The following is a 72,089-nucleotide window of genomic DNA, read 5'->3' on the forward strand; positions in this document are numbered from 1 at the left end:
CATCTCGAACTGTAGAGGGAGAAATGGATTTGCATCAGTCCCAAATGGCTGTCAAATTTAACACCTTATCAATTGAATGTTTAACATGTATAACTAGGTTTATATGAGATACACACATTGCCAAATCCAAACAATCTGCACATAATATGTTTTCCTTCCTTTAATTGGAACTGAACTGAAATTGGAACTTTAATGGACAGCCTAAAAAAACGTTACTTACTTGTAAGCTTGTAAGATCCAAATGTGTACGTGCAGTTTTGAATGTCAAATGGAAAGGTGTAGATGTCTAGGTTGCAGGAGCTGATCACATGGACTGGCAGCCGATCTTCTGCTTTGCCGTTGTTGTAAAGATACAGATAATATGTGCTTGGGGCTTGGTTGTCACTTATGCTGCAATTAAATTGGAGAGTATGTCACAGACAGCCACAGCAGTTTTGCCTGTTATTGCAGCAGGTAAAAAAACCAAACAATTCTTTGCTTACATGAGTAAACTAAAATCTGATTAGTTGACTTGCCATTGTGGTAACCCACTGAAAATATGTTGATTTGCAGCACAAACTATGTATATTCAAATCAACATACACTGACCAAGCAGTATCTACAACTATATGTTTTATAATTCACAGTAATTTACCTGCTTTGTCTTTCCAGTAATGTTCACAGATTGCACTTCACATCCTTTCTGTTTGAGCTATTCCTAAGCTATTACAAATTATTATTAGGGGCTATTCTTTTTCTACTATAGTATATATAGTCGATAGCAGCCGACAGAACTGCTTGTAGGAAAGATGAAAAGTTGGTTCAAAGATAGAGGAAGTCACAACATGAATCTCTAACTCAAATAATCTAGTGCCACATGAGCAGTTTTGCATTTTTGTTTAGAACTTCTGAACAGTTTGGCCTTGTTCGATTTGGAATGGCATACCAAATCAAATGATAACCAATTTTTCCATGTTGACTTCGCATACAATGCATCCAACCCTGTCCCTTGCAGCTATTTTTTTAAGTTAAGTTGTAGAATAGTTCAAGTTTCTATGATAACCTCATGCAATGGTTTGAATTTGAATGCTTTATTTTGGAACTCACAATTCATTGATGACAAGATCAGGCCTCCAGAGTTTTTTTCTTGGCAGTGTGATTCGGTCTGTTCCACATTCAACAGGATCCCAGCTCAAACCCTCAATAGTCCAGTCCTTCGAAATACCAATGTCATACTGATTATTATTATTTTTTACTTAGTATAAACACAAAATATTGACATATATTAAAATACAACAAGAATAAAGTGTAAGGTAACAGATACTTAGAGCTCTTACAAACCGCAGCCAGATAAACGCATTCAACGTTTGAGCCTTTTCATCCTAAAGGGAAAACATTCACAATTTCTGTTTAGCCATTTGAACTATTCATGTAATGTGATTGCATACCATGATTGGTATATTTGGATATTTACTCACCACATCTAAAATTGCATACAAAATAAAACTCAAGTTGATTTTTGTAGGTGTCCTTGGATGAATAACTGGCCGCACTTCGGTTTTGTCCAAGACACTCTCTCTGAGCGCTTGTAGGAGAGACTCTGCAGTCGGCTGGGAGCAGTTTATTGTGTCTGCAGATCTCATGAGAGCAGCTGTGTTTCAGACACAAAGAGAAAGGAGTGCAAAGCTAGACATGAACAAACAAATTCTCAAAAAGTGGTGAATACACTTACAGAAACAGAAACTAACGTGGAATTAACTCTGTAACCACTACAATATCAAGTTTTCTTAAAGGAATACAACCATTACATCTGTTCTTTTCAGTCTCCGAACAGCATTAAATATTCCTTAAACATTTGTCGTTTGTATTAGGAAATTTTCAACATCATTAAACATCATCCAAATTTTCTCACTGCTTACACCAAACACATTGAAGGACATTGTTTCTAATCTCTATTAAACATACACAGTACAGACCAAAAGTTTGGACACACCTTCTCATTCAAAGAGTTTTCTTTATTTTCATGACTATGAAAATTGTAGAGTCACACTGAAGGCATCAAAACTATGAATTAACACATGTGGAATTATTTATGGAATTATATACATAACAAAAAAGTGTGAAACTGAAATTATGTCATATTGTAGGTTCTTCAAAGTAGCCACCTTTTGCTTTGATTACTGCTTTGCACACTCTTGGCATTATCTTGAGGAGCTTCAAGAGGTAGTCACCTGAAATGGTCTTCCAACAGTCTTGAAGGAGTTCTCCGAGAGATGCTTAGCACTTGTTGGCCCTTTTTCCTTCTGTCTGTGGTCCAGCTCACCCCTAAACCATCTGGATTGGGTTCAGGTCCGGTGACTGTGGAGGCCAGGTCATCTGGCGCAGCACCCCATCACTCTCCTTCTTGGTCAAATAGCCCTTGATGCCTTCAGTGTGACTCTACAATTTTCATAGTCATGAAAATAAAGAAAACTCTTTGAATGAGAAGGTGTGTCCAAACTTTTGGTCTGTACTGTATGTCTAACATATTTTCCTTATTCTTTCTCTTTCCCCCCACATATACAATCTGTCCACTGGTTTGCTTATTCTGCCAGATCTAGCCATCAACAGTCATGTTTGTGTCTTTGGGGACCGAGACAAAATTGTCCCACTGTTCAATGTAGACTCAGGCTGCTGTTCATATGATTGCTCCTCTTGGAACAGAGTTTGATTTCCTCCAGCTGAGGTAGGGATGAGTTTCAAGTGATGATGGTTACATCGCAGCATTCCCCTTGATGTGTCTCAATAGTGAAAGATTGAGGAATTGTACTCTTGCCTTTGACCACAGCAGCTGTTCCCCAGGACTTCTTCAGCACAGCATCACTAGACCTCAACAATGGCAAAAAGTAGAAAGCTTGCTGTTGCTTTTCCATGGAATCATTTCTCTTTACATCTTTCAAATTTGACCACTGAGGCTGAAGGTTTGTCTCGTGTATTGGCAGTGCCAAGTGGTTCAGCCAGGCTTACACCTGTAGAGATGCAAGGTAGTTGCCCTGTAGCTCATCAGAGCCAGAAAAAGATCTTTGTTGCAAATTTTCCTTTAGTTTGAGCTAATGTGAGATCGGACATTAAGTGTAGTCTGTGCGACAGTTCTTTATAAAGTATGGACACGACTATCCGATCCCAGATGTGTTCATCTCTATGTTCCCCAAAGTCACAGTGTTGTGATAAATCATAGAGAACTCTAATAAAGCTGTCAGACTTTTCACCAGGGTGCTGTGCTCTTTGATAAAAGCAGGCTCGTCATGAATCGTCATGAATCACATTTCATTTAGGGAAGAAAATACTCTTTGTAATTGAATTTTGCCATCCTTGCGAGGCTGTGTGGTCATCAAGCACTTCTGACACCATATAATAGTTAAAAAATTAACACATTTGTCTTAACAGAGCAACATAATCACTTTATTCTCTTTAAAAGTGGTGAATACACTCAAAGAACCTAACATGTGGAATTAATTCGATAACCAATCACGTTTCTTAAAGGAATACACTCATTACACTTATTAAACCAAAAAGATGGATGACAATCCTAGAGACCAGCACAAGGTTCTTTTTATCATTTGCTCATTTTTTTTAGTCTTAGTAAACCGATTATCTTACATTGCACAGTGAACCAGATGAAGAAGATTTGAGTTGAAGATTGGCAGTTCATTGTCTTGCCTGCAATGACAAATGTAAACATTTGTTTCTGAGATTAATAATCCAACCACATCTCAAATAAATCAACAAACATGTTTCTTGAGCACTGTTGTCTTGATCCATCAACAGTTTGATCAGAATAGACCTACATGAATATTTCCTTCAGAGTTATACAAAATGCCTTTAAGATTTCGACCTAGAATTCGATCAGTTTATTAATGATAGGCAACATACTGTATGTTTGAAGAACAAAAGGGTCCAAATGAAGTTTTAAGATTGAAATAGAAACAGCATAATGAACAAAGAAATTAACAATGAATTAAACATACAATTTTTAAGTAGAAAGTAAAAAAAAAAAAAACCCAGCTTGAAATTATTATTATTATTTTTAGACCAGTTACACTTTATTTCCAAATCTTGCAATTAGCAAATCTCTTTTGCCTCAATAATGTCCTAATTTGCTTTCAGGTATTGGGTAGGATTAAGGATGTAGAATATGATCATGCAGAATATGTACTTTATAAGTACTAATGAACAGTCAATATGTAAATAAAAGAAATGCTAATAAGAAACTAGTTAAAAGTGATAACTGGTCCCTTTACTAAAGTGTTACTGAATAACCTTTACTGGAATAATACAAAGCAAATTATGAATTTAATTATTATATATTATAATAATTATTAAAATATTTTCAATATATATATTTAGTGAAGACCGCTGTAATTATGTGAACTTTGAATGTTATAACTATCTTATACATAGGATTCCACAATATTTTGTACAGGTCTTTTAAATATCTTTGAACACTTCTCTGTTATTATATATGACTGTAGTCTTTGTAAGGTGTTTTTATTTGTGACAGCCTAAATTAAAAATTCCTGCATCAAAATGGTTAAACACAACAGTCTGCACTTCAATGCTACTATTTATTCTCTGCTTCAGTATAAATGTAGAAAAGATATAGTGCAAAACCATTAGCTATCATAATAATTTTTTAGCCGAAACCAAATCTTCTTGTTAATTACTGAATCTTACCTTAAATGTTGGCAGAAGTTCTATATCCATTAAGTTAAGGTCAGTGTTGTGTCTAACTGGGTGGGTCCCACAGATTTTCATTTCAGAATCATTTCTCAGTTTGACAGGTAATGGAGTGAATGTATCCTAAATACAAATAACTGATTTGTTTAGGCAAATGAATTATTCATCCAGCTAGTGCTGGCGTGCAACACTGAACAATTTTGAAAAACTCAATATTTTACTTCCTCACATTTTGGAAATATCAGACATTGGTGACACGAGCCCAATATGCAAAAGTGTGTATCAAAATAAAAGTTGGCGGTAACTGTGACCTCTGTGGTTAAGCATACTTTTGCATACTTGTACCTGGGGCTTAGAAACGTGGCATTGTCTAAAACTGTGGTGTAAATATGACATTACAGTTTTTTTCAGTTGCTAACAAGCGTTTACCAATACTACATTTCTAAAGTTTTAACACAGAAACACACCTACATCACATAAATAGCCAAATAGTTAATTTTTCTGACCAAAACCACATTTTCTTTGTCTGCTTCTCTTTGGTTTTCTGCATTGTTTTGAATAAATAAATAAATAAACAAATCCAAAGAGTGCCGTTTTTAATTGTGCATGCCCATGTAATAGAAAGACTTGGAAATATTCATTAAGATTGGAATCAGCTATTTCTTTAAAATAATTCTTATCAGCTCTTTTAACATGCTGTTGTTGCAGAAGTAAAGAGGCTTTACACTCTATTTAAAGTTTGGAACATCAGGTCTTCATTTCTGTTCATGTTGTGCTAATTGTGTTTAGAGTTTTAAAAATTTGACTACAGATTGGACAAAGACCTAATGCTAGCCCACGCCCATGAGAAGGCCATTCCCCTTGTAGAGTGGGCTCTAATACCAATAGCGCATTCCAGTCCTTCTGATGCATAAGCAAGAGCTATTGCATCAACAATCCAGCAAGACAGTCTTTGCTTGATAATCGGCAAACCCTTCTGGCGACCTCCAAAGCAAACAAACAGTTGTTCAGACTGCCTAAACAGTTTAGAACGTTCCATATAGACTCTCAGAGACCTAACAGGGCAGAGAGTGTTCGGTCCCTGCTCGCCATTTGTAGTGGTGATCGCTAATAGGGATATTACTTGCACCCTAAAGGGAGTAGAGAGCGCTTTAGGAACATAGCCATGTCTTGGTTTCAAAATGACCTTGCAGTCATTGAGAACCAAACTCAAGACACGACCGCTGACTGACAGTGCTTGTAAATCACCCACATGCTTAACCAATGCCAAAGCAAGCGGAAGGTCTGTTTTAAGGGCCACTAGGGCCACAAGTCAGATGCCTGAGAGTAGACAGAGCCGTGTCTATGCACTTCGTACAGGGACAGCCCAAATGGAAGGACTGCATACTGATAGGCCACTCCCTCGAATGCAAATTTCAAGAACGGTCTGTGATGGTGAGCTATGTAGATGTGAAAGTAAGCATCTTTCAATCCACGGTCAAAAAGAAATCCTCAGGGCAAATATGCTCGAGAATCATTTTGATCATCATCATCTTCAAGCTGTTCAAATGTCAGATCTAGAATGGGTCTGGGCTAGTGTTGTCACGATACCAGAATTATTGTTTCGATACCGATACCTAGTCAAGAATTGCGATTTCGATACTTTTTCGATACTTTTCCTGAAAAGGGAAAATACACTCTCAAATATCATTGATGTGCTTTATTTTCAAACCGGGACAACATTCGAATCATATAACGCACTTATAAATGAACATATGAACAGCAGATATATTAAACATTTGAACAAAATATGAAATATCAAAATATAAAGAATAAAAGAGAGCATTGACATTCAAGGTAAAGAAATAATAAATTTAGCAGCATTATCTCAGTTATCATAAGAAACATGAGAAATAAATTTATCTTGATTCTGAACTTTGAATAAAAATATAAACAGCGATTATGTTAAACAATGTTTCTGAACTCAGAAGATTAAATGTCAAAAGATAAATAATATCGATTTAAACAATGGCATTTAAGTAAAAAAAAAGAAAAGAAAATTTAGCAGCAATATCTCAGATATTGAAACTTACTATGTCAGTTGTGCAACCTTTTCTTTCAGAGGAGAAAACTCTGCCAGTGAGCTTTAATGAGCGTCATCTTTATTGAGCGTCATCTTTTTCTACCAGCCAAGGTCCGGCGGCTACAGTATCATTTGTGCTCTTGATGATCTACGTCATCAAGTTCAGTTTGAGTCTGCGCAGTACTCCCGACCCCCAGGAAGTGCGTGCTTCTAATTGACTACATTTGTCTCTGTTGAATCCAATGGGGTCGCTGTGTCCATTTCTTTTACTGTCTATGGTTTCATCCTGTCAAAGAGTTACTGGAGATGTGACGGAGCATGTGATTTGTTGAATGTAGTGAACCCATATGCCCTTCACTGAACAAGATCGAGAGATCTTCTCATTCGGAGGAAAAACACAGACATCCATAGGGAGGCACTGCGTGCGTTGCAAACACCAACATGAAATACGTCTCTTACAAATCTGGAATGCAGTCATTCTTTGAAGTATCGATACTAATACATTTGGGGATCGTGACGTTTTTAATTTCCGAGAATCGCGATACTTTTGAATTATCGGTGCACCGTACAACACTAGTCTGGGCCTGCTGTCTCTCTTTGGGAAGAGGAAATAGTGGCTGAAAAAGCCTGACTCGCTGTACATTGGGTAAACTATTCCCACAGCCACACAGTTCTGTGTTAAAAATTTAGAAAAAGTAATATTGGTAAACGTTTGTTAGCAATTAAAAAAAACTGTAATGTCATTTTTACAACACAGTTTTAGACAATTTCACGTTTCTAAGCCCCCGGTACAAGTATGTAACAATAGCTTTGTTGTCCGGGATAGAAGTCTGAATAACATCTCTGAAGTGGTGCAGACTGTAAGTGAACTGTAGCGAGAAGCCTCGTCCAATTGTTTCCAAAACCCATTTCGAGATTCCCAGAATGGCTCTTCAGGCCTCATAATGGGAGGCGAGAGGTTCTATTTCCTCGAACGAGAGCTCGCCTTGAAAAAGTGATTGAGAAAGAATGAGTAATTTTTCTTTTTAATGTATGTTGGTCCGCTATCACAGGGGTAAAATATTTGTGTACGCACTGCACCTGCAGGACATGAACAGCTGAAAATGAAACTCAGTCTCTCAGAGATGTTCGAAGAGGTTTTTGGCGAGCTGTTTTTGGGGGCGTTCTGTCTGAGGTGAGAACGAGGCCCCTCGTTTTCTTTTCTAGCGACTCAGGACACTGTCCTCTGCATGGACACGGCTGAGGCAGGAGGCGCGACATTTGTAACAATGCGTGCTGAAATTGCTCTTAGAGATATGAAATATTTCTTAAATATCTCTGAAATATGCTATTTCACTCCAGATGCCGGATGCCTACAATGATGCTTACATTTGCTGCTTCGGCTTCTTCCACGACAATGAGCAGCGCTGGAGCTTCTTCCATGACTTTTTCTTGCAGAAGAGTCAGCGAAGAGATGATCTTCGTCGCTGAAGGAGAATAATCTGATGAATGGCACTACAGGCCGGTTTATATAGCGGTCGGCCCTGCCCCTTTTTGGCATGCTTAAGTGTCATTTATTAAAGTTTGACTCACATAAAAATGTCATGTTTATGTCTTTAAACGTTTTTTCATGTTTACTGCAGAAAAAACAATACAGCAATTTTGAGAAAATGTAATGGATGGAAATTGTTCTGGAAACTGAATATCTAAAATCAAAATGCAGAAAAACTATTTTTGAAGTTCAAAAAATATATTTTCAACTAATCCAGGGTAATGCAATTTACATAGACAACTTACATCCAAGTCTGGATGTAAAATAAAAGCTTCCTGTGTCTTAGATTGAGAGCCTGTGATCTGAAAAACTGATCAACACTACACAACCATCTTCGGTGACAATACTTCTTATCTTGTTGTTTCAGTATTATTAAAAACTGAAATGATTTACAAACAGTTTTTTAAATTAAGCTGTTTATTTACCTATTAAATGTAATTGTATGCAACCCTGGTACATGAGACACACCACATTTAAATCAAGAACTTTAATGAGAATTTTAGACTATACCAAATGTAGATACTACTATTACTACTTGTTAGTATTAATGTTCAACTCTTATTCTTACAAATGCGTTAATTTAATGAACCAAAACCACAGATGATACTCCATATTAAGTGCAAGTCACATTCTATTTTGGGAGTGATCATATTTAGTAGTATCATAATGTTTTTATGAAGTTCTAATCATAAATGTAAATATGTGAAGGATGGTCTATTTAGAGAAGGTAGCTGGTGTAACGATTCAATGTTTTGTGTAAACCCACTTGGCATCCTCGAATCTCATATAAAATGTCATGATCAAGGTTGGTTCGTAGTTGGTATTTTCTGCCTTTCTCCCCAAAAGGCATTTCATTAAAAATGAATGACACAGTTCAGAAATGATACATTTGTTGATTTATTTATTCATCTTTTTCACTCTTTTCAAACAACAGCATGTTATAATTCAACCATTCCCCAGCTAAGTGCAGGAATCTGTAATCAGTACTTTCTCAAAAAACCTAAAAGATAAAGTAAAATTATGAACTGAAGATGAAATCATGAACTTTATCTATATATAACCATCCATTAATGTACATTTATCTAACACTGCATAACCATATATAATTTAACACATCTTATAACACCCTTGGGCACCCTTGACAACACAACAAACAAAAGGAAAGTACAGAACAAAACATTTGCATAAAATCTTCAGTTTTAAACAATTTGATTTAATAAATTGCAACTTGTATTTACAGGTTTAGTAATCATAAACACTGATTAGCTACAACATTGAAACAACTGCCTAATATTGTGAGGATCTCCCTGATGTGTTGACCTATTGACTCCATAAGACCTCTGAACGTGTCCTGTAGTGCCCGGCACCTTCATAACCGCATAAAAGTTTTGTTGGCCCAGCACAACCCATAGATGCTCAATTAAATTGATATCTGGGGAATTTGGATGGCAAGGCAACACCCTGAACCCTCATGGCTAGCATTAGGTCTTTAAGCTCTTCTGTGTGATCGATAATTATTGGCCTAGCCTTATTGGGCTAACCTGATGCTGGTTATCTAACTATCACTAATTCTCAATGTCATTCAATGATCTTTCACAATGATCTTTTTGTTTGCTCATTTTTCCTACTCCCAATACATGAAATTAAGAACTGACCAATCCCTTGCTGTCTAATGTATCCCACCCTTTGACAGGTACCTTTGTTCACGTCACCTTTTATTGGTTTCAATGTTGTGGCTGATCAGTGTACACAGCACTCACATACTTTTAGTAGATTTCTTTATATTAAAGATGCAGTTTGGTTGTACCGGTATATCCAATATACAAAAATAGTGATGAAACTAACTGAGAGGAATATAGTATACAGACAGAAAAGCCAGCGGTCAATGACTTGACCCAAATGCATCCACTCCTCTGCGCTCTCATCAGTTTTAAAATGTTTATCGATCTGCTGACGGATGGATAGTAACTCATGGCTTATCTTCTTCAGTTCCAGGAGAGGAACTGTCTTATATGCTGCTTCGCTTGGAGGGGTTTCAACTGCAGGATCACATTGTTTGGTCTCTAGTCTGAGCTCTACAGGTACAAGAGAAGATGTTGAAATAATGTATACTCAATAACCTAATTAAGATATTCATGCATTTATACATAAATAGAGTACTCTTAAATTACATTTGGAAATGATTTCTTAGGAAGAACTTAAAACTCTCTGTTCTTGATAAAGTTTGTCACAATGGATCATCCATACATCTATCCGGATAAGGTTTATTATCAGGTTAACTTAATAAACAAAACTAGACAGACTTATTCAATTTTGCATGGTAAGACTCACCTTCAGGGTTACAGTTTTGGTCACTGGGTTTCTTGCTTAAAAAAACAAGCTTAGCAAGATAGTTGAGGAAAAGCACCTTGGCCCATGGAGGTAAAGGTCCATAGTGAGTGGAGCCACACTGAATGTTAATGATGAAGATTGTCTCAAGAAGACTGGCCACCATCAGTGCCAAGCAAAGAGAGAAAAACACGTCTGAAAAGAGATCCAGAAGAGAGGTTAAGTGTCTTACAAATCAGTTTGCTGTAACACTATCATAACTAGCAGTAAGATGACAAGTGACAAGAAATTGTGTTACTTCTTTGGAGCATTTTCCTTTCATTGAAGACACAAAACCTACAATATTGGCAGCTTGTCAGATGACTGGTTAGGACAGAGTCTAAGGCAACAAAAAAAAACTCTTATACAAACTTATGAGAGGTAAGGTGTTTCCAGTAACAGGCAGCAGGTCATTCATTAGCAGCAGGAAGACAGTGTAACCCAAAATGAGGGTCATTTTGAAGGCAGAACGATCCACGTTCTGGGGTGGAAGAAGAAAACTGAACAGATCTAAAGCAATGAGGAAGCAGCTGGGAATCAGCAGGTTCACCACATACATGGTCGCTCGACGCTTGAGAACGACCTGATTGGTAAAAATATATTAGTATATAACAGAGTAATTCAAGTGATTTACAAGTGATTTCATATAAAAGGTGTAGTAAATTAAAAAAGAGTTCATACATGGTAAATAAGTGTATCAAAAGTATTATTCAGATCTCCTGAAAGTATCTCGGGTTTCTCAGCAAGCATGTCGACTAGCTCCCACTCTCCTTTCGTTTTCATCACAGATAGGGAATTCTGAAGTGTTACCTCCACAGGTTCAACAAAGAGCAATCGAATATCCCGCGCTGTAGAAAACAGGAAACCATAAAGAGGTGACAAGGTCACAAAGATTATAGTTATAACTGTAAATTTCCCCCTCAGTCAAGCCAACTTACCAGTGAGCTTGTATGAGTTAAAAGTAAATGTGCAGTTCTGAATATCAAATGGAAAGGTGTAGATGTCCATGTTGCAGGAACTGATCACATGAATGGGAAGATCATCCATTACCTCACCAGTATGTTTGACATAGAGGTAATATGTGTCTGGAGATCTATTTTCATCCATGCTTCAAAGTAAAAGAAAACAACTTTAGGAACAGGTAGTGTTTAAATTTGAAAAAGTATATATTCTATTATCCATCATGCTTGTTTAGCTTTTGAGTGAGTCTCAAATGTACTGAAGTGCTAATTAGGTGGCATTTATGAGATACAGATTTGTATGCAGTGTTCAGCATTGACATAAATATAATAGCTTGATACTTTTAAACTCACAATTCATTAATCACAAGATCAGGCATCCACAGCTTTTTTCTTGGCAGTGAGATTCTGTCTGTTCCACATTCAACAGGATCCCAGCTCAAACCTTCAATATTCCAAAACTACAAACACACAAAGTCAATTTTATTAATTATAAAAATTGCATCAAAAAGTGAGGAAAACACAGAGAGGCCTAATGACAGCTGAAGAAACACTTACCAGATACACCCAAATAAATGAATCGAATATTTGTGCTTTTTCATCCTGAAAGAGAAAACTTAAAAGTGTAAATGTATCTCATAGTTGCCTAAAGACCTGCTCACTGTGCATTTTTTAATTTATTGAATTCTGAAGTATCCTTCATAAACTAAATCAAAATGACAGTGAAGTAGAAAATAGGCAAATCCAGTGTTCTTAAACGTTAAAGTTTTTGCATTTATATAAACAGTAATTCCTAAACTTTTAGGGGTTCCTCAGGGCTCTGTACTTGGCCTCTTAACTTCTTGAAATACACAGACTTATTGAGCTCATATGCAGATTATATGCAGCTCTATTTATCATTACAGCTACAACCCAGCAATGTCTGCTCAAATTATTTTCAGACTCTTATTGTCTCTGCTCTTCTTTTTCTTTAACTTTGCCCTAATTCTACATCACCAGTATACATGACTCACTCTTTTGTCCTATATCCCATACATTTGATTGCCACTGATATTAAATAAACTTACCACACCTAAAATTCCATACAGAGTGAAGCTCACACTAATGTTGGTGGGAGTTTTTGGGTACAAAACTGGTCTCACATCTGATTTATCCAAGATGCTGTCTTTTAAGGCACTATAAAGAGCATCTGTAGTGGGTTCAGAGCAGTTAATAGTCCATGCAGGTTTCATTACCAGAGCTACAAGAACAAATTAATGCACAAAATTAAAACACAAATTACCTTGTTTAGTGCATTATGTGAAATATCAACTGATGAACAAAAAGAGGCTACACATTTAAAACATGCATTTTACAAACAATTTACTTTTATATAATTTATACAGTATCCCAATCCAACCGAGCAGATATAGAACAGTTAAACATTACATAACTGTTAATTATATTGTAATTAAAGCTTTCATGAAGTGATTAAATTATTTTATGTGATTACACTTTTATTTTTAATGAAAATTGTATTTGATCTTACATTGCATGAGGAGACAGCAGATAATGAGCTGGAAATATAATTGAAGAGCTGTAAATCCAACCATCTGTAATGATGAAATACACATTCAAAAAGTCATTTATTTGTTGAATGTTTTTTCCACATATAAGAAAAAACATAAATGGCAACATGTGACAATGACTCTCCACAGACCAAGAACCAGTGAAATGGCAGTTATTTATTTTCGTAGTTTTATGCAACATTCTCCGTATTACATATACAGTACTATGCAATTTGGTAATGCAACAAATAGCTAAACTGCATCTGAAAATTACTACAAATTTAAAAACATTAAAACAATTTAATACACATGTACTGAAATAACATTACAATGCACAAAAGACGAGCAAGAGTATATTATTAATTACTGGTGTATTCATATTTAATCTGATGAACCTGCTAATTCAACAATTTACATGCAATGGACAGATTTGAAAATAAACATTCAGAATAATATCAGACATGTACTATATTAACAGTATGTCTTACCTGTGATCTTGAGAGGAAAGCTACAGCCATCACCCTCTTTAGAATGGACAAATAAGTTGGCAGTGAGTATGAATTGTCTTTTTAAAATTATTATTAAACCTACAGTTTCATGAAGTATGTGAGGATTCAAATAGCGTGTCAAACTATATACCAAAACTGATTTGCCTAGATATTTGTCTGTTCCATACTCCGAGAAGCCAACAACATGCAAAAAAAAAAAAAAAAAAAAAATTGTGGTGTAAGTCCCACATTACAAATATCATGGTTTGTTTCTCTGTTGCTCTTTTCCATTCAAAGGGAAAAATGAATAGTTGGTAAGGTTTTGGTAAGTAGTTGGTAAGTTTTTTTTTTACAAATATTAATGAAACGATAAAGAAAATAGGATAGAAATTATTTTAAGAAGCACTAGTACATATTCGAGGCCTTTTGTGGTAATCATATTTTACATGCTTCATAATTTGATATCACCAAGTTTTGATTTGCTTTTATTTTTAAGGTTATTTATTTATTTATTTAATGAAGACTGTCATGCTGAATCCATTACATTTTGTGTATCATAAACAGTATCAAAGAAAAATTTTTTTGGTGACTTGTACAAGCTGATCTGTTATTACTCATGCATTAATATTTCAAGGACCAAAAGTGAGTTGTCCAAAACTTCAGTAGTGTATGTCGGATGATTTTTGTCTTTTAGGGCTAGTCCCACAATGTTCTGAAATGTTCCAGAAAGCATTAAAATATCACAGAATATTCCAGAGTTCCAGAAACTACTAGAATGTTACCATAAAGCAAAATATATTTTAAAAACATGCAAAATCAGTACAAAAACAAATTGAATTGAATTGAATTAAACTAGTGTTTCATAACTAATCATAATACTTGAATGATTGTTCATAATTTAGTTTTAAAATTGCCCTGACCTAAATATTTACCAAAATACGGATGCAGCTTAATAATAATAATTAGCACCACAGAAGAATCATAAAAATGTAAGCGAAACACATTTTTGTTACATTGTGTAGTACACTGTGACACGGTTAGGATTTCACAAACGTAATTAACGCTGATTTTTTTTTATTTTAGTTGCTGATGCATCTGAAATGTTCATTTTCACATGTAGTATTGATAACATTACTAAAAAATATTATGTATTACTGTGATGAAGACACAAATCAAATATGAAATTCCAGTTATAATGCTGCTTATTTTTAAGAGAAATTGTGTTTCAGCAAATTGAAGGTAAATGTGGTAACTAAACTAAATGTCTGGAAAGAAATACAAATGAAATGAGTTTGAACCTCATTTGTTTCTGCTTTCATAAATGACTCAAATCTTGTGGAATGACTCAATGAGTTTTTAACTTTCAAGTCATAAGAAACAAAACTGAACAATGTGCATACATAATCTTTGATTTCCAAAGGCAAGACTAACAGAGATAGTGGACTATAGCAGAATAAAGACTAATGAATGATTTTTACTGTACATGTAAACATAATTAGTATGATAAGCTTTTGATTTTTTAATCTACAGTATTGTCTCATCCAGTATTGGTTGCCTGAAATAGCATGAAATCTGTCACAAGATCATATCACTGCAGCTGTTAAAAACGAGTCAGTGCAACTTGATAGCACAAATCACAGAAATTAATATGAAAGTTAATTTTCACCTCAACCTACTGGACAACACATATAGATGATATAAACATAAAATTAAAACTGATGCTATTTACTTTTATATGTATTGCTCTTAGCCTTATAATGTATGAACGATTAAATAATGAACTAAAAAATATTAAATACAAAATTTAAAATTTCTATTTAATATATTTTTCTCCTTTGAAACAACTTCTCTTTTTCCTTTCCTGATATCAAAAATCCCTCCTTGTCCACATGATATGCAGCTACCACTTTCCTAACCTGCCCTACATCTGTTCCTTTCTGACTGAAATAAATCATTTCCATGTTTTTTTCTTCAGGAGGGAAAAAAATTAAACTACATAGTGACAAATAGACAGTGATAGTAAAATTATTTTTTATTTCAAAAACAATTTTATTCTATATATCACTTATTTAATTAAAAAAAGTGTTTGAACATTACATAATTGCATTTGTGACATTTGTATTTTCAACAGCTCAGTATTGTTTGTGAACTGCTAGGCCACAGCTCTGACAGGACTACAAATTTATGATAATCAATTAGATGTGGGAAAAAATACAAGTAGATACAAATTCAAATTAAAAGGTAATATATTTAACAGGAAATATGAGCTATTAGCAATAGAGCTGTATTACCTTCCATTAATAAGTAGTACTATGTTAGAGGTTCAACGATTATATACTGTATTCAACAGCACTCATTAGTTTTATTTGGTTATGATTTATTTATTAAAGATGAATCGTTCTTGTACCAGTACAACCAGAAGATTAAAATAGTGATAAAACTAACTGAAAGAAACACAATATACAGGCAGAAAAGCAAGCGGTCAATGACTTGACCCAAATGCATCCACTCCTCTGCGCTCTCATCAGTTTTAAAATGTTTATCAATCTGCTGATTGATCGATAGTAACTCGTGGCTTATCTTCTTCAGTTCCACAAGAGCAGGTGTTTTATGGACTGCTTCCCCCTTAGAGGTTTCAACTGCAGGATCACAGCGTTTGGTATCGGTTCTGTGCTCTACAGGTACAAGAGAAGATGTTGAAATACATGTATTTTGGTATTACATAGCACTCTGAATACTTAATTCATGGAAACACTGACTGACTGCTCATCACCTTTAGGGTCAGAGTTTTGGTCACTGGGTTTCTTGCTTAAATGAACAAGTTTGGCGATATAGTTGAGGAAAAGAGCCTTGGCCCATGGAGGTAAAGGTCCATAGTGAGTAGAGCCACACTGAATGTTGGTGATGAAGATTGTCTCCAGAAGACTTGCCACCATCAGAAGCAAACAGAGGGAGAAAAAAGCATCTGAAAAAAGACAAAACAAAACATGGATACTGCTTAATTCATTTATTGTATTGAATATATTTTAAGGTAATGTATTTTTTCTTAATCTATAACATTTATATAAGTAATATGTATAAATAGTGCCTTATAGTTGACTTAAACTTCAACACCAATAAGTATTTTAATACCTAAAAAAATAACACATTTAACAATGTTGATGTATGGAGTGGAGAAGACACAAATACTTTGAAGTTACAATGATGCTTCTATACAAACTTATGAGAGGTAAGGTGTTTCCAGTAACAGGCAGCAGGTCATTCATTAGCAGCAGGAAGACAGTGTAACCCAAAATGAGGGTCATTTTGAAGGCAGAACGATCCACGTCTTGGGGTGGAAGAAGAAAACTGAACAGATCTACAGTAATGAGGAAGCAGCTGGGAATCAGGAGGTTCACCACATACATGGTCGCTCGACGCTTGAGGACGATCTAATAAAGGACAAAAGTAATTTTACCAACTTTAATTAGATTTAATTGCAATGCATTTAATAATAATAATAATAAAAAGTAATCAAGAGGGTCCATCCCTAAACCTAAACTCAGTGGAGATTCTATAAAAAACACGAATAAGAGTCATACGAATTTGTTGGCAATTAACCAACATTTAAAATCATGAATGAGAGGATGATGGACTTGACAAACATTATTTTCTTGAAATATAAGTTTTCGAATTGTGTTAAAATGATAATACATAATAAGTAAGTGTGTCCCGTGAGATATTCATTTCCTGGGGAGATATTGTAGGTTTTTCAGCAAGCATGTCGACCAGCTCCCACTCTCCTTTAGTTGTCATCGCTTCAAGAGAATCTTTGAATGCTTGCTCCACCGGTTTATCAAAGGACAACTGAACATCCAGCACTACAGAGAAGACCAAAAAAAAAAAACGAGTTATTAGGGTCATACCACATGGTAGTTGTTATAAGAGAAATTTTACTCTTCAGTCAAGATAACTTACCAGTGTGCTGGTATGAATTAAAGGTGAATGTGCAGTTTTGAATGTCAAATGGAAAGGTATAGATGTCCAGGTTACAAGAACTGATGACATGAAATGGAAGATCATCCATTATCTTGCCAGTATAGTCAACGTAGAGGTAATATGTGTCTGGGACTTTATTTTCATCAATGCTTCAAAGTAAAAGAAAGGTACGGGTGTTATGTTCTGTCCGGTATCCATGCATAGCTTTGAAGTTAAAAAGTCTCCAAAATAGAGGAATCAAGATTTAGAAATACAGATATTTTTAAACTAACAATTCATTGATGATAATATCAGGCCTCCACAGTTGTTTTCGTGGTATTGAAATTTGGTCTGTTCCACATTTAACAGGATCCCAGCTCAAACCTTCAATATTCCAAACCTACAGAACACAAAATGTCTTTATCAGTAAATTTATGAGTAAACATGGATCCAACAGATCTACTAGTGGGTATCCGCCAAAGCCACTACTATACCATCAAGGCCTACACATATTTCTTCTGTGTGCAGATGAGCCAGTCAAGCCATGTCTGCCAAGAAGCAAATGTGACTTCAACCTTGAACAATATGTTAACCTGGACTTAAGACTTCATCTTTCTCCTTACACTATGGGCTATGGCTCACTTCCCCCCATGAATCCCAGTGTTTCCCTCTTAGCACTCCCTAGACCACTGGTCTTTGTGTTCCCTGGCCTGGTAGTCCCAAGTCAATTGGCCTATGCACTCATTGGCCTGGCAGTCCCAAGTCAATTGGTTTCTGTGGTCTTAAGTCCACTGGTCTCTATGCTACCTAACCCATCATTACTAAGTCTGATGGTCTCTGTACTCATTGGCCTGGAAGTCCCAAGTCAATTGGTTTCTGTGGTCCCAAGTCTGTTGGTCTCTGTGCTCCATGACCTGGTGGTCCCAAGTCCATTTGTAACTGTCAAAGACATGTTTTCAAATAGATGTGCATTTATATGTCTCTGTTATACATTTATATAAATGTGAGTGCATTCATTGTTTAAATGTATTGGATTTCAATGTATGAATGTGATTTACAAGGTAATGAGTAGCGAATGTGCTCCCTTAAAAAGTTTGGGGTACTTTAAGAAAGATACTATTGAAACGTTATAGGTCATAGAGTATGTCCAGGTTGAGTTCAGTGCGGAACCGTTGCATTACAAGTCAAACTAACATGGATGTAGAGAAACGCTGATGGTATAGAGCCTGCAAAAGAGTTCCTTTATCTGCATGGTCTAAGAAGGCGCACAAGATAATTAATCTTTAAATGTGTCACATTTTGTGTATAATATTGTTTTATATCACTTAATGTGAATTTGTTAAAATGTGATTTGTGGCTCAAGTCCATTAGTCTCTCTGCTCCTTGGCCTGGTGGTCACAAGTCCATTGGTTTCTGGTGCCCCCAACTCCATTGGTTTCTCGGGTCCCTAGCTCAATGATCCCAAATCTGATGAACTCTGTTCTTCCTGGCTTGGTAATAATAAACTAAACTAAACTGTTTCTGAACACACTGAACTCCCTGTTACAGCCATGGATGCAGGCCCTGAACTCTATGTCCCCTGTGCTCCCTGTCTCAGCCACCGTCATGGCCTCCAGATCCCCAGTAGTCTCCAGCTTCACCCTGACTCTCCACTCTGCTGGCCTTGCCATGGTCTCCATCTCTTCTGTGGTGTTCCTCTGCTTCACCTTGGTGGTCTCCTGCTCCTCCGGCTCCACTGTAGTCTCTTGCTCTGCTGGCTCCCCAGTGGTCACCTGTTCCACTTTGGTGTTTTTCATCTCTACTGCCCCACTGTGGTGCTTCATAGATCTGTCTTCCTTGCCATGTTAGATACCTCCTCTGCCAGATCTGCCCTGTCTTCCTGCTCCACCAGTATTCCCAATCCTCTCCCTGATCCACCTCTGCTTCTCCACCCTCGTGAACTTTTTTATTGTTGTCCTTAATTGGGGACCATGTAAAGTTCTGTTTGTTCTCTGCGCTCTTGTTTTATAGTCTTTTAGTTTGTAGTTTGCCCTGTTATGTTCCTGTTTCCTGTGCCTTGTTCTGTAGTCATTTTGTAGTCTTTGTTGTGTTTGGTGACACTTGATATTCTCCACAGGTGTGCCTTTTTATATTATCTTATTAGCCCATATAAGCCCCACTGTTCTTGTGTTATTCGCTAGGTCTTGTCCTTTTCAATGGAAGTTATGTGTTCAGTCATTCAGTTTTCTTGGTGTTATTGGATGTCTGTACGACTGTACTTTTGTTATTTTTGTTATTAAATCTCTATCTGCAATTAGATACTGATTTTATGTTATCTCTTTGTTTCCTGCAAATTACATCTATTTGCTTTTGTGTACTGTTCTCATTTTAAAATTAAAATGAATTAGTTTCATTCATTCATCAGTTAATAAATTAAGAGACACTAATGCAGTTGACTTACCAGATTCACCCAAAGGAATGTGTTAAGTTTCTGTGCTTTTTCATCCTAAAAGAGAAAAACTGACTTGGTTTTGTCACTATTATCAATAAGCAATTACTATTCATAAACAAGTTAGCAGTATGGCAGGCAGTGCTGGAGAGTAGCTAGCTGCAAGTAACGACGCTACTAAAACGTAACACATTTTTTCAGTAGCATTACAGTTGCGAAGCTACTTTTAAAACAGTGTAGCTTTTCCTGTAGCTAACTACTTTTTCTAGCAAGTAGCTGTGTAGCTCGACCAAACGCTACATGTAATGCATTAAAGCAGCACACTCAGCATCTTCTTCTAATTTACAAATAACAAAGATTCAAATGTGGTCTACTTCGAAGACTTAAAGCACATACAGGAGGTGAATAATAATCTTTTTTTAAAACTGATTATTTTTTTCTTCTTTACTGCACTCTAGTATTTTTTCAGAAGGGTAGCTTGAATGTAGCTTAACTACTTTAATATTAGAACTTACCACATCTAGAATCCCATACAGAATGAAGTTCACACTGATGTTGGTGGGAGTTTTCAGGTTAATAACTGGCCTTATTTCAGTTTTGCCAAATATATTTTCCTTCAGGGCTGTTATGAGACCATCTGTAGTGGGTTCAGAGCAGTTGATGGTCCCTGCGGGTTTCACCATTAGAGCTGGAAGAATAAAATTGCTAATTAATTTTTTTTTTCCTGTTGTATTACCAAATTCTGGGTTAAAGGACACCTTAGCTAACACTTAACACTAACAATTAAAAAATATAAATTTTATGTAAATTATTAATGTTGCAAACATAATAATGTAAACCGTCAATGGTTACAACACAATCAATACAAATTTAATTATAATTTACATTATTTGTAAAGTTGCAAATGTTAATAATGCAAATCACGAATATTTACTATATTAATATAAATAAAAACATTAAGAGCCATGAATCAAATTATATACAAACTGCTTTTGATTGTTGGTTTTTACATAGTCTATGAATTAAATTTGAAATAAATGTTTTCTTACACTGCATGATGAGACAGCAGATAATGAACCGGAAATGTAGAAGAATAGCTGTGTATCCAGCAGCCTGTTATAATGGAGTTAAAAGACACTAATAAAGCACTATAAACTTTAACTATTGCATTACTACTTCATGACTATGTCTTACCTGTGGTCTTGAGAACAAAACTAAAGCCATCAGCTGAAAAACGAGAAGGCAGATAACAGTAAAAGTGCTAAAAAATATACATTCGGCTTTTACCTCACAGTATCACGATATCTGTGAGGACTGATATGGACCCTCAGGCAAACTATATACAAAAACTGATTTGCTTAGACAAACTAAAAACAACTAAAACCGCAACATTTCCATTTATTTCATAATACCAGAATACAGAAGCGACAACATGCAAAGCACAATATATGCGATGTAAAACCCACAATAAAATTATGGTGGTTTCTGTGGGTAGCGCACTGTTTTACATTAAGCAGGGCTGCAGGGAATTCAGTGAAAGATTACAACTTACAATAATCAATTAACAAAGAGTAGAAGTCAAACGATAAGCTTAGATACACTTAATCTTGCAGCAGTAACAAGTTGTTAATTTTAGCGAATATTACAAATATTTTCAATAATATAGTGATTTAGAAGATTTGAGTAATTAAATCAGTCTCAGCTGGCTTGATTGCAGATTCCACGCCGACAGGCTTCACAGTGAGCACTTTCATGTGGCCCATCAGATCTTCCATTGAACACTGAGAATCCGTTTCCTTCACCCAGGTTTTCCTTATAGCATTTCTTGCGGATATTTTTAACTAGTCTCTCAACCATCACATCAATGTTTTCTACTGGAAAGTTCGGATCCTCCCACTCAGCTTCTTTGCACGTCCTACACTCCTGTTTGTAGCATCGTAATTTAATGGTTCCCTGTCTGCTTGCTCCATTCAGGTGGAAATGAAACATCACCTGCACTCTACTAGACCCCCAGGTCCTTCTGCACAGAGAACACCTGAAGCTACAATAGAAATGGAAAATAGATCAGTTTATGCATCTACTGATACCTCCAGGTCCAGTCATTACTCTGTATGATGATTTAAGGATTTAATTATTGTTATCATTTATATTGGTTGGTGGTATTTGGCACCTTTATGCAGTATTTCAAAAGTACCATTTCATTTATGTAATTGTAAGTTTCATAATAAAATAGTTGTGAGGTTTATGTGTATATTATTTTGTTGATACTGTACTTCCTTAAATTTAATTTTCATTTCATCAAAATGTCTAATAATAAAAAAAAAAACAATAAGAAGACTATTTTGCTTAATGGCTTAGCTAAATTATCTGTTTAAAAAGTATAGTTACACTTTACAATAATGTACCATTTACATTGTTACCGTGTAACACTAGATAACTACATTAGTTAACATGGTCTACATTTACTGTACTAATCATTTTATCTGGTAATACTAATTAACAAACCTGAGCTAACATGAATTAATAATGAATTATTTGTATTGTATTTGTATTAACTAACATTAACATGAATGCATTCATCATAAATCTTAATACAGTATAAAAACTGTTTAAAATCTTGTAGTTTGGTAAAGGTGTGCTCTTACTCTGCAAAGGAGCCAGAAATATACTGGTGCCAATTAGGAGCGTGACTGTTTTCCAGAATAGTCTGATCAGTTTCAATCTTCCAGGTGTCGCCATGAAGATCACTTGCTTTCTTCTGTAAAGATCTGTTCCACAGCGATATCATGTCTGTTTTCTCACAGAGATCTCCAAGGAATGATGCTGTGCCTTGTTTTTACCCACTGAAAATGTATACTGTAGCTATCTCTCAAACCACAGAAACAAAAATGAAACTACAAGTATGTAACTGTTGTCTACAATACAAATGTAAACACTGCTTTTTAAAGTAACAGAGATGCTGAAAAAGAAATATGGCAGAATAAAGACTTATGCCCAAAAATCATCATATCAATTTATACATGAATGGTTTTTATTGTTTTATTGTATATATAGAGATCTAATTTAATAACTTCCTTGTCTATGTTTGGTTACATAAACTGCTTAGACTAGTCTTACAAGTTAGTCATCTGATTATTTTTTTTATTTTAAAGACAGGTCATAAGACATACACACTGTGTAATTTCCACCCAATTGGTTCAACGAAGGTATCCAGGAAAGGGCACTCCCTCTGCAGTAAACAAAATATCTCTAAACCCTCAGAATCTATATTACTATATTACTATAGCAGGGCTTTTAACTCGCCACCTGTAGGGCCAGTGTCCTGGAGAGTTCAGTTCCAACTCTAACTAAACCCACATGACCAAGTTAATCAGTGTATTCAGGACCATTTAAAAATGATGAACAGGTTTTCTGGATAAGGGTTGGAAGTAAACTATGTAGATCACTGGCCCTCCAGGATAAATTGAATGAGTTATTGAGTTAATGAGTTATTGATAAATAAATCAATGCAGCTGTTGTTGCTTTAAGTCAAGTCAAGTCACCTTTATTTATATAGCGTTTTAAACAAAATACATTGCGTCAAAGCAACTGAACAACATTCATTTGGAAAACAGTGTCTCAATAATGCAAAATGATAGTTAAAGGCAGTTCATCATTGAATTCAGTTATGTCATCTCTGTTCAGTTAAATAGTGTCTGTGCATTTATTTGCAATCAAGTCAATGATATCGCTGTAGATGAAGTGACCCCAACTAAGCAAGCCAGAGGCGACAGCGGCAAGGAACCGAAACTCCATCGGTGACAGAATGGAGAAAAAAACCTTGGGAGAAACCAGGCTTAGTTGGGGGGCCAGTTCTCCTCTGACCAGACGAAACCAGTAGTTCAATTCCAGGCTGCAGCAAAGTCAGATTGTGCAGAAGAATCATCTGTTTCCTGTGGTCTTGTCCTGGTGCTCCTCTGAGACAAGGTCTTTACAGGGGATCTGTATCTGGGGCTCTAGTTGTCCTGGTCTCCGCTGTCTTTCAGGGCAGTAGAGGTCCTTTCTAGGTGCTGATCCACCATCTGGTCTGGATACGTACTGGATCCGGGCGACTGCAGTGACCCTCTGATCTGGACACAGACTGGATCTGGTGGCCACGGTGACCTCGGAATAAGAGAGAAACAGACTAATATTAGCGTAGATGCCATTCTTCTAATGATGTAGCAAGTACATCAGGTGTTATGGGAAGTGTTCCCGGTTCTGGTTTACCTAATTAATGCAGCCTAAAAATCCTTTAACGGATTTGGATATTAAAAGCATATTAGTATGTTATGTGTATGCCAGGTTAAAGAGATGGGTCTTTAATCTAGATTTAAACTGCAAGAGTGTGTCTGTCTCCCGAACAATGTTAGGAAGGTTATTCCAGAGTTTAGGCGCCAAATAGGAAAAGGATCTGCCGCCCGCAGTTGATTTTGATATTCTAGGTATTATCAAATTGCCTTTGAGTTTTGAGAACATAGCGGACGTAGAGAAGTATAATGTAAAAAGAGCTCATTCAAATACTGAGGTGCTAAACCATTCAGGGCTTTATAAGTAATAAGCAATATTTTAAAATCTATACGATGTTTGATAGGGAGCCAGTGCAGCGATGACAGGACCGGGCTAATATGGTCATACTTCCTGGTTCTAGTAAGAACTCTTGCTGCTGCATTTTGGACTAGCTGTAGTTTGTTTACTAAGTGTGCAGAACAACCACCCAATAAAGCATTACAGTAATCTAACCTTGAGGTCATAAATGCATGGATTAACATTCCTGTGTTTGACATTGAGAGCATAGGCTGTAATTTAGATATATTTTTGAGATGCAAAAAAAAATGCAGTTTTACAAATGCTAGAAACGTGGCTTTCTAAGGAAAGATTTAGATCAAATAGCACACCTAGGTTCCTAACTGATGACGAAGAATTGACAGAGCAACCATCAAGTCTTAGACAGTGTTCTAGGTTATTACATGCAGAGTTTTTAGGTCCTATAATTAACACCTCTGTTTTTTCTGAATTTAGCAGTAAGAAATTACTCGTCATCCAATTTTTTATATAGACTATGCATTCCATTCGTTTTTCAAATTGGTGTGTTTCATCGGGCCTTGAAGAAATATAGAGCTGAGTATCATCAGCATAACAGTGAAAGCTAACACCATGTTTCCTGATGATATCTCCCAATGGTAACATATAAAGCGTGAAGAGTAGTGGCCCTAGTACTGAGCCTCGAGGTACTCCATACTGCACTTGTGATCGATATGATACCGCTTCATTCACTGCTACGAACTGATGGCGGTCATGTAAGTACGATTTAAACCATGCTAATGCACTTCTATTAATTAGTGTTCAAGTCTATGCAAAAGAATGCTGCGGTCAATTGTGTCAAACGCAGCAGTAAGATCCAATAAAACTAATAGAGAGATACACCCACGATCAGATGATAAGAGCAGATCATTTGTAACTCTAAGGAGAGCAGTCTCAGTACTATGATATGGTCTATGATGCTTTATATCCACCTATTGTACAATATGGTAAATTCAAAAGGAATGAACAGTGTTCTTTGTGTACAATGAGTAATCAATATGTGCATATTTAATTATTACATCCGTGTTTATTTATCTTTTTTTAATTTAATTATCTTTTTTATTCTTCTTTTATTGCCTTTTATCTTAATTTCGAGCACTTTGTATGATAAATTGTTTAAAATAGCTATAATTATGAAACACTGCATCGATGTGATAAGCTGACATAAGCTGGCGTTGATCCAAGATGGCGGTGCGTGCACACGCAGCGGCTTCTCTCTCTCCCGTGTTTTTTGACTTGTGAGTCGCAGTGTTTTTGTACATCTTCATCATGTCTACTTGTCTTTAAGCGCGCACACAGTCAGGAGTTTCTGCTAGATGTCGGCAGAACCACATTTTTATTTAAACTCTGTGCATGATCATACTGGCTAACGTACACTCTTCTGACAATAAAATGGACTACATCTAACTACTATGCTCAACTCAGAGGACTGTAATAGACTGTTGTATTTTTGTGTTCACGAAAACATGGTTCAGCAGTAGCATAAGACCAGGTGATGAGGACCTAAGCTGGATCAACACACGCAAAGCTCCGGGTCCTGACAACATTCTTGGGTGTGTCCTGAGAGACTGTGCAGTGGAACTCATTGATGTCTTTCAGGCTGTCAGGCTGTTGTCCCATATGCTTCAAAGCTACCACCATCATTCCAGTCCCGAAGAAGCCATCTCCATCTTGCTTCAGTGACTACCATCCAGTTACTCCTTACGCCTATTCTCATGAAGTGCTATGAATGGCTACTCATGCACCATATAAAATCTGCCCTCACTCCTTAACCGGACCCCTTCCAGTTTGCATATCGTTCCAACCGCTTGACCGATGACATCATCGCCACTGCCCTCCACTCAGCACTCACATATCTAGGCAAAAAAAGACTTTTTTTCATCAGAATGCTGTTTATAGACTTTAGTTCAGCATTCAACACAATCATCCCTCAACAGCTCATTCACAAAATGGTCCACAAACTAAAGGAGCGAGGTGACCCACTAATGTACCCTATTCCTCCCGTACTGTTAATGTTTTTCTTCTCAGGTACACACAATTGCACTTTATGTAATCACTCGACAACACGATTGTCCCGCCAGGACCGGGTTCTCTTATAATGCTGGATCGCAGCCGTGCTCCAGTTATCACCACAGTAAGCCTCTCTCACTTTTTCGGCCGTGGCGCAGTTTGATGCTGCCTCCACTAGCGGCGAAAACCGCGCGTTGTAGTGATATGTCGTTCGTGCGAGAATCGTTTTTTCTAATGAATCTTTTAGGCGAACGAATCGTTCTCAGTTTACACTCATTACCCTCGTTGTTGTTCATCAGACATAATATATATATATATATATATATATATATATATATATATATATATATATATATATATATATTATATGATAAATAAATATTCCTCCTTAGGTCATGTTGTGTACTTGAATAATAGAAGCCTCTCAGTTATCGTTTTTTCTGCCAAAGTAAGGGCCCTCCAGCCATCGTTACAATCTCCTTGCCTATTTCAGCATTGGACAGGGCTCTCCCTTCCGGTGCAGCCGGGCAGTGGCTCCCTTCGGTCGCAGTGTGAGCCTTTCATCTGTCATTGAGTTGCGCTGCGCGCTCAGTGGCAGACGGGGTTATCCCTCCCGGTGCAGCAGAGCCACAGGCCCCCTTCGGTCGTTGTGATGGCCCTCCATCCGATGCATCAAATTACGCCTTGTATACAGTCGCAAGGGGGACTCTCCCTTCCGGTGCAGCAGAGCCGCAGCTCCCTTCGGATGCAGCGAGAGTCCCTCCATCAGTCGCATTTTCTTGCCTACTCCGCATCAGATGGGGCTCCCCTACCGGTGCAGCAGACTCACGGCTCCCTTCGGTCGCAGGGTGAACCCCCCCCCGTCTGAGTTATGTTGCATGCTCTATGGCGGACAGGGATCTCCCTCCCGGGGGAAGACAGCCGCTGGCTCCCTTCGGTCGCAGCAGGAGCCCTCCATCCGATGCATCAAACCGTGCCTTGAATCTTCTTGCCTAATCTGCATCTGATGGGGCTCTCCCTTCCGGTGCAGCAGACCCACGGCTCCCTTCGAACCCCCCCGTCTGAGTTATGTTGCATGCTCAAGGGCAGACAGGGATCTCCCTCCCAGTGGAACAGAGCTGCTGGCTCCCTTCGGTCGCAGTGAGAGCCCTCCATCAGACGCATCAAGCCATGCCTTGCATCGCAAGGGGGACTCGCCTTTCCGGTGCAGCAGAGCCGCAACTCCCTTCGGACGCAGCAAGAATCCCTCCAACATTCGTATTCCAGTTAGCGTCAATCAGGGCTCTCCCCTCCGGGGCAGCACTCCCGCTACACAGTTGCGAACCCCCTATGGAGGCTGGGAGAACCCTCCGAGGCGAAAAACCGTGCCTCACATAAACCCCCAATGGGGGACTCCCCCTTCCGGTGCAGCAGAGCCGCAGCTCCCTTCGGATGCAGCGGGAGTCCCTCCAACAGTCGCGTCTCTTTGCCTTCTCAGCATCGGACTAGGGCTCCTCTTCCGGTGCAGCAGACCCACAGCTCCCTTCGGTTGCAGTGTGAACCCCCCCATCTGAGTTATGTTGCATGCTCAACGATGGCCAGGGATCTCCCTCCCGTTGGGGTACAGCCGCTGGCTCCCTTCGGTTGCATTAGGAGCCATTCATCCGATGCGCCAAACCGCTGCTCGAATCTCATTGCCTATTCAGCATCTGACGGGGCTCTCCCTTCCGGTGCAGCAGACCAACGGCTCCCTTCGGCCCCAGTGTGAACCCCCCCATCCGAATTATGTTGCATACTCAATGGCGGCCAGGGATCTCCCTCCCGATGGGGTACAGCCGCTTGCTCCCTTCAGTCGCAGTGAGAGCCCTCCATCAGATGCAACAAACCACGCCTCGTACTCAGCCGCAAGAGGGACTCTCCCTTCCGCTGCAGCAGAGCCGCAGCTCCCTTCGGAGGCAGCAAGAGTCCCTCATTTCTCAATATCCGGCATCGTGCTCCTCTCATAAGCGGCACGGAGGGCTCGCCGGTAAGACGTTGTGAGCCGCAGCTCTCGTCGAACACTGCTCGGGCCCTCCCGGTCGCTCTGCATTTTCTTCCCAACACGCATATTTTGGGGGGCAACTAAATTTAGCTCTCTGGCTGCTGTCCTATGGCTTTAAGCTTCTTTTGGGGAGTTATTTGGGTTCGGGCTGTGCTCCGGGCCCGGACCCCTCCCCCAGGACAGCACGCTAAAATATGCCTACTATTCGCCTTCAGATTAGATGTAAGGGTGAACTCGTGAAATGTGGTTTTATTAACAAAGTTCGGGAGAAGCACGATCAGATAATCATCCAATTTGGCACAGGTGCATCTCGTTTAGCTAATCATCCTAAATAGCACACAAGCGTATATATATCCAGTCTTCCTACCTCCTGTCCCACGACAGTTTTTTCGGCATCCCTCCTCCACCCCAACTCCTCACTTCTAATCTATTTATCCCAAATTGGGGATAGGGGGAGTTATTTGTGTTCGCGCTGTGCTCCGGGCCCGGACCCCTCCCCCAGGACAGCACGCCAAAATATGCCTACTATTCGCCTTCAGATTATATGTAAGGGTGAAATCGTGAAAACTACTAAGATGGTACTGTTCTTCTATGTTTCACAGAAACACCCGGAAAGTAATGAATTGCATTGCATGTTAAGGTAATGTAAACCCATGAGGCAAGAAAAATGTAAATGCATATTCATATATCTTTAAACTTCTGGTTACATGAAAAAAATTATTCTAATAATAATACTTTTTTTGCATAGGTGTGTGAAAACTGTAACAATGTATCTTAGAATATAACACGATGTAACCTCGGTCTCACTTGAAATGTGTCCCCACATTAAGTCCTTGAATTTGAGGGTTTTGGACCTGGCGATGCCTTGAAAGGTCCTTGAATTTGAAATTAATCAAGGTATGGGAACCCTGTTTATACATCAGTAGCATTTAGTAAATTGTGTAACCATTTGTCTCATTTGTGGTATAATTATACATTATATTTACATAGCATTGTATACAGTGAATATTCAAAGTTAAAGATATGACAGTATATATTTTTGAAATAATTTTTTTTAAAGGAAAAATAGGAAGAATCAACTGTACGAATAACTGATGTAATCCATAAAAAGTAACTGTAATCTGATTATACACATTTTAAAATGTAATCCAATTACAAGTACTTCATTTTCTTGTTACACATTATTATAAAGTGTCCTTATTTATTACAGTGTAATTATGAATTTAAGTACTGAGTAAGATTAATTAACTACATGTACTGACTATATGGTTAGGATTAGGGTTACCTGCATGTAATTATGCATAATTTAGTGTTACTACATGTAACATGTTTAACAAGGACACCTTAAAATAAAGTTTTGACAATTTTTGTAATCTGATTTTGTAATCCAGAATTTATGAAAACTCCCCAAAAAATAAAGTTTAGCATGACTATAACATATTTGACTTTTGTTAATGTTATAACCCACCAAATATATCCTGTCCTGGATGCTGATTGGTCAATCCAAAACCAGATCAGATATTGGATCTACACTGGCCTCTTAATTATTCAGTGTTATTTTACTTATAAAGTGACACTTTGTGAAGGTCTGTGTTATCGATTTGACAGAAATTATATTGTCGGATGAGAAAAACCTGAACCTGAACTGAACTTAGCCGGATATTTACACTATTGTACCGCAGCTTTAAAGAGTCTTTATCAGAATTCTATCAGAATGTCTATCTTTTGCTCTTAGAATTCCACTAAAATCTAATATTCACTTATATTTAGAATGTTTCTTCTTTTTCAAATGTTTGATAAATCACTTTTGTCATATTTAATTGCTTCATTTCTGTAATAAAGACCTACCTTAACGTTAGCAGCAGGATGCAGTCTTGAGGGCCATCAATGGAAAATGAGACGCATGGTATCATCTATGATAAATTCTTAACCAGCACTACGGTTCTGTTGACTAAAAGGAAACATTTCTCTATAAACTGAAAATAAGTGAAACTTACATGTGTAAATATAGGTCGGCCCACAGTTTTTTTTTTTTTTTTTTTTTTTTTTAATAGGCCATATCGCGTTTCTCATTAGATATTCAGGACAAGCCTGTGTGGGTGCTGGAAACTCTTCACCATGCAACTAAGAGTCATGCTTCTCAGTGTCTGCATATTTTGCGGTTATAAATGTTAGGTTTTGATGCTCGCAGAAATTTCTGAGAGAAAGACGTTTTCATTTTCTCCAATTCTCGGTTTACGACAGTATACATAACTCCATCAACACTCCTACTCACAACTGCCAACACAAGCAGCCACATCTAATGTTATCTTTGTGGTTGTGCTCATATGAACCTTCACACATAAGTAAACAAAATAAAACACTCTGGCGTTTTGGAGTGTGTGTAAAGTGCATCTGCTGCTTTTAGTGTTAAATCAGGATGCTTGTGTTTAAAAAATCAATAGCTTCATTTTTTTTTTTTTTTTACTCTGTTAATATCTGTACAAATTTAATGAGACTCCTTCTTGGCTATACATTCATATGTAGTACAGAACTCATTCAATTACAATATTTACACACACAGTGCAATAATCAGCATACACAATTTACATAGCTGACTTACATTTCAAGATATATAGTGTTAGGATACACAGAAGCATTTTAGTAGCGCATGCATAAGGAAATGATAACAAGAGAACGACAAAATCCAAAACTTATCTCAACATTTTGTGAAGAAAACGTGAGTGGTGTCTGTGAATGCAAAACTCGCTGCCACACTCTCAAGTCTCTGGTCTGGAAATGACTCAGGTCCCTCCATGAATGCAAGTCCTGGGGATTTTTGGCCAGTTTTACCAAATCATAAGTCTTATTTTTAATAAATGTAATGGCACATAAACTCCTCATAAGCCTCACAGTTGGAGGTATTATTCCTGTGTATACCACAGATGGAGCAAATATGAGAAATAATATGCGTGTGGTTGCAACATGGGCTTACTGGAAAAAACGTGCCTCTATATTTTTGCAAACGTACCTATGCATACACCTCAATGCAGTTTCCAGTCACAATGAACACTAGTGTCAGTAAAACACCAACAACTTTCATTGCTTTCCACACAAATTAAGATTGAAGGCTTAGATTATATTTTTCACACAGTTTTACTAGTGATACTATGCGATACCTCAAAATACTTTGACTATAGTGCATTAATTGCAATCTGTGATGCATTAAAATCAAAAACTGTAATTGCTCCATGGGTATGGGGTATGTCTCATAGTAAATTTGCTCAGTAGCGCACCCGGTACAGCATTGCACTTGCTCGGGAGGCCCACAAATCACGATAAAAGACCTAGATGATTAGTAGTAGCAACATAAAATAGCAGGCTTGCATTTTTACCTCGTGTTCGCGTTTATTAACGTTATTGTTATGAGTAGCGGAAAAACTTTGCACTGAAAAGGCATGAACACAGTCATTTTTGCGACTGACCTTATTGAATATGCATTTATAGGAGTTTACCTTTCAGGAGATGAGAGTATTTAAATGAATCACGCAATATGATTTACTAAGTATTTGCATAATTATTCACATTCTGTGTACTTTAATACATGCATTGCCCATAAATCACCTGCAGAACTTTCCACTCCAATCTGCGCTTTTATGGGATTACGCTCTCATGCAAATTTGCCCAGTTTAGTAAATCTGGCCCTTTATTACGGAAAACGTGTAACGTAATGGATTATGTCACTATAGTTATAACAAAAAAATGTTTTCATGCAATTTATAATCAGTTAACAATCTACCCAGCACTGCAAATGCTGTAGAGCTTTAACCTTTTAGAGCCACCCACCAGATTGCCGTGATACACATAGAATAACCTACTCAATAAATCGTTGCCAAATTCACGTTAATCTGTTTTAGGTTGAACTGAATGTCCTTTTAGCACCACCATTTCAATTGGAAAGTAATGCAAAATGTGAAACAGAGCAACGTGTTATAATTTTGCAGACAAGACACGTTTTTTCCAATGAGCACGGGTTGTGTAATACTGTACAAATATATTGCCTCGGGGTTGCATTATGGGGGCTTCTGTGGTTAGCACCTCACTATGACTCAGTGTTAAACTCAGTGGCACATTTACAGTATCAGTATGAACTCGTTAACAGTGAGAAGATTATTTACAGTATGTGGCAGATTGTGATCATGTGATTATTATCAAAAATCATAAAAGGTTTCTACACACTCTCTATAAAACTCCCAAATAGTATATATATATATATATATATTAGGTTTACATGAGCAAATATTAAAACAGACTAACTTTAGTGGACAATACATGATATGGTTTTATGACTATCACTTAATAGCAGGTACTTGCTGTTTATTTCTCATCCGCCCACTCGGTGGCTGTTTTTGCTGAGGGAAAATGATGGCAGCATATTCCACTCCGTCCTGGGCCTTTGATGTCGCCTCGGCAGGTTTTACTTTGTCATTTCTTTCAGGTCTATTTTGAAAGTCTAACTCTCCATACTCCACACAGCTGACAAACACGGCACCGGATGTCCCACACTGCCCCTGCTAACAGCCCAGGATGATACATACAAAACATGAAGAAAACAGAGCTGAAATGTAATAAGGTTAATTAATGTAATAAAGAGGCCATCACATACCGGTTGTGTTGATCTGTTGCTGTGAACCGGTGGGTTTTCTGCATCTGAGAAGCCGTACAGTTACAGTCAGCATACTTTTTTATCAAACTCATAAAAAAATTAAATAAAAAATCTTTTCATCTTTGTCGTGAAGATGTGTGGGGGACTTCTTGCTATTTTAGTGATCTGCACATTAACTTATTTTAATTTTTGTTTTTTCATTTTCAGACATTTTGACTATATTTTCCCCCCTATATTAGATTTGTATTTGTAACAATGTGTTTTTTAAAAAACTGTATTAAATGTGTCTTCTACCATATTTATTTTACCTTTTAAAAGCAATCAACTACTCGGAAAATCATTTTAACTTATGTTTTACAGTATCGAACGACTGTTAAATGTCAACCCTGTTACTGTGGTTTTTGAAAGCTACTGGAAATAAAGAAGTGGACGTTTGTCAACGTTTAATATATCTAAAAAGCATATATTTGAACGATTTTCAGCACAAGGCTTGTAAATATTAATTTGTAGATATTCAACCCTGTTACTTTTCTGAAAGCATAATTATATTCTACCATTCAAAAGTTTAAAGCTCATAAGATTTTTAAGTGTTTTTGAAAGAAGTCTCTTTTGCTCATCAAGGCTGCATTTATTTGATAAAAAATACAGTAAAAACAGTAATGTTGTGAAATATTATTGCAATTAAAAATAAATGCTTTCTCTGTGACTATATTTTAAGATGTAATTTATTCCTGTGACCAAAGCTGAATTTATAATCTCCAGTGTCGCATGATCATTCAGAAATGACTCTAATATGCAGCTCGTGAAACATTTTAATTATTCGTTTTTGCTGCTTCGTATTTTTGTGCCAACTATTATAATTTTTATTTTCCAGACTATGCTGTAAAATTGGTTTAAAAGAGCAGAAATTATTTGGAATAGAAATCTCGTGTAACATTATTGATGTTTTTTACTGTCAATTATGATCAACTGAATGCATCCTTTCTGAATAAAAGTATCGATTACTTTCTAAAAACATCTCGGTGATCCCAAACTTTTGAACAGTGGTGTATAATGATAAAAGTTCTGAATTTAGCATACAAGATGACACCGTACTGTAGAATTCAATACCCCTTAAACATTATATGTTTAATGTACAAAATTAAAAAATAATAATAATAATAACAGAATAAAATATAAGACATTTGACTCAAAACAATGCTAAAATACAGCATTACCTACCTGCTTTTCTTGGATGGGTCCTAAAAAGCCAGCACAATATGCCGACAAAAAGACCTATAAATATTATGACTGCTGCACTGAAGAAAATTAAGAAAGTTTTTTGTTCTGATAGCTCCAGTGTTGGTGAACTATTCACTACATTTTCATACACAGCAGTGGTTGTAGATTCTGAAAGAAAAATCAATTCGTTTTTAAAATGGTACGCAACGCTTTTTAAATTGCATTAATATTACTATAAACAAAACATCCATTTTACTCATGTAAAAATGCAAAACCAAAAATTACAGTAGCAACAGCACAAAATAAATACATATTATATATATATATATGTTTTCCGTATAACACTGAGGTTTAATGAGAAAACGTACCTGTTGTTGTGTAGCCTAATATGACTTTAATATTAATGGTATTGCTCTCAATAAGAGGGTTAGCACCATGAGAATACACTGCAACATGATATTTTCCTTCATCTTCCAGCGTGAGATTTGTGATGTGTAGTGTAACAGTACTGTTTTCCACACGATGGAGTGCAAACTTTTCTTTACAAGGGATGTTATGTTTCAAATTTACTATCTTTTTCCCGTCTTTGTACAGAGCAAGATTATCATTGATTTTGTTGATAACAGGGACTTGTAAAGTGAATTTAACAGTGATGTTTTCTTCCAATGTACCATTGACTTCATGCGCTGACTCCACTGAAATAAAAACAACACTTGGTCACTTCACCAGAAAGCTTGTAAGAGACAGTTAAATGGCAGGTTCATCAATGAACTCATCTTTTTCATTTTTGGCAAATGAATCGACAGCTTTTTTTGGTAGCCAAGATTTCAACCTTTGTGTCTATAAAGAGCATAAAAATTCACCTTACATCATGAACACTGCAATCTCAAACAGTCTGTGTCATGATGTTTCTTTTTAACGTTAAATAAATCTCGCTGTCATCTCATTGATGGTATGATACAAGTACAAAGTCTTCAAAGGAAGAAAGGGCTGTTGTTTTGCAGATCTCGCTCACATTTTCCGTGAGTCAAAGGAAATTTCTTGGTACTTTAATTGTACAATATTACAAATCCTTTCAATAAAAGTGGTTCAAAAGAGTTTTGAGCACTTTAAAAAAGCTTAAAAACACAAGTCTAAAGTCATAATTAATCATCAGATTAATGGTTCAAAATGAAGACATATTTGAAATGCGATGCAATAAAATGCATTCATTTTTAAGCCTCTGCTCCAACTTGAGTGCACAAAAGCGTTCAGATTTGTTATTTCGTCCCTTAGTGCGAGAAACATTTGGTAAGGTTGAAGTGAAAATACCGTACAAATCAACAACCAGGAACGAAAACTCAACAGAGAGTAAAGACAAAACCCCAAAACAATCATGACCTCTTTTACTCACCCTTCAGAATCGAGTGCAACATGAATGAGAAAAGTAAGAGTTTGTTCTTGAGGTCACGCTTCATGCTGCAGAAGGAACGGAGCGAGTGAACGCTGGCAGCCACCGGAGATGCAAACGTCTTCCCGTTTCTGCTGATTTATGCTTTGCACTTACATGCTGTTTAGAAGAAAACCTACGTCTTTCAGGGGGAGGTACAGACAGGAACTGAACCTCAATACACTTGAAGCAGTTTTTTTTCTCCATTTGTTCACTTTCATATCCCTAGAAACCAAAAAGTAGATATTAGTAGCCATTCCAAATAAATAAACGCAAATGATAAAATAACAGAATCTAAAAAGATGTATTTTTATAGTCTAATAAACTGTAACGGTTTTATAAAAGGTGATCTGAAGCATATTTGTGATTTGACTGTGGATCCTACATTATATTTGTCAAAACTCGTTTAATCTCTCATCATATGCTCACACAATCTCACCACAAGACCACCGACAGACCACCTCGAGTTTCACAATCCCACAAGAGGAAGTGTTTGGGTGGCTTTATAGCAGACGTGTGCATGTGGAAACCCATGGCATGAAATTATAACGTTTAACACATCTTCAAACAAAATAAAAACTACCCAAACCCAACATTTATGGTAAATTCCCTCGCTCCAAGATATCACCTTGAACTCTTTAGATAAAATGGGCCTATATTTCCCTAATGTTTAAATAATGTATGTCCTCCAGACTCGATATTAATTTATTTAAGGTATTTCTACTTTGTATAAACGTGTTTTTACATCTGATTCAAGTGATAACCAAAGTGTTAATTTACATCTGCTCTTGAGAACGCACTGAGGACGTTTAAATCCGCTCCTCGTGATCTGAAGCGGACGCAGCCGTTGCTCATGACGCCATGACGTCAGACCGTTCCCCGGATGAAACCGAGTTGTTATGACAACCACGGTACAGCAGTAAAGCGAAAGTACCGTTGCGTGCATTAAACATTTGAAGCGTTTCACTCATGGACGCGGGAGCCAACACGTACCTCATTAGACCGAATTATAAAGACAAGTAAGACGACCTTCTCCTTGTTCAAGCGTTTTACGATTAACTTAGCCTGCTGAAATAGCAGCTAGCTAAGCTTAAGGCTGGACTAGTGCTTCTAAACTGCGTTTATGGAGAAGTGTTTAGGAGAACTTCGTGTGAGTACCGTGTGCGTTCATCTTCCGCTGTAGGTTCAAGGCAGGAGCGGTGAGAGAGTGCGTCAGAGAGATCCTGAGGGAGCAGCTGTATGGAGTGCAGTACAATCCCGACGAGGTTCCCACATTAACCACATCTTTAGCGGACTCCATTAAAAACAAGCTCAGAGGTGAGAGGCGATCGATCGATCTGTCTGTCCGTCTGTCTGTCTAGTAAAAAAAGAAAATAGTGTAGACTTTATGAATACTTGATAAGTGAAAATACATACAAAAACTCTACAAGTGTATACAGTCAAACTAAAATTTATTCAGGCACCTTCAACTTTTCTCATTATTATTCAACATTATTATTCTTAAGTTTATGGGCTACAGTCGAAGTCTGCTTTATTGTCAGCTCTTTCACATGTACAGCACATACATACAGAGAATCAAGATTGTGTTACTCTCAGACCCTTGATGAATACGGATAACACTAAACACTAGCAGTAGACATAATACAGATAAATACAGTTTAAAAACAAGTAAAATGCAACCTATACCATATACAAATAAAGAAAAAAAAAAAAGAAATAGAAAAAGTGGCATAAGGCACATAGAAATAGGTGATAAACTGTGTCAGAACAAATTCATCTTCATGATGTCAGATAACTGTAATACATATGTTTGAAGGTATGCAATGGAAATCATCATCAATCATCCCAAAATGATTAAGACAACTATTTAGACAACTGCCAATACTGTGTTTGGCCACCATTCAGGCCCGTTCACACCAAGCACAAAAACGATTTCTATATTATTGAAATGCCCTCCAGTGAAGTATTTGAAGACCTTTCTTCTCAAATCAGTTGATATTTGACAGGTTTGGGCCGTCCTTCTGTTAGACTGTCCCACAAATGAATTTGGTGGAATAGCTGTTAGATGTTAAATATAAGCACACAATTAGATACCAAATGGGATAAGCCAATTACAAAGCGATGCTCAATTTTGTTCAGTCTGTGGTGCAAAAAGGTTGCATTAGCAATTAAAAAAAGAAAGAAAAAAGGTGAAAGTGTCTGAAAAATTCTTGGTGCCATTTAAAAAAAAATTTTTTTTACTGGTAATCCACTGTATGAAGAATTTTTGGGCATGATATGTCACCGTTCACTTAATTTAGCTATCCTCACTAGTAAAACAACCATGGTTTTGGTTCTGTTTGATGCTCGGGTGACAGCAGGTTGTTGTATTTTCAGACATGGGCTTTGACCGATACAAGCTCATCGTGCAGGTGGTGGTCGGAGAGCAGCGTGGAGAAGGAGTCAAGTAAGCACAATACTTCTCAGGAAAACCAATGAATTGTGTAATCAGGACGGTTTCAAACAGACCCCTAGCGCTCGTGCTGTAGAGCCATGTTCACGTGCAAGACATGTCCTCAGACGTGACCTCTGGGTTGTTTTTTACTGATCGGTCTCGACACCCACATCTAGTAAGATACAGTCTGACTCAGGATGTGAAAGCACTATTGCAGGGCATCTGATACCCAGCGCTGTTTGTACTTGCAGATCTGACTTGTCAAAATATTGAGCCAACACCACCACACACAAAAACAGATGCAGTGCAAAAAAATAAATAAAAATGTGTGGTTAGTTATGTAAGACTCACTTTTAAGACACTGTTTTTAATTGCACATTACATATTAAACTGAATTACATATGAATTATTTAGTTTTTCGCGTATTTGGGTAATAAAATAATCGCTGAATATGTTATTCGCAGGATGGCTGCGCGCTGCTTCTGGGATGCAGATACAGACAGCTATGCTCAAGAAATATTTATGAATGTAAGTCAGGAGTTATTTTTTACATGAATGTGATTTTCAATGTTTACTTTGTGGTTTCATGCTCTCTTTCTAACAGGACAGCTTGTTCTGTGTGGCCGCTGTGTTTGGTGTGTATTATTACTGAAGACACACACACACAGGAGATGTGCTGAGGACCAGACATACACAGATGTGATATTTAACACCATCACAATTATTTAGTATCGATCGCATCCATGTTTGATCGTCTGAATACCTCGCTGTATGATTGTTCCTACAGTGCAGTATATTGTCAAAGTTGTTATTTTCCCCTTAATAAATATTTATATAAAATCATTTTTTGTCACTATCTTTTTGTATTAGTTGGTCAAGAATTTTAAATAAAAAAATTCACTTTTAACCATGGTATTGTTTTATATTTTATAGTCAACATTTTTTTTTAATCATATTATTTAATATCAATTATATGTGACCCTGAACCACAAAACCAGTCATATGTGCCTATTTTAATATAAACAAGCTTAAATAAATACGCTTTCCATTGATGAGTGGTTTGGGATGACAGGACGATATTTGGCCGAGATATGAATATTGGAAAATCTGGAATCTGAGAGAGCAAACAAAATTTAAATACTGAGAAAATCGCTTTTAAAAAGATGTCCAAATTTAGCTCTTAACAATGCATATTATGTAGAAGATTTGATATATTTACGGTACGGTATTTACGGTACGAAATTTACTAAATATATTCAAGGAACACGATCTTTACTTAATGTCCTAATGATTTTTGGCGTAAAATAAAAACGGACAATTTTGTCCCATACAATGGCTTTTGTTACAAATATACCTGTGCTACTTATGACTGCTTTTGTGCTCCACGGTCACATATTATCATCTAACAGCATATTATAATAGCTCTAGCATGCACTTGCATGGATATACATTCCTCATTAATTAAAATATCAATATTATAAAGGTTAAATGTGTAAGAGAGCCCCCTACTGATTGATTGTGTGACTCACAAGAGCCAATTTATCACCTTTCACCCTACTTTATAAACATTTGACTTACTCACCAAACTGCTGAAGATTTCTAAATGACCTATAAGGATAATTATTGTGTTTCATTATTATTGAAATCAGCGGTTACACTTTCAGGCATCTCTTTTCAGTGGGGATTAGCATCTTTTCCTCAGCGCTCTCTAAAATCGGGCTGTCATTTCTGAATTTCAGCCTCTGTTGATGAGATTTAATTGTGTGATGAGACTGGTGATCTTTTCCCTGCCCATCGGTCACTGGCCTTTTGTTTTGCAGCTAGATATCAACCAGAGATGAAAACAGATCATACTCTCACAAACTAACCAGAAACACCAAGAGAGGACACTGGATGGAAGCCAGTACTTGCTTCTTATTCATTTTGGGGCGCTGATTTTGCTCAAGCTTTCTCACAATATGTGATTTGCGCTTAGCATTTTCGCTTTTGAGAACTAGCTTTAGGGTGAAGAAGCCTTGTATTATCATTTAATCTACAGAAAAAATGCCACATAAATGATTTCTGTCTCCCTCTGAGCCAAATTACTACTTTTTGTTAAATCTCAGCCAATTTTCACATCAATGAATGATTTTGCAGAAATTCATATTTTATGACAAATCATGATTTCAGCTTTGCATATTTGCCTATAACTTATTTCTGTCCATAAAACCAAAACTTTGAGATTTGATGATTTTTTATTTTGACAAGTGCATTAATTAAGTGCATTTATAAAAATAAAAAAAGAATAATAACTACATTGTTTTTATTGATACTTTTGAATTCAGTAACCCAGAATTAGGTAGTGTTGAGCCTTTTATTATTATGTAATTTTTTTTAAAGATGCAGGTAATTGTCAAAGTCAGTAAGCCATCACTAGAAATAAAATAAAAAGAGACGCATCCATAAATAAAATAATTTTAATTATATAAAATTAAAGTTTTATAAAATGTATATTTATTTTAGCCTGTCAAAGCCAGTAAAACATAACTAGAATTAAAATTAGAAAAGAGAAGCAGCCAAAAAAAGAAAAAGAAAGAGAGCCTAACCAATATATATATATATAAAATAAAGAAATAAGTTTGCTGTTAACTTTTGAAATCTAGAGCTATTAAGATACAGTAGTAAGAGAGGGTCATACATTCAGTGAACACAAATCACGGCTACCAATTTATTAGTGTGTGGAAAAACTAAATTATTTCTCTTGCTGAGATGATTTATGATATCTTAGCATGGTGACGGTGATTTGTTTGCTCCTCATAGCTTCCATAAATAAAGATAGTATCTATGATGGGAAACGGTATACATTTAAAAAAAGAATTGCATCAAAAGCTTTGATCAGAGATCATGCTTAGATTAAAGGGACCCAGGATTGTGAATAAATCTTCTGAAGCACAGTTATTATTCATGTAGGAGTACCGGATATTTCTTTGTGGCTTTTAGCATCTCTTCAGTAAAATTCTTAGGGATAAAAATACCCATATATATGTCTAGACTCTTCTTAGTAAACCATGTCATCATCCATCTATCTTCCCTTTAGATCCTGACTTTCACCAAGGCCACTTTTATGCATTTCATAAAGAAGGAAGCTGCCAGCATGTTATTATGCATGTGTTTGTGTTACTGTAGATATCAGCAAACTGTGGTTGGCAGAGCAATGTATTTTATTTACAAAGTTTGTCACAAGAAGAGATAGCTGTATGTACTTTGAGTTCAGTTTCACAGGCAGAAAATCATACAATATTGGACATTAGACATTTAAAATAAAACATTTCAACACAAAATAAAGCTTTTCTGGTATATTGTCTGTATTAACTTTCCATGTAAACCGACAATTGCTGAATAGTCATTCTTTTTTATACCCTAGCTTTAACTGGATCATGTAAATGGTCTATGGCTGGTTGTGATTGTAAAGCAAACATTCTCATTCTTGGCAATAATGTGCATTCATAAATCACCGACTATAAGATCAGGAATGTGCTTCAAGAAAGTAAACAGGGCCACTTTTGACTCACAAAACATATTAAAACAGCAAATGTTTCCATATAGAAGGAAACTGTGCTTTGGGTCCGCATTTTCTTTAGGTCAGGTGTGTAAAGTATATTTCATTAGCCTTTAGCATGAATTAGCCTTCTATCTAATGAAAATGTAAATTGTTCTCTGTGTCTAATTCCAAATGTCATATTTTAGGTCATGCAGCTTCACAGCAAATAATTATTTAATTCTGAGAATTGTTAACTAGAATAGTTAATCATTGTTCAAAAAATGACTGAACCCTGAAACTAAAACAAACCTGATTCATTTAAAACCAAGTGTGCTGATCTGAATAAGCATGACAGAGGATGAAAATCATGAAAAGCTTACAATTTAAAGCTCCCTTAAAATTAAAGCTTAAAAAAGCTTGAATGCTTCTGTGTGGAACTGACAAGCAAATCAAATGAAAACAATAGCAGCTGAAAAAAGCCTGCAATTGGCAGATTGTTGAGCTTTATAAAATATGAAGTCAAGAAAATAACAACAACAACAACAAAATTGTCAACAAAAGAGCTATTTCCATTTCCATCACTAGGACAATAATTAAGGAGTGCCAATCAACAATAAATGTTACAAATCTGCCAACAGTTTATTGGCTGTATCTATATTGTCTTCATGCAGTGTGAGGAGGATAGCTTTAGTGGCCAAAAACTCTCCAAGGATCACAGCTGAAGAATTGCAGAAAATAGTTGAGTCTCGGGATCAGAAAGCCTTATAATTGGCAGTGGCTGGATCTTTAAAGAGAACAATGATCTAAATGGACCATCAAAATCAACTAAACAAATTGGGTCACATTGCACAAAATGAAGGTTCTGTCATGACCCTCCCAGTCCCCTGACCTGAACCCTTTATAAAACTGAAGAGGAGACAGTACCAACATAGAGTTGGGAATCTGAAGGGTCTGGAGAGATTCTGGATAAAGGAATGGTCTCTGATCTCTTGTCAGGTGTTCTCCAAACTCATGAGGAATTATAGGACAGACTCACTGCTGATAATTGGCAAAAGGAGTTTGCAAAAAGTATTGAATAAAAAGGTGGCATTAATTGTGGCCAATAAGTATTAGAGAGAAAAACGAAATTTTCACAGGCTTCTTTGTTCTTATCTACAAAGGGTACCAATACTTTTGATGTAGAACAACTGAAAACACACGTTAATCTGAAGTTAATCCTACCTCCTAGTCAGTAGTCTAAATTTAGTCACTCAAAAAGTCTGTTAATCTGGTTTTAAGAGTCATTTTAGTGTAAGACTAGGCTTAATCTCTGTCTGGGAAACTGCCCCATAATGTCTTTGACAGTATTAGAAATGGGGTTTTTCAATGACTCTTTCTGCAGAGCATATCTTACACCAAGTAGTCTTTTAAATGAGTTATTCTTTCATTTAAGTGATTTTTCCAAAGCGCTAATTCATTCTAGGACCAAAATAAGTGTATTTCTGTCTTGAAAACTCTTGGAGAGTTTCGCATAGTAATGCACATGGCAGTGTTAACATGTTTTGTCTGGGCGGAATAGATCTGCTCCACTTCTGCAGATCAAGTTCTGAGACTTGCTACTGCCAATACATCCACAACATGCTGCTGTGAGCATGTAAGAAATACTGCTGCTGCACATTTAACATATATGAAATAAACCCATGTATAATACAGGAAATCACCCCGTAGCAGATAAATACAGGTGGAGCTGGGGATGTGGAGGTTTTCTGAAGCATGCTGCAACTGCTACAGCAAGAAATACTTGTATGTTGAGTATTTGAATGTTGAGGAGTAAGCTTATTGGCTACTGATGCTACATTCTGTGTGAATTATGATGTGATTATATCAGATTGAGTTTGAACCTATCGGCCTGCGCCATCTAGAGTTTCATGACAGAACTTATTAAGGAATGATTCATTGAATTATTCACTAATCACTTTGTGCAAAACACATATTCTTTCAGTAAGTTCTAGTTCAAGTGCTGCATTGTTTTGAACTATTTGCATTGTCATAGAAGATAACGTAGCTGTCAATACAAATGGCTTAATATGGACTTTATGCTTATTAAAAGCCTTTTTATAAAATCAATATCACACTTACAATCAGGCTTTTTCTTGGAGCTCATATAATAACATATTGCTTTATATTTGGCTATATTCATAATCAATTTATTAATTTAACTATATTTTTACAGTCAATTTTTTTTTGTATTAGGTAATGCAGGATTTAATGTAAACAGTTGTAGTGTCATGGCACCAATTTGACAATTACAGGTTTTTATTTTTATGTAATTCAAGATAGAATATAATTTAGGGCTCAGTCTTAGATGTAAGCGATGAACAATGTCTTGAAATTAGTGGTTTTATAACAAGACAATTTCCAGTGGGTAAAAACAAGCCGATCTGCATCACTTGTTATGCAATCCCTGGAAAATATGCTGTTAAACCAACAAAGAAAGAGTTATCGTTGGGGGAAAAATGGGAGCATCACAGATTCAAACCATGTTTTTAACCAAGTGTTTGTATACAATTATCATTTAAGTTTAAATTTATGGTTTTGGATTTGTGGATTTTCTAAAGTTAATTTCAAGCACAATAAAATACAATAAATGGAGCATTTCCAAGAGGGTCCTCGTGCCCTGATACTCAGACCTTAATGAATGACAAGTTCATTTCTTACAAGCTGGTCTTATTTTCCTGGCATTCTGCCATATCACAATCTTCTCCTTCAGTAGTAACAGTGCCGTTGCAGGGTGGGACATCACTCAAGGTGCTGCGCACAGTAACCCTCGTCATGCTCAGAGAGCGTTTCCTTGGGACAGGACGCCATTTGTGGTGACACATCACCTCTTTAAACATCTCTCTGAAGCGGGTGGACATGAGATTGTAGAGAATTGGATTAACGGCTGAGCTCAGATAGAAGAAGACCCCAGAGATGACATGGACGTATTCATAGATCTGGAAAATCTTCATGTGCTCGCTGCTCTTGTGGTCCAGGAAACTCCACATGAGTCGATCGGTGTGGAACGGAGCCCAACAGATGCCAAACATGACCACTAGTACAACTGAGGAGAAAATACTGTGTTACATATAATAGTTGTATCATTAGAATGCAGAAATTGCAGTCTATTCAATGCATAAAACTCAAGATGTGTTTCTAAACGACTCGAAGGGATGAAGCAGGTCACATAAGTTAAGAATACGCTTGCAGTGTAATATGATCTAAACCAGCCAAGGCACTGTTATACATGAGAATTCAGTTGTTGGCCAGCTGGCCTACTTACACAACATTTTAGTGACCTGCTGGCGACGGGTTTTCTGCTGCTGACTGCGCACATTAGAGTAGCTGTCTTGTCCCAGACTGGCTTTTGCCTCCAGGACGTGCAACATCTTTTCCCGTTTTAGCTGCATACCGATGAGCAAATACAGCACGCTGATGGTCAACATGGGCAGGAGGAAAAACAGCAGAGTGGTGATTTGGATGATCAGGTTGTACATCCAGCGTGGCTTGACCAGCATGCAGGTGGCAGACGTGGACAAGGCACCTACGCCTTTCCCTTTGGGAAGAGGGAGGGTGAAGATACCATGGAGGCTGGTGTTGGGAATGGCGCACAAAACAGACACGCTCCACACACTCAGGATGACCCGCTTGGCATGGGTGCGCGTCACTACGTATTTGGCCCTGAGTGGATGGACTACAGCAATGTAGCGCTCCAAGCTCAGCGCTGTTACATTCAGGATGGAGGCGAAGCAAACGGTCTCAAAGAGGAAGGTCTTAAAGTAGCAGCCACCTTTGCCGAATAGGAACGGATAGTTACTCCACATTTCGTAGAGCTCCAAAGGCATTCCCAGAAGAAGCACCAGCAGGTCCGACACCGCCAGACTGAACAGGTAGAAGTTGGTGGGCGTCCTCATGACCTTGTTACGAGCAATAACGAAGCACGTAAGAATGTTTCCAACCGCTCCCACCAAGAAGATGAGAAGGTAGGTGATGCACACAGGCAGAAACACCGGGGAACGTCTGGGCCCCAGATATTTCTCCAGATACTCGTCTTGGTTGAGGCAAAACTCTTCCATTTCTGCCTCGCTGAGGTTCAACACAACACTGCTGTTGCACAGCAGATCTTGGATGCATCTTAATGCAGAGGAATCCGTTGACGAACAGTTGGGTTTGGCAATCATTCTGGACCTAGTGAGGAAACACGAAAGGGTTGGAGACATCAGATGAGGAACATATTTGCTTGATGATGTTGACAAATGGAAACTTGAGAACCTGGAGGTTTTTAAAACGTTGATGAAGGTTAGGAAGAAGACACATTGAAGAAATAATAAACGACTGTGTTAATTAAATTTTTTTTTTTACCTTAAAATATACATTTTCAGTCAAATTTATGGGGGTTTGTAAGTTGATTTATAGACAAAGCACATAAGCTGTAGACGCCAGCTGGTCACTGTTGTTATTGCACAATTCATTCCCTGAGGTGAATCTGACGAGGTAAATAAAACACACTTTTATAAAGAAAAGAGAAGAGATTGAATACACTTAACAGAATATGGTATGCTATATGGTCTAGCAAAGCATAAACTGAGGTAGATTTTTATTTTTTTAAAAGAGCAATTTGTTCAGTAAACCACTGTTTAATAAAAATGCTTTTAGGGGAAGTAGTAGAGATGGTTACTGTCTTCGGCAAATTGAAGGAATGAAATAGAGTGAGATACATTAGGTTTAAGCTTGCATGATTATATTAGCACGCTCATTTCCGAGCCAAAGTGGCTGCTATACAACCACTTTAATATTTTTCATTTTATTTTTCTAAGAAAGGTGATGTTGGGATCAGCACACACAGTATATACTCTTGTGATTGATTATTATGCTTGTGAAAATGAAGTTAAAATTCAGAACTGTTAAAATTATAATTTACAATCATTTATTTTACTTGTGCCAAACAGTCAAAATAATTGTACTTCTCTAAAGCACAACAAAAGATTATTAAAACATAATGACTTTAATGCACTTTAAAATAAATTACATTTGAAGTACACTGCAAGTGCACATTTCTTACAATTAAGCACACAATGATAAACACACACACACACACACACACACACACACACAGAAATAGATTCACACATTCAAAACTGAATCATGGCAACAGGCTATATATGCAACTACATACAAAAAAATAGTATTTATTAATGCTCCGTCTAGTTTTTTCCCCCAAGCATGTGCATCAAGAGAAAACAATGTATACGTCGTTTTTTTTTTTAGCATGATCATGAGAGATCAACAAGTGTGTCAGACATTTAAACACCACATATGATCAGAAATAGCCCTGATTTTACATAGTTACTGAGAACTGATCAATCAGTCTGAAACCTAATTTAGACACATATTCCCTGGAGCATTTCATTAAGGAAACCTCCCAAATCGATTTTCATTCCAATTGTGCCATTAATATCAGCTATGAATCGATAATAAAAAAGTATTTGAATAGATTGTCACCTACACCAGAGACACTATATCAACATCAACAAGAATCTTACCTTATAGTTTGGCACAATTGACAATCCACTATATTAAAACATCAGTGAGATGAAAATTAAAGCTAAAGGTTCTCCTCAGAAGTCCTGAGCTGATGTAAAACATGCTATTCTAGTTTAAAGACTAATAATAAGCCCATCACACGTGTTATAATGGGAGTGTTTCCTTGGTTATACAAAGAAACACGGTTATGCTCTCTCTCTCTCTCTCTCTTCACCCCTATTGTATGTCATGGCAAGTCTTGTTTAACCCTATGCAAGCATGAGCATTCTGGTTTTGTCCCTTTTTATCTTTCATCATACTCTAACAGTGATTTAGCACATGGTAATCAGATTTCATTTGTGCTGTTGAACTGTCAGCAGATGTGTGTTTAATTAAGATGGATTGCCTTCGTTTGAATGAGGACCTTCATCACAATGCAGCACACCTCTGGTTTCCACAATGATAATGAGTCTCGAAGATAATGAGCATCTGTCATTGTTTCCTTCATTCTTGTCTGTCTGTGACGTTATCAGTTTCAATGGGATTGATACAATTCAAGAAAAATATGTAGAGGAAATGCGATCCTTCTTAATTAAAATAATCATAGACATTTCCATTCACATTACGGATATCAATGATGTCCCTTTATGATTCATTTACAGTGTAACTATGGGCCGTTCACACAGAATGCATTTTTTATATTGCACTAAGCTGCTTTTTCATTTATTTATTTATTTTTTATTAAAATATATTCTATGTGGACATTTGACATTCTAAAAATTCAGTGCTCAAGTTAGTTGGGGAACCAAAAATAGTTATTCTATGGCACCATTGCAAAACACCCTTTTGGAGCCTTAGTTTTTAACAGTGTATAGCAAGAAGCAAGAATAGATTAAAATTGGTGCCAACAGAAAGAGACAAGTAGACATGTAAATGTCAAAATAGTCTTTAAGAAATCCAAAAACACAGTGTATATCCAAACTGGGAACTGGAGAAGACACATGGACACAACATACTGTAGTACACCCGACAAACACAGACTGAACAGACTCAAATTTACCTCCACAACTTTGGGAACAAGGAGAATGGGGGGCACAGATGGGAACTGGAAGGAGGCTCAGGAGGAGGATGGACACCCGGGAGGGGGTCAGGGAGGGGACGATGGAGGGAGGAGCCAAGGAGACATCAGGAAGGGCTTGGATGAGGAGGAGCCAAGCAGGACCCAGGCCACAGCCCTAATGGTGACCCACAGTAGAGGTGATGGAGTAGTCCAAAGCAGAGACTGAGACCCAATGGGCAAGGGCGATGGGGAGGATCTAGAGTGCCCAGTGGAGTAGATGGTGCTGGCAAGTGAGGGGGAGGCGGGGATCCAGAAGGCCACGGTGGAGCTGGAGCGACAAAGGGGTCAGGTGGAGCCGAAGGGATGAAGGAGCAGCCAGAGGAGTGGAGTCCAGAGGCGTAGGATGGTCGATGCCAGACCAAGGCGAAGTGGACTGATGGGTCACAGTGGAGAGGAGGAATCTAGGAGCCAATGTAATTTTTTTTAAAAATAATTATATACAGTACAGACCAGAGGTTTGGACACACCTTCTCATTCAAAGAGTTTCCTTTATTTTCATGACTATGAAAATTGTAGAGTCACACTGAAGGCATCAAGGGCTATTTGACCAAGAAGGAGAGTGATGGGGTGCTGCGCCAGATGACCTGGCCTCCGCAGTCACCGGACCTGAACTCAATCCAGATGGTTTAGGGGTGAGCTGGACCGCAGACAGAAGGCAAAGGGGCCAACAAGTGCTAAGCATCTCTCGGGGAACTCCTTCAAGACTGTTGGAAGACCATTTCAGGTGACTACCTCTTGAAGCTCATTAAGAGAATGCCAAAAGTGTGCAAAGCAGTAATCAAAGCTAAAGAACCTAGAATATGACATATTTTCAGTTGTTTCACACTTTTTTGTTACGTATATAATTCCACATATAATTCCACATGTGTTAATTCATTGTTTTGATGCCTTCAATGTGAATCTACAATTTTCATAGTCATGAAAATAAAGAAAACTCTTTGAATGAGAAGGTGTGTCCAAACCTCTGGTCTGTACTGTATATATTTAGATATTTCACCAAGTAATTTCACAAGTTTCGCAATTATTATTTACACATTTATGTAACCTACTGTAGAACATATTTACATAGAAAAGCAGCACACCGGAACGCAAAAATGCATTCTTTGTGAGTGGCTCCTAGATAATTACAATGTTCTCTTTCCTCTGACTTGGAGATAATGCAAAGGTGTGAGAATCTGAAAGCGCCCCTGATAGCCTCTATTACCCATTTAGAGTATTGAAGATAAACCACTAGCTGTAATCCTCCTGAACTAAAATTATGTTTTATGATCTGCACTGCATATTCACATAATAGTTCTGCTTTTTCTTGGAAGTTTCAACAAGATTTGAGGCAGAGTCAACCTGCCCTCCACCCATGTCTCTGAAACAGGTCCATTGAAATGACAGGATGTTGAGTGCTACCATCCTCCTCTGGTGACAAAGACATGAAACTCATAGTTCCTGACAGAACACTAAAATAACTTTAAAACTCAGAACTCAAACTGCATTAGCTGTGATGAAGGACAAAGACTTGAATGGCTAGAAACCATTAAAGGGATCATATGATGCACTTTAAAAAAACATTTCCTTTCTCTTTGGAGTGTCACAAGCTCTTGGTGCATTAAGAAGATCTGTAAAGTTGCAAAGACTAAAGTCTCAAATGAGGGATGTTCTTTATCAAAGTTAAAACTCTGCCATGCCCCCCCACCAAATATTTGTGTAATGCCTCCCAAATGTTCATGCAAATAAAGAAGGCGTGGTTTCATTAACCGTAATTTGTGTTGTCTTGTCAGGGAGAGACTGTGAGAACATTATATAGACGAAAGCAAAAGCACTTTATTTGGTCTTCCAAAAGTAGATGAATTTAGAAATCTTTAAGATTACTTACAACAGAACAGCAACGCATTTTATGGACGACCGTTTCGTGAATCTAGGATAAATAATTCTGAATTAACTACGACAATCTGGCTCTTCTGAATCAGCTATTCTAAGGATGTTTTGTTATTAGTTTAAGTTTTTGCTATTTACCGTTTAAATGCGGTGTTTTGCACATCGCGTGTATGTGTGTGTGTGTGTGTGTGTGTATGTGATAGAGAGAGACAGAGCGAGAGAGACAGGGTCACACAGTGCAGTCAGCTGTCTTAACCGTCTGTGGCTTGTGTACTGCAAACACATACGAGCTTCATCACTGTGTCTGTCACGCGACTCTGTTTCTCTTTCAGACTTGAACTGATGGTAAAACTAAGGACATTATTAACCGTCTTTACATTTATTTTGAAAGATAAAGCTCGTGTTACATTTCCGATGAGTGCTTGCGGTGATCGACCAATCACAATACACTGGGTCAGTTGGCCAATCAGAGCACACTGTGCTTGTCAGATGGAGGGACTTTGTAGAAAACGTCATGTTTGAGAAAGATGGGGCATAGAGGACCTACAATAATGTACAGTATTTTTCAAATAATATGTTTTTTGAACATTAAAGCATGTCAACATTCAGCTACACCAAATACACTAAATAATGATCTTAAAAAGCATCATATGACCCCTTTAAAGATTCACAAAGAATCAACGCTCTAAAAAATTAAGGTTCCTTATTCATTACTAAATGGTTCCTTGAAGAACCTTAACATCATTGGAATCTTTCCATTGCACAAAAGGTTTTATAGTGGGGTTTATTCTTTACATTATTAAGGGAAATGAAAGGTTCTTTGGGAATACAAAATGGTTCTTCAATGGCATTGGTGTGAAAACCACCCTTTTTGAAACCTTTATTTTTAAGCGTTAGGTAATATAAAGAAACGAATTGAGTCCATAAGCCGTCATGATCAAAGATGGCAGATTCATATCAAGTTACATATAATTTCAGGATTGTCTCTGAAGTATTTCTCACGCTCACAGCGTATTGTGACCAAACCGAAGGTGTAGAAAAGTATTCAATAATTAGAAACAGATATGCATGTTGTTATGGAAACCACTGACTTTCAGAGGAGTATGTGTCCAATGCAAGGTGTGGATGTGGCATAAATGCTTGATTAACGTTCAAAGCGGCTTCCCTGTAGACCGGTAAATTGCATTTCTAATTGACTGTGACCAGTGATAATTTTGTCCCTCTAATTTCAAGCAAGCTTGCTGAGCAGTGTCTAAAGCAACCTGAGCAGAAACACTTCATCTACTGACATGAGTGTTCATCGCATATTCTACTAAATGTTTAAAGGGTTAGTTCACCAAATTCAGCATTGTTTACGCTTAGGGTAAAGCGTGCATATGCATTGTGATACTCTCGGAAATGGTGGAAAACAGTAACTTGGTGTAGAAGAGTCGTTGAATAAAGTTGTTATTTTAGTTTTTATTGCGCAGAAAAAGTATTCTTGTATAGCTTCACAAAACTCAAGTTGATCTACTGATGTCACATGGACAGTTTAACTGAAGTCCTTACTATGTTTTCCGGACCTAGAAACATTACAATTGCATTGCTGTCTACAGAGGGTCAGAAAGCTCTCGGATTTCATAAAAAATATCTTAATTTGTGTCCCAAATATGAACAAAGGTCTTATGGGTTTTGAACAACATGAGGGTACGTAACTAATGACAGAATTGTCATTTTGGGGCGAACTAACCCTTTAAAACTATCTAACAAAAAGTTCACATTTTGTAAGCAACCCTTTTTGTTTGGGGAGAACTGGCTGTGGCTGAACACCATCTGCGATTAATTGTTTATATTTTAAAATTACAATATCTTGTACAGTTAAATAGTTTTTTTTTCTGAAGCGACACACCAGTGGCAAATCAGAGGGATGTGACCTCCTCAATCAAATACTGATATACTGTACATTTATGGCTGTATATTTAATGCGATTATGCTTTTATTAATTGTTATTCATTGCAATGGCAGTTACAAGTGTAGCAGAGTGGGGTATAGCCCCAGTAAGATTGGGTGGCATGAACCAATCAGTGTTTGTACCCTATTGTGATTGGTCATTCAAATAAGTTTTATGAGTCTATTAGTGCCATGTTATGAATATAAAAGAGGGAATTGTTTGGCTGCTTGGGATACATCATCCTTGGTACAGTGCCTTTTTGACGTGGCTCTTTGAATGAGTGTTAGCAGTTGGGTTATCCTCTAGTCTGTCATGTGTGATTGCTGTTGGCCAGTTTTTAGGTTAGTCCCAGTTGGGTCCGCAAGTAGCTGTAATCCTGCATGGTGAACGACCTTTTATTACAGCATTGTACCGTTACCCATATTTAAAACTGGGACTAACCTAAAAACTGGCCAACAGCCAGCACACATGACAGACTGGAGGATTACCTAACTGTTAACACTCATTCAAAGAGCCACATGTCAAAAAGGGGCGGTACCAAGGACAATGCATCCAAAGGAGTCAAACACTTTTATATATTCACTACACGGGCACTAATAGACTCTTGTAGAAACTTACTCAACTGACCAATCACAACGAAGTACAAACGCTGAACCCTGAAGTGCACCATTATTTGTTTCATGTGCTAGAAATGTCTCCTCAATGATACATATATTAAGATGAAGAGGGGGCAGAATACAGAACCTTGAGGTACACCATTGGTTGGTTCATGTGACAGAGGTCTCTGCCAAGATGTTGTGTAAATTTAGAAGTCGAAAGGACCATATAATTGTGAAAAAGATATATCTTCATCTGTGACTGACGTTCTTAGGTAGTGACATATATTGTCATTTTTATAGTTTTATAGTGTTTTCCCCCTCAATTAACATAAGGCTATGTTCTTTAGGTTAGCTTATATGCAGAAGATAAGTTATCTACATTATGCATAATAAAACTATAATACACACGATCTAATAACAATGAAGCTTTGATCACGAGAATACCTGAATCTGCAAACTAACAAATAAGTGTCTATTTACAATTATAAGAATATAACTGAATGCTATGGCATTAGATTTAATCTCTCCTGGAGTTAAGGGGTCGATACAAACCTGTTAATTAAAAGATGGTGTTCATATTTGGGCCATGTAGTGTCCTTTTTATTTATTTATTTATTATTATTATTATTATTATTTTTATTTAGCAGATTTAGCAGTTCAGCATTGATTAAAATTAAGCTTAGTTTATGGGATTTCCAACAGTGACGTATACATGTTTGTAAAAAAGTTTGTCCCCAGATTATTGTTCACTGAGTCACTGTGGCCATAACAGATGGACATACATGATTATAGGCATTGGTTTAATACATAAATGAATCTGTGTCAGTTTTCCTGTCATGACACCTACAGAGATTTACACAATCCGATGAATTATGAATAGAGAAAAAAACATGTAAAAATTAATGCATTAACCTAAACAACAACCAAAAGGTGTGTCAGAAGCATGCATATTAGTAAAGAAACTGTTATTAGCTAAGTAACACAGGGTTTCAGATCAGTAATTCAAGCAAGAAAGACATGCATAAATGCAAATAAAAATGCTAACTATATTATTGTAAATAGTTCATGGCATATACTATTTGCATATATTTTGCCAGGAAGGCTGTAGAAAAGCATTTTGTTCAACTTTAACACATTCTGAAAATGTAATGGGGAATAAAAACGGTCACCAATCTCGAAAAGCATACACCCTCGACTACCCTATTCATTTTTTTCTTGTTGAAGGTCTCGAGAGCTGCTTTGGTGGAAACAATACATTTAAATGTGCATTTTCCATTCCTTGCAGAAAGGGTTTTGCTAGGAAAAAGGGCATTGTGCACATACCATTTACATCAATTTCAGCATGTAGAAAGCCCTCAGGCAAACTAAAAAGCTTCTACTTTTAGATACGCAAGCTGCTAATACTGATTCAATATGTATAGAGAATTCCACGAATAGGAGAAAAAAAGTCAAAAATTATTTTTTCTATTTGCGTGTCTTTATGTCGAGAGCTCTTTGAGTTCTACAGATCAATGCTTTAAAAAACATCAAGAGGAAAATATTGTATTCAATCAGTAAATGCAAGTGACTTATATAAGGAACACAACATGAAATTTGTAATAATAGTGCACAAAACAGTATCACTCAATGCCTAGTTTAAAATAGGAGCAATTAATATACAGAGGTTGCAAGCTTTTGTTTATAGCAGTAAGATAGAATGGCAACTGTTTTATTTGATGGCAACATGGTGGAGGAGTCATTCTGCTCTGTACTTTCTCAAAAACCATTCCTGCTCACTGCGTCTCATGTTTAGATATGAAGACTGTTTTTTTGTTTTCATTCTAATAAGCTACTTTTTCATTACTTTTTTAACATGCACTAGACGGACATGTAGGATCGTTACGCTTTCATCTTTTGAGCAATGTAGCTAATCACAGACGCACCAACATGCTTTCATCATGGTGCGTAACCTTAACTTGTGCAACAACTGTCGGGAACAGTGACATCCAATAATGTTTAAAAACTATTTTGAATTTTAACAACAATAAAATAAAAAAAAACTACTTAATACAATACGTAGTAAGCTAGACAATGAACATTATTAATATTATTAATAAATAATTGTTATATGATGCAGTCACACTTGTAATTGTTAGTTCTGTTGTTGATTCAGGGTAAGCATCATCTGAGGTCCTCTGAGGGTCAGCATCATCTCTTCTCAGGTGTTCTGGATCCAGACTGGAGCTTGTGTAAATCCTAGTTACATCTCGTGGCAAAAACATAGAAACAAAATAGGTAGCCAGTGCAGAGACTGTAAAATTGGGGTAATATGATCATATTTTCTTGACCTGGTAAGGACTCTAGCTGCTGCATTTTGGACAACCTGTAACTTGTTTATTGACGAAGCAGGACAACCACCTAGAAGTGCATTACAATAGTCCAGTCTAGAGGTCATGAATGCATGAAATAGCTTTTCTGCATCAGAAACAGATAACATGTTTTGTAGCTTGCCAATGTTTCTAAGTTTTGCAGTTTTGTAACATTGGAAATATGATTTTCAAAAGACAAATTGCTGTCTAATATAATACCCAGATTTCTGACTGTAGAGGAAGTAACAGTACATCCGTCTAGTTGCAGATTGTAATCTACAAGATTCTGTGTAGTGTTTTTTGGTCCAATAATTAATATCTCTGTCTTATCTGAATTTAATTGGAGAAAATTATTTGTCATCCAATCTTTTACATTTTTAACACACTCTGTTAGCTTAGATAATTGGGAAGTTTCATCTGGTCTCGTTGAGATATATAGCTGAGTATCATCAGCATAACAGTGGAAGCTAATTCTGTATTTTCTAATAATATTACCAAGGGGCAACATGTATATTGAAAATAGAAGGGGACCTAGGACGGATCCTTGTGGCACTCCATATTTTACTGGAGATAAATGAGATGAGACCCCATTTACGTAAACAAAATGGTATCATCTCTCGGAGAAGGTGAAAAAACACGAAAGAGCAAAGATGCATGTGGATAGTAGGGAGCGGTGTAATGTAAGTGAGGAATGTGATATAAATGAGCAGTGTAATATAAGTGAGTTGTGTAAACAGTGATTTCTGTGACTTCAATTATTTCTTTAACTGAAATTGAAGTAAAAAGTTTTCTTTGGAAAAACCACATCCTGGCGTCAGTCTTCATTTGCTGGTGAATTATGTTAACATGCATATAGAAACATAAGGAAAGCAAGAGATTGATTCCTAATGTCAGTTTATTTTTAATGAATACTAAAGTAGTTCAGTTCCCTTTACATCTTTATCTAGCCGTTAATTTATCAATTGAATGGGTTACCTTTCCTCATGCCTGTCCAGGATCTTGCTTGCTCTGGATTACCCCTGTCGTCACGTCCTTTTTGGATTCTGTATGCTTGGATTACCCTGCCCCCCCCCCCCCTTTGGATAAAGTTCGCCATCGATTGATCCTTGCCTGTCTTTGGATTACTCTTTCGTCTTGCCTTTGCAATACTTGTTGTTGACCTTAGCCTGTTTTTACTATTGCCTCTTCAATGCTCTCCAATATGGTATGAATCTAAACAAAATGTGGATGTTTACAGTGACAAGATGATTGACTGAGCAGTTTAAATGGAGACAGAATGCACATGACTGAGCAACAGAGTGGTCCTTTAAAGTTTGCCTATCATTTCCTCAAGCAATTATCAAAACTTGTTTCTCAAAAAAAGAGCCTAATATTCTGATGTATGGCTATTTTCTGTTATTTCCATAATTGCACCTCAAAAGTCCTCAAGTCTTAGGCCCAATCCCATTTCTATCCCTTACCCTTACACTTTAATGCACACCAGTATTGCTGTGTGTATTTTAGGAGCTAGATGATTTATGATGATGTGTAACGGTATAGTAGTGGTGTCCCATTTCATTGGGGAATATTGTCACCCCTACCCCTTAACACTCTGTTTAAAGGGACAAGGGGCAGAGTGTCCACAAAAACTCACCACTTAGATCTTCACAAATTAATTTTTACATTTAGCAGACACTTTTATCCAAAGCGACTTACAGTGCATTCAGGCTAACATTTTTAACCTAACATGTGTTTCCTGGGAATCGAACCCACAACCTTTTGCACTGCTAACGCAATGCTCTACCACTGATCCACAGGAACAATTCAAGAGCTTTATTTGGTAAAAGTTATAGACACCAATGTTAAAATGCAAAAAATATGGTGTCATGAACTTCATGGAAGCTGTATTAAACGCTAGGGATGGTAAAACACCTTAATAAAGGAATTTTTATATTTTGTAGTTTAATATTTGAAATATCACACTCTACACCTATATATCTATTTAATTATATACAATACAATTTACAACTTGCATGAAGAAAAACAAATCATGCAGTATTCATTTCAACATATACTGTGGGTAAGATCTGAGCATGTGAGCCTTGCAGACTGTATCTGCACAATCACAGGATGCTGAGCCTCATGAGCGCTTCTGAAGACTATAACGTTTCCCTTTTGACATACAGAGCTGCTGTTTTGCTTGTGGCGCTGCATGCACGTCACTGTTAGCTCTTCCTCTGTTCAGAAGTCGTGTGTGTCTGCCGCCAACTCATTTCCCTTCTCCAACCTGTAAGACCCACTTTCCATACTTGGCTGAATGTCACTTCACTCACTATGCCCTACCTTTCTGAAATGCATTGATTTTTACAAAGCTCATCCTTCTGAAAAGCCAGGTGTATGCTGATTGGCCACCTATCCAGTTAGTTGTGACTGGTTGAATGCCTCAAGAGTGTGACAGAAATGTTATGCCCCTTAACACTGTCTCCTGGCACATCTAGACAAAAATGTAAATGTACTTACAGACTGAGAGTCAGAAGCGCTGGACTGTCCTTGCAAAGTTGGAACAGTTCCCACTTTATAGAAACAGCCGTTGTGCACATAAGAATTGTAACCTACTGGTTCAGGAAACAGTCCTTTTCCTAAAAAGGCGCTGCGCACATCTGAATATTTGGGTTGAACTGTTCTGGAACAGTGTTTTAAAAACAGCTTAACCATTGATTTCTAGTTGTGTGTTCTTTTGGAAGACCAAACAAAGTATTTTCTCTTTCACAACGAAAGTTACGCTTTCTTTCTTTGTGTGAACAATTGGGCGGAGTTATGCAAATCTTCCCACACAGTGATGTAGACATGTGGGGGCGTGTTAGAACGAGCCATTTCAGGAGGCTGTGGTTGAATTTGATAAAGAATATCTCTTTGAATTTGAGACTTTAGCCTTTGCACATTTACAGATCTTATTTATGCACCAACAGCTTGTAACAGATGGTATTTATGCACCAACAGCTTGACCCCTTTAACACATTAAACTTTGCTACAGTTTATGTTGCCTCCTGTGTGTTTTTCTTGTATAACAACCCTCTTATGTTCTTACTAAGAGGAAACCAAAAAAAACCTGTTCTCGTTGCGGTAAAACCATAACCCCGTACCCTCAATACTGAGCCTCAAAACCACAACAATATGCAGATTCAGTTGATATAAGAAAGCTAAAGAAAATTGTTTGATCAGCACTGCTTTCACTGCCTTTTAGATTATATAGATTTTTGCATTAAATATAAAATGCACGGCTCAGAGAATCTGTCTAAAATGACCACACATTTACAAAATAATGGCATCAAACAACAATGTTGCTGACAGTTTAGGAGGTCTATGGAGAGAACTATACAGCTTTCTCATTCATCTTGTTCCGCCGGTGTAGCCACATTCATAAAAATTAATCATGGTTTTACTACTAATAAATCCAACAAACAATGGCTACTAGTTAAGCCATGGTAACCACAAATAAACCATGGTTTTGCTACACTCACCATAGTTTAACCAGGGTATTGTAGTAAAACTGTGGTTACAAATTGTAATCAATAAGCCAAAAAAAAAAAAAACACTGTTACAACTCTTTTACTGTAGTAAAACCATGATTATTTTTTTTAAAGGTCCATTGGTAGTCTTTGCTCATTGGATCCGAGAGGTTTGGCTGGTTAGCATGACTATGTTAGCCCCTGCTGGTAGATTCAGCAACTACATCAAAAAACTAGTCACAGAAAGAATCTTTCAGACACGCAAAACTGATCTAAGCAGGCTATTTCTAAGTTTAAGAGATTACAAAAAGACTTGCTTGTACAGGAAAATTCAAAATGCAAGACTGAAAACAAAAACAAAAGTCTGGTTATGGATGATGGAAATATACTCTGCTTCTTTAAATCATCATGTCGTCTTACGAGGACTCAACTTTAGGGTATATTATACTACAATACACTACAGTTCACTGAAAAAATACTACAGTAATTATTACAGTTTATCAGTTTCTTATACTTAATAATAGTTTAATTAATAAGATTAACAAAGTGTTGTAAACACTATACATATATTACACTTTACTGTAGTATAGTTCAAAAACACTACTATAAATTGTAGTATTGTGTGTCTTTATTAAAGTTTATAGCACAAATGACAAAATGGTATAAAATGACTTAACGAGCCACCGAATCGTTTTTAAACGATTCTTTGAACTGAATCCTTCAAAAGAACCGATTAGCGCAAACTAGTCACATCTCTATAAGCTAACTGAATCGAGAAGGGTCTGAATCACCAGCGTACTGAACGCGGCCTCGTTTTCTGTTTTGTGACGTAATGACGTTCCTCACGTCAGCGACGGCAGCTTCGAGGCTCCTTTACACAGGGCGGTCCAGCAACAATACGCAGCAGGTAGGGTACATTACATTACTATTGTGTTTTGAGCTTTATTCTCAATCCGTTATCCGGTTTATGATTTGTTATTATAAATCTCTTTGCATGCAACTGCCGTTGTACTCGTGTGGTTTTGAATGAGCTATATTGAGACCAGAAACCAAGTGTGCACAGGAAGCGAGACTAGGGATGTCAACGATTAATCGATGATCGATTAATTGTCGATAAGAGATGCAATCGATTAAGGCTATCGATGGTCGGTTAACCGATTCAATGTTGGGCTGCGTCCGGCTCATGCGCACTCAACACGTGCGAGCGGCTGTGAGTGACGGTGACGATATATAAAAGCATCATCATTCATTCACAATGTACAAATTAAGCTTTTAATGTGATTTAAACTTTAAAGTACATTAAAATAGAAACAACATAAAAGTTCTTCAACATTAAATGCAATAGAAATGTAGTTACTAATCATTTCATCAGATAACTGTTTTATATCGTGCGCTTTGCAGGGCTGCGGGACACAGTGACAGGACAGATAGTCTATTCATTCCTACAACTTGTTAATTAATTCCTACGAATTATTAATGTGGCAAGTGTCCATGTTTCATTAATTTTGTTCCCTAAATAACCCATGATTTAAGTGAAATAAGGGAACAAATTAATAAATCGAACGAATTCTTAATTCATGAAATCTTTAATTTCCCTTCCCATGTTTACCACAGTAAGAGATGCGAAAACAGTTATTAAAAGCGAAAGATAATAAAATAAACCTGGGAAATTAGAGGGTTAGACTATGAAGATTTAGGAAAAGAAACAATGCCTAAATATACTGAATTTGTGGAAATTCGTGACCAACCGGCAAACCAGAACAAAGCCGCGTAAATGAAGACTATGGGGTCCAAAAGCATGGTCGTGATCTAACATTTTCCAGTTAACCTATTATTCCTCTAATAAACAAAGCTTTTATACCACACTTGTCATAATCAGATCTTATCATTTCTAAATAAATAATTGCTGGATTCAAAACAGCGATTAATAGGCGCTGTGACCGACACATTCCTGGAGCATTCAGTTTAAATAGACCGTAGTATACCGGTCCACTCTGCTGTTATGCCAAGGACGTTTTTGCTCATATGAAGAATGCGTGTTAAGTACAAGCCTAGTTTACATTATAAATAATAGTTTAACATTCAAATACATTGCGAATATGGAAACATTTCGATTTGTGCCGAATGAGACATGAGCAATAACCTCCAAATAAATCTAGCCAAAGCCGTGCTCGCTCATCCTCGTGTGCACGCATGCACTGTCACGATCTAATGCGCTGTATGCCGGATTTTTAAAAATCTGACATTTTCTAGGACAGAATCCAGCAGGATTAAATTAATGTGAGCAACTGTGTTTTGGTGCAGCAGCGCCAATGTAGTTCACTTAATGTGCAGCGCAGTCACACGCGCTCCACATTTCGGATAATTTTATACAATAATGTCAGTTGAAAACATTGCAATTGTGCTTTAAAATACAACAACGAGCACCACAAAACCATTTAAAGAGGCGCGTTCAGCGTTCTCCGTGCGGGATTGGAAACTGTCAACAAAGTAAAATGACCTCAAAAGTATGGCGCAATCTCTTCATTTTATCAAATGATCATAATCGCATCTATTCATTTTATAATCCTGCTACTAGCATTTTATTCAGACTAAAACCTCTTTAATTCAAGTGAGAAAGCGTTTTGTGTGTGTGTGTGGCTTTTGCACATCCTGTCATACCGCTGACTGCGTGCCTGCAATAGACGCATTTTGCAGTATTATGGTTAACGATTAATCGATTAATTGATCGTTAATTTAAACGACGATCGATCATGGAAATAATCGAAATTTGACATCCCTAAGCGAGACTATACATGAATTTCATGCATGAAAATATTTAATGCTTAAAAGTGTAATTTGATCATTTACACGATAGAAATTCTAACTGAATTCAAAGTTTGTTAAACCCGAAGACGTTGCATTGTTTATTCGTAACGTTAATAGTTTTAAAATAGTTTTGTTGATTCATTTACTCGTTAGTCCAAAAGTAAATTTTGAGAAGGCACATAGTATTTATTTATTATATATATATATATATATATATATATATATATATATAATTTTTTTTTTTTTTTGTGCACACAATATAAGGAATAGTTCACCTGCACATAACAATTCTGACATTTACATGATGGGTGTACTATTATTTTAACCACTTTTAGTAAAAATGATATAGTGTTTTCTGATAAGTGTATTGCTCCTGTTATGAATTGATACACTTTTCCATCCTCAGCCATGCCAACAAAAGAGTCAAAGCCAAACCTCAGCCATTCCCAGGTAACTGAGATTATCAAGCGACTCTATGGCTTGACCGTGTCCGTCATCCGACCGTTGCCCAGTTATGATGATCAGAACTTTTACGTGGCCCCCAGTGAGGGTGGGGAATATGTGTTGAAGGTCATGAACTCTGAAGACAGTCAAAACATCCCTGTTTTAGAGCTGCAGACCCACGCCATGAACTTCTTACACCAAAGAGGCCTTCCTGCCCAGACCGCTTTGCACACTCTGACCGGCCAACTCATGAGCCTGGAAGAATTGGGTATGAAAAACTGTCAATTATTAATTTCATTTAATATGAAATCCTCAGATTCAGCAAGAGTTGATGGTTAGTGGTCTGAAATGTCTGTTAAAGGTGAGTAAACAATGACTGATTTCTCAGAAGGGTGTGTGGAGGACACTGAATGGATTTATATTAACTAAAACGCTTTTCTTTTTTCTTTTTCTCACAGATTGTGGTTTTGGCCTGCAGAAATATTTAGTGCGTTTACTTACCTACCTTCCTGGCACTACCGTAGCCAAAATTACCTGCAGTCCTCAGATCTTGTATGATGTTGGGAAAAATGCAGCTACTTTGGATACAGTTTTACTGCAAGTAAAAGCTCTTATTCCATTTATAAAGGAAGACTTAAACCCCAAAACACACCAAGAATAAACAAATATGGCTATAATAACTACTGTATAATTAACCTCCATACCAATACCATATCTATTTTTTTCCAAAATCATTGTAGGCCAAAGCAGATCACTCAGTGTGATTTATCTTAGAAATACATGTTGTTGTTGTTTTTTATTAGTTGTGAAAAGGATTTGAACTATTGTTTCTACACGTTTTTATAGTTGCGATGTAGACGGTTTTTAAAACTTTAGTTATAGTTAAGGTTGTGCATTATTTATGAATCACTGACTCACTCCGTTTGGAACAATTTTCGTTGGCCAAGCAGAAAAACACACAATAATGTGTCTAAAATGTAAAACACTTAATATTAGCTTAATATTTGTTAAACTGTTGTATAAAGTTAACCGCACATTCGCCATCGCACTAACACACTAATATTTACGAAAATGGCGCTGATGCTTGTCTGATATTACTAAAATATATAATATAATATATAATTTTATTTCTTTACTTGAATAATAAGGGTTTTCAAACTGCATTCTGCTAGGCTTCATTACGCTGTAAATGCTTTTGGACTGTCAAGATGTTATTTTGACATTGTAAGCTCACATATTGTTAAAAACCACCATTACGATATTATCGCAGATGCCAAAAATCACCCAGTCCTTGTTAAAATAATAGTTCTTGGTGTGAACATGGTGTAAACATCCCCCCCCCCCAAATGTTTCCCATTTTATTGCTTGTATTTAGGCATTTGTTTGGTTTTGTATCTTTTTCTCATAAAGATGGAGCATCCAAACATCAGCATCCTTCAAAGAGAAGATTTTATATGGAATCTCTCCAGCGTTCCTCTCTTAAAAGAGTTTATTCATGTGATGGATGGGGATCCTGTACAAAAAGTTGTCAAAGCCATTCTGGAGCAGTACCAGATCCAAGTCGTGCCAAAACTGCCATTGTTTCGCAAGTGTAAGATGCTATTTTCCTTTCGGTGTCAACCCTTCCATGTCACCGTGTTCTTTTTTTAAACATTTTTATTGAATTGCAGGCATTAACCATGGAGACCTTAATGACCACAATCTCTTGGTGAAACCCAATGGACCTACAAAGTACGAGCTCTCAGGGATCCTTGATTTTGGAGATATGAGTTATGGTTATTTCATATTTGAGCTGGCCATCAGCATCATGTATATGATGATTGAGAATCCCAATCCGGTGGACGTTGGAGGCCCAGTGTTGGCGGGATGGGAAAGTGTTCTTCCTCTCAACGAGGCAGAAAGAGACTCGCTCTATTTGCTGGTTCTCTGTCGGTTCTGCCAGTCTCTGGTTCTGGCCCGACATGCAGTGAACCAGCAGCCAGAGAATGAGGAATACTTGATGATCACTACTAGGAAAGGGCTGCACCATCTCTGTCGTCTTTGGGAGCTGGGTAAAGAGGAAGTGGAAAGAATATGGTTCCAGAGTGCTGCACAGTTTGGCCAACCTTGACTTGAGCAACTGCATGCTCACAAAGTGTATGGATGCATTGAAGATATAGTTCACCTAAAATTTTACATTTTAAAAACTTGAAATAATCAAAGTCAATGGTGACTGTGCAAATAGCATCATAAAAGTGGTCTAAAAGTACTTAAAAATCATATGACATGTTTTAAGCCAAACCATTTTTGACATTCATTTTGGAACTTTGGTTAAATAGACTCAATTTTGGTTTGTTCTTCACAAATCTCTTCGATGGCTCCAGAAGACTCTATGAATACCAATACCTTTATTGTCATTTGTCCAACAGTCCTAAACGAAAATAATTTTAGTGTCTCATTCCAGAAGTGCTCAAACCCACTTTGGAAAAATTGCACAATATTGATGTGCACATGTGATATGGATCGCTTTTATAATATTTGCATTGTCCTTTCGGTACTCGAAAGACCCAGTAAACTACATAATTAAAAAAATAATAATATTTTGTCCCACAAAAGATAGAATTTTAAAGTAAAATAACACCAATATGATTGCAACATCTACTTTGATGTAAAAAAACAAGTATTAAGAATAAGTATTAAATTAGATTAGAATTAATGTGTAAATGAGCATGAGATGCAATGGCTACCATACAGTATATCCCAAAACTTAATGTAGTATTATACTTGATTCTCTACATTGATGAAGTTGCACGGAAGTCATTTCTAACACCAATATCAAGAATGCTATACTTTCCTTAAAGCAGCAGAGGTTTGTTATTAGAGGAAAGTTCATTCATGAGGTCTTTAATCTTAAAAACATTTTTTTTTGTCTTTAATCTTAATTGTTTCTTATATTTCCATCCAAGAACAATGATTTTAAACTTGCACAATTCATAGACTATGATGTATCGCTATGTGTTGTATATCATAGAGATGGAATGTGATGAAAGGTCACATACGCTTTTATGGGCTGGGTATGTCATAAATAAACTGACTGCAGCGTTTTATCTGGTTTGTCAAAGGTCTATTTTATTGAGAGGTCATAGTTTAGTTCATACTGAAAAGTGCTCTTTTCAAGCAGAACATCAAGCAAAAAGCAGCGACGACAAAACGTTTGGAATCAGCAACGAAATTACTATAACCTAAACTACTTGTGATCAAGACTCTTAAATACAGAACTTATGAAAAAAATACTTAAAGCCTTCATATCCATTTGATTGGGTTATCAGGGAACACTTAAACTGAATAAATGTATCATACTTAAAAGTTATTTTGGATAAAAAGTCTCTGTCTGCCAAATCTATGTAAATGGAATTAAATACACAGACCAATCAAACACAAAAAAGTGCTATGCCAAACAAATAACAGATGTTATTGTCCAGATGTCGGTCTATTTTAAAAACCACTCTTGTCTCTGCATAGGTCTCTTGTGGAGGGGTCAAGTAATTTTGTTTAATATCATGTAACTAAATATTGAACCAATTACCTTAGAATCTTTCAGGCCAAGTGCTTTAAAGCCATTTCATGCTGATCGGATACCAAGAAGAACTTCACAAGCAACAATCCTTCAGTAAAAGCAAACATGTGGGTTAGAGTATGCAGCATTATTTCAACAATGCAATTCATTCTTACATTCTGTTGCCTCTATTTGTGCAGTATTTGTGATAAACTGCACCTATTGTCACGCAGTCACATTATATTGTGCCAAAGAACCTGGTGCCTCAGTGTCCTCCTGTTGTTTGCTTGCCTTTGAACTGAAAAGTGAGCAGATGGCGTGGAGGAAACGTACACTGCCATATCACATAACAGATCACATACATGTGAAAGGATGAATAAAAATGGACAGAACTCGCCTTAAATTTCACTGATAGTGTTTCTTTCAACGCTATCTCACGACCAATTCGTACTTGTTTTACGAGGTGGCTTATTCGTACGAATTTGTATGACATCACTCGTATGATTTTATATGATTTGTCTAAACCCCAGTGACGGTTATGTTTAGGGGCGGGGTTAGGTGAAAGTCATTCGTACAAATTCATATGAATTGTGCAACTCGTAAAATATGTACGATTTGGCAACAATTGTATGAATTTGTACGAGTGTGGTCTTACGAATTCGTACGAATAAGCCACCTTGAGAAAAATGTATGAATTGCCGTGAGATCGGGTTGTTTCTTTTGATGTACTGACCTGCCTTTATTTATAATAACCAAAAATGCAGTATATATATTTGATATGCAGTGCTGGCAAGGTTACTTTGGAAATGTAATAGGTTACAGATTACAAGTTAGCCTATTTAACAGTTAATATTTTACTGAGGTTAAATACAGATTTAAAAACATAATAAAAAATAGTTTAATAGCTTTGATACTGTTTTTGAAATAAAATAGCTATGACTGGAAACACTGGCAAATAACAATGCTTTGAAAAAACAAAATGCCTGTAAAAAAGCTTTTTATACAAAACCAAATAGAAAATCAGGAAAACTGTGATGGATCATTTTTGAGCCTCTTCAAATGTTGACCAGTTGTTGATCACAGATCAATGAATGGAAAGATAACCTGGGCCTATTTAACCCTTAATACATTTCTATCTAGTATCTAGAGGTGAAATACTGTATGCATTATGCATCTGATAAACGTGTTACAGTTTAGACAAGGTTTACTTCAGAATGCTTCTTGTTTGTTATACAAGCACTGCAAATGTCCAGACGATCTTACGTTTTGATAACAGTTCAGTTAAGATACAGACAGAGCTATGCGCACACTAATGAAAATAACAAATACCTGACTAAAGCTTCAGAATGGATGCAGTATGTGTGTCCTACCACTAGATAGTGCCGCTAACACACGGAAAATAGCAGTGATCCAACACGGTTTCACAAACATTGGGAAGGATCATCTCTACTCTTATCATCTCTGTTGACTTGCTGTGATTTTCATGTGGTTAACAGATACTGCAGTATACCGTCTATCTGTTATGGTAATTTGGTGAACTATGTGATGTATAATAACGCAGGACACTTAAAAACCATTTCAAGGGCTGTCTAACAATCAATTTTTCTTCTCCTTTGTAAGGTAAAAACTCATATGTCAGACAGCTGGTTCAAAATATTCATACTGAACGGACAAATTTCAAGCATGCTGATATTCACACAATAACAATGGTTATATAAAACGTTTAAACAATTTGATATTGAGCAGATTTTAGACACAACAGATAGGCCTACTTCATCTGTTTCTGCTCAACCAGCCAAATTAGTTCTAAACGAAGCCAATGAAGAATCAATCACACTCTCCAAACAAAGCAAAAAGTGCTTAGATTGTTCCACCATAAATCCAGATTTTTTAACAAATCTGAGTAATACTTTTAAACTATACTATTTTAATTGTTTTTCCATTTGCCACATTTAATGGAGATATCCGTCAGACAAAAGGCCAAAATTTGGTGCTTGTTGCTTGTGTGTGAAACTTCAAACACATGATCTGAGAGAAGGAGATGCCCGATATTTAATAGGTTGAAAAATCTTTTCTAGTTAACACCTACAACAAGACCTGTGTACCAATATATTTTTGGACCACAATAGTATAGGATTAACAATATGTATTCTAGTGTGAAAAATGTTTGGGTGTAACTGACCTGGGGTGCCTTTCCCAAAAACAACTATGGTCGCAAGTGCCGTCATTACCAAGCACCAACCTCCCGCTCTCTCTTGTGAAACCAACACGGAAGTGACTTAAACTTTAATAAATTCATCTACTGGCTGCTGGAGGCTGGCTCTGAAAGGGAGTCTGTCCCAACGACTCCCCCATGTTAAAATCCCCAAATTTACAGCTGAAAAATAAATGTGTTTCAGAAAGAGGTTTTGGTCCATATAGTTAATTTTGCCCATTTTGCCTGTATTTTTTTTTTTTTTATATATATATCTCAATCATTTAATTTATATTAAGCCTCAAAGTTCTGTATAATTAAAAGCATGGTCAATTCAGTGATAAGTCGATTGCCGCTGGTGTCATCATCTTTGAGCTAGGTGGGCGTGGCTTCAGCAACCAGCTCCCGCCTCTTTGCCCATTTTCAATTAGCTGGGAGTGACGCACGTTGATGTGCTGCCAAGATGGTGATGGCCGGCTCCGCCCACTTTAGGATTCAAAAGCACTCTTTAGAACCCTAACGGTCACGGACACTACATCCATGTTTTTATACAGTTTATGGTCGTTACCAATAGAGTTAAGTGGAACTAACGACTATAGTTAGCTAATGGCTGAATGACTCAATTCTCAAGTTTGTTCACGGCAGAAAGGCTCACTAAAATCCCCTCTATTAAGGGACACACTGACAGTTTTCCTGGAATGCGCCAAAACAGATGGGAGGGTGGGAAGACGTTGGAACGGCACTCAGCAAATCAAATTTGAGAATATTTCTCTTTTCAGAAGAGGTTTGTAAAAAAGTAGACAACCTGACTAACTATGTCTTAATTTAAAGACAGGAAACAAAACTTTGTACCACCTGCATTGTGCATCTGTTTTTGTCTTCTGAGAATACAGAAAGGTTCTAATCACTCTGCTGCAATACTGATGGTTGAATTAATAATTCAGAATCATAAAGTCTTTGATCTGCAACAGCTCAGTAATCGTCTCTGGAACTCTCAGAAGTGAGGGCGCTAAAAGAGATATGGAAAGTCTTGATCCTGTCTAATAAATCCTATTGGCATTTGAAAATGTGACACCATCAGCAATCATGCTGTGGAATGGAAGAATGCGCTTGCTGTCAGCATTGTGTTATGATTAAATGACTAATGCAGTTATGTGAGCTAGAAATCCAACATGCATCCATTTTTGGAGAAATTTAGAAAGTTTTATAACATCAAAAATTTTTCTTTTATACCAAAAATCCTTGGTCTTATTGTGCAAAAAGTAATCCATATAATATAGTGGCAATATAATCTTTCTATATATTATTGATTTCTTTTGACTTAACTCGTTTATCATATTGATTTAAATAGGATAATCTTGTACCATATTGGTGTAAAAATACAAAGAGAAAGAAAATATATTAAGTTTGTTGTAATTACAATATGAAGTGCATTAAACATTACATTATATTTTGTCAAGGGTTCCCAAACTGGGTTTTGTGAAGGGGGTTTCTGAAGCTAAAAAAAAAACAAAACAAAACAAAAACTTTAAAATAACAACAATTGAAACAAACCCTTACTATAAAGTTTGGGAGTTCCTTCATTAAATACAAATACGAAATAATGTTAATTTGACAAAAACCTTCAAAAAACATAATAATATAATTGGGAAATAACTAATTGAGTGATGATTCAAAGAAACATTAATGAATCAATCAATGAAAAATAAAATAAATGAAGAATAATTTGATAAATTATGAATAAATCAATATTGAGGGAATGTAATCATAAATAGTAATTGTAGTTGGATTACAAGTTTTCAAAAATTGTTTTGAAAGTACTTAATTTTGGGAATCTGATTACATAAAAGCAAATATGAAAAAAAAAAAAAAAAATAAGTTGAATATCCTGTTTGATTTCGGAAATAAATCACATTGGGTTCACATTTTTAATATACTAAATATTGCAGTGGCATTCATATATTTCATGTGCTATCCAGATACTTGAGCAGGACATTGCCAGAAGCAATTGACCAGAAAGGCATGAATGTATATTGAAAATAATAGTGGGGAATACTGTGAAGGACACAAAGACACTGCTAAAATGGATCCACTTACCCTCCATTTACTGGGGCACAGCGAGTCTTATTTAATTCCTGGTTATTTGCATCTAACATTGACGTGGCACAAATTATCCCAGTGCCAGATCACAAATGCCTCTGTTTTGATATATTGAAACTATTATTGACTGTATAATCTGGGACGTCCTGCCTAAAGTCAAATTGCAGCTGGCAGGCCAGAGCTATTATGAACTCCCAAATGAGTCCCGGCCGAGGCTCAGAGGAGGCTGAAGACTTGAGTTAAAACATGATGAGGACAGATATTGGACGTTTGGACTATTGCCTGTTCCTTGTGCACCCTGGAGCCAAAGGGACGTTCCTGCCAGGACGGCAATGACCAATCATTAAACGGACAAAGCGCAGAGACCTAATAGCGCTGATTCTCAGGGTTCACTCGTTTTGGAAAGAGAAAAACTTGGAGCTTCGCTGTGAGTGTTATTAGAAAAATCATGTGAAAAATCCACTGTAAGGAAATGGCCAAATTGGAAACAAAAGAGAAGGAAAAGGCTAATCGAATGACTGAACACACTTTACATGCCATCATGACGTATTTCCTTTCTGCTCTCTGAGGAAGATTTTATTAGTATTTTCATCAGTTACACAGACTTTTCTTCGGTTTCAATGCTTAAAGTGACTCAAAATAGTTTTTTTTTTTTTTTACAATAGAAAATCATTGGGAGAAGTAGAAACCAAGCTCCACAAAACTTGACTTTAGTGTTCTTTTGCAGGTTTGACGAGTTACAATGATCTGTAGGGTACGAATTGCAATGTTAGCGGGAGACTTGGTCTTGTGCTACGTAACGTAAAAGTAGAAAATCATATTATGGGACCTGGACGATTCTGCTTGTGTGTTTTGTGGCACCCATAATTAGAGGAAACCGCTGAAAGCTGAGCTGTATCCAGTACAGACGACTGGACACATTATTTCCAGGTGTCTCGGTGTGAGCTGTGAAATACATTAGAGCTGTAAGACAAGCGAAATGACATTTATTGAGGTGTGTGAAGTGGACTTTGACCAGAAAGCATCACGCTTCACAACACAGCTCCTGCCCTCCTCTGTTTTATATCATGCACATCATGCACATCATCCTAATAAACTCACATTCCACATCAACAAACTGTCGGTTCATATCAAGTGTGCACCACAGTTTAATATTCGCCATAAACCTTGTTAAAACTGATCGGATTTGATTTGGTTTCGAACAATAGCATTTGTAAAGCATACATTTAGATTTTCAGTGTGCAGAAGTCATATTTGCTTTCACATTATTAAAAGTCAAATCAAATCATGCATTTTTTAGGAAAGACGTCCCTGGGCACATTATTTGTGTAAAGTATGTAAAACCATGGATAAAACGATGAGGGTTGATGAGCCAAACTGTCCTTTATTGTGATATATTTATTTAGATATGTTTTATTTATTCACTTTTGCATTATTAATCATATTTTACGAATTTAAAATAACTTATTCTTTAACTAAACATTCATTCTTAAGTGTTATATCAAAATTATTATAATTACGTCATTTTAAATAAAGTTTTATATAAAAATAGTTAAAAAATGTTAAATAGACCTGGATGCAAAAGTGTGGGTTAAAGCGTATCAAACAAAACATAAAAGACCTCTTTAGGCAAAATTTGTCACCATATGAAAATACTTTTGATATAGAACGATATTAAGTAATACTTAAGTGCATTCATGCAATTATTAATTATTGTGTTCCTGTAGCTCAATTGGTAACGCATTGCGTTAGCAAGCAAGCTAGCGCAAGGTTGTGGGTTCGATTCCCCGGGAACACGTGATAGGTAAAAATTGATAGCCTGAATGCACTGTTAGTCGCTTTGGATAAAAGCGTCTGCTAAATGAATAAATGTAATTTAATTTTTAATTTTATTCACAATAACCTCTTCTGAAAATTGTATTACGATGATATGTTGGTAAATTTTTTGCTATTATCTAACTCTTGCAATAACTAGAAGCAGCCACTGTGAAAGAAGTGTGCTTAATTGTATTGAATTTGCACTTGTTGTGTACTTTCAATTATATAAATATAAAAAGGCTGCACGATAATTCGCATGCGATATTTAATGTGCAGCTTGTAAATCTTGTAAATCTCCATCACCTGCACGCTTTCACATGGAGCAGCATTAAACTACACAGAGCTGTTGTTCACTGAAAATCTGCGCAAAAACACAATAA

At 36.8% G+C, this 72,089-nt stretch overlaps 6 protein-coding genes across 7 annotated transcripts; 2 read left to right on the forward strand and 4 right to left on the reverse strand.

Moving 5' to 3' along the window:
- Positions 1-8,089: 8,089 nt before the first annotated feature.
- LOC113040491 (uncharacterized) lies at positions 8,090-21,445 on the reverse strand. The gene is made up of 19 exons (XM_026198816.1): positions 21,229-21,445; positions 21,084-21,147; positions 20,550-20,722; positions 20,047-20,091; positions 17,900-18,006; positions 17,607-17,776; positions 17,343-17,509; positions 16,870-17,080; positions 16,423-16,614; positions 16,022-16,324; positions 12,682-12,854; positions 12,173-12,217; positions 11,969-12,075; positions 11,594-11,763; positions 11,337-11,503; positions 11,028-11,238; positions 10,620-10,811; positions 10,157-10,363; positions 8,090-8,223 (listed from the first exon to the last, which is right to left on the reverse strand). The coding sequence occupies exons 1-19, from the start codon at positions 21,256-21,258 to the stop codon at positions 8,090-8,092; spliced, it is 2,868 nt and encodes a 955-aa protein (XP_026054601.1). The 5' UTR covers positions 21,259-21,445.
- A 272-nt stretch (positions 21,446-21,717) lies between these two features.
- On the reverse strand, positions 21,718-23,262 carry LOC113039760 (receptor-transporting protein 3). The gene is made up of 2 exons (XM_026197832.1): positions 22,680-23,262; positions 21,718-22,075 (listed from the first exon to the last, which is right to left on the reverse strand). The coding sequence occupies exons 1-2, from the start codon at positions 22,820-22,822 to the stop codon at positions 21,733-21,735; spliced, it is 486 nt and encodes a 161-aa protein (XP_026053617.1). The 5' UTR covers positions 22,823-23,262; the 3' UTR covers positions 21,718-21,732.
- Positions 23,263-29,929: 6,667 nt separating this feature from the next.
- LOC113039762 (uncharacterized) lies at positions 29,930-37,253 on the reverse strand. Of its 2 annotated transcripts, XM_026197835.1 has the most exons (7): positions 37,120-37,253; positions 35,926-36,186; positions 34,901-35,227; positions 34,533-34,700; positions 33,312-33,355; positions 33,016-33,219; positions 29,930-30,617 (listed from the first exon to the last, which is right to left on the reverse strand). In XM_026197835.1, exons 2-7 carry the CDS (start codon positions 35,987-35,989, stop codon positions 30,603-30,605), a joined length of 822 nt encoding a protein of 273 aa, XP_026053620.1. In that variant the 5' UTR covers positions 35,990-36,186; positions 37,120-37,253; the 3' UTR covers positions 29,930-30,602. The 2 variants fall into 2 exon arrangements, with proteins under 2 accessions (XP_026053620.1, XP_026053619.1); XM_026197834.1 differs by lacking the exon at positions 29,930-30,617 and having other exon boundaries at positions 31,117-33,219.
- Positions 36,830-39,238, forward strand: dynlt2b (dynein light chain Tctex-type 2B). Its single transcript, XM_026197836.1, has 5 exons — positions 36,830-36,980; positions 37,145-37,278; positions 38,338-38,407; positions 38,860-38,923; positions 39,000-39,238. Exons 1-5 carry the CDS (start codon positions 36,931-36,933, stop codon positions 39,045-39,047), a joined length of 366 nt encoding a protein of 121 aa, XP_026053621.1. The 5' UTR covers positions 36,830-36,930; the 3' UTR covers positions 39,048-39,238.
- Positions 39,239-44,253: 5,015 nt separating this feature from the next.
- Positions 44,254-46,114, reverse strand: nmur1a (neuromedin U receptor 1a). The gene is made up of 2 exons (XM_026198945.1): positions 45,217-46,114; positions 44,254-44,997 (listed from the first exon to the last, which is right to left on the reverse strand). The coding sequence occupies exons 1-2, from the start codon at positions 46,112-46,114 to the stop codon at positions 44,609-44,611; spliced, it is 1,287 nt and encodes a 428-aa protein (XP_026054730.1). The 3' UTR covers positions 44,254-44,608.
- A 13,535-nt stretch (positions 46,115-59,649) lies between these two features.
- On the forward strand, positions 59,650-65,993 carry hykk.2 (hydroxylysine kinase, tandem duplicate 2). The gene is made up of 5 exons (XM_026197837.1): positions 59,650-59,717; positions 62,025-62,330; positions 62,521-62,663; positions 63,473-63,653; positions 63,733-65,993. The coding sequence occupies exons 2-5, from the start codon at positions 62,027-62,029 to the stop codon at positions 64,170-64,172; spliced, it is 1,068 nt and encodes a 355-aa protein (XP_026053622.1). The 5' UTR covers positions 59,650-59,717; positions 62,025-62,026; the 3' UTR covers positions 64,173-65,993.
- The last annotated feature ends 6,096 nt before the right edge of the window (positions 65,994-72,089 follow it).

This window comes from Carassius auratus, chromosome 22 (assembly GCF_003368295.1).
Source record: "Carassius auratus strain Wakin chromosome 22, ASM336829v1, whole genome shotgun sequence".
NCBI lineage: Eukaryota > Metazoa > Chordata > Actinopteri > Cypriniformes > Cyprinidae > Carassius > Carassius auratus.

Coding starts and splice junctions, on each gene's coding strand:
- LOC113039762 (XM_026197834.1), bottom strand. CDS start 35,989: ATGAAGCGTGACCTCAAGAACAAACTCTTACTTTTCTCATTCATGTTG. Junction 35,228..35,925: donor GTTGCACTCGATTCTGAAGG/GTGAGTAAAAGA, acceptor TTTTTATTTCAG/TGGAGTCAGCGCATGAAGTC. Junction 34,701..34,900: donor ATTAGGCTACACAACAACAG/GTACGTTTTCTC, acceptor TTTTTCTTTCAG/AATCTACAACCACTGCTGTG.
- hykk.2 (XM_026197837.1), top strand. CDS start 62,027: ATGCCAACAAAAGAGTCAAAGCCAAACCTCAGCCATTCCCAGGTAACT. Junction 62,331..62,520: donor CATGAGCCTGGAAGAATTGG/GTATGAAAAACT, acceptor TTTTTCTCACAG/ATTGTGGTTTTGGCCTGCAG. Junction 63,654..63,732: donor ACTGCCATTGTTTCGCAAGT/GTAAGATGCTAT, acceptor ATTGAATTGCAG/GCATTAACCATGGAGACCTT.
- LOC113040491 (XM_026198816.1), bottom strand. CDS start 21,258: ATGGCTTTAGTTTTGTTCTCAAGACCACAG. Junction 16,325..16,422: donor CCAAAACTCTGACCCTAAAG/GTGATGAGCAGT, acceptor TTGTACCTGTAG/AGCACAGAACCGATACCAAA. Junction 11,239..11,336: donor TTGATACACTTATTTACCAT/GTATGAACTCTT, acceptor TTTACCAATCAG/GTCGTTCTCAAGCGTCGAGC.
- LOC113039760 (XM_026197832.1), bottom strand. CDS start 22,822: ATGATATCGCTGTGGAACAGATCTTTACAGAAGAAAGCAAGTGATCTT. Junction 22,076..22,679: donor ATTTCTGGCTCCTTTGCAGA/GTAAGAGCACAC, acceptor TTTCTATTGTAG/CTTCAGGTGTTCTCTGTGCA.
- dynlt2b (XM_026197836.1), top strand. CDS start 36,931: ATGGACGCGGGAGCCAACACGTACCTCATTAGACCGAATTATAAAGAC. Junction 37,279..38,337: donor CATTAAAAACAAGCTCAGAG/GTGAGAGGCGAT, acceptor TTGTATTTTCAG/ACATGGGCTTTGACCGATAC. Junction 38,408..38,859: donor CAGCGTGGAGAAGGAGTCAA/GTAAGCACAATA, acceptor TGTTATTCGCAG/GATGGCTGCGCGCTGCTTCT.
- nmur1a (XM_026198945.1), bottom strand. CDS start 46,114: ATGATTGCCAAACCCAACTGTTCGTCAACGGATTCCTCTGCATTAAGA. Junction 44,998..45,216: donor GCAGGTCACTAAAATGTTGT/GTAAGTAGGCCA, acceptor TTTTCTCCTCAG/TTGTACTAGTGGTCATGTTT.